The sequence below is a fragment of the Apodemus sylvaticus genome, chromosome 15 (genome assembly GCF_947179515.1).
Source record: "Apodemus sylvaticus chromosome 15, mApoSyl1.1, whole genome shotgun sequence".
Classification (NCBI taxonomy): domain Eukaryota; kingdom Metazoa; phylum Chordata; class Mammalia; order Rodentia; family Muridae; genus Apodemus; species Apodemus sylvaticus.
In genome coordinates, this window is record NC_067486.1 from 86,856,526 (window position 1) to 86,928,614 (window position 72,089).

The window sequence follows — 72,089 nt, forward strand, 5'->3', positions numbered from 1 at the left end:
GAGAGAGAGAGAGAGAGAGAGAGAGAGAGAGAGAGAGAGAGAGAGAGAGAGACTTGATCTCTCATTTGCAGAACTTGGACAATAATACCTGTATATATGTGAACATATGTACATGTTAGTACAATTAACATGTAGACAGAGAACAAGAAAGTCTAAACTTTAGATCACAAGGAAGATCTTATCAAAGGTTATAGACATGAGTTATGAAAGAACATATAAACCTTACTTATTTTTCTAGGTATAACTCAGTCACAGTGTTTTTACTTACGGTGTCTCATATGTGAGGGAAATATATTCAAAAGTGAAAGTGTATGATCCCCTTCCAGAATAGACCAGAGCCCTGAGCATGGGCATTGAATTCCAAAGTCAGTCCCACAACACACAGAGGAAGCTCCACTCCCAGGGGCACTAACAAGACCAGGCTTATAGAATCAGAAGTGGGGAGGATACAACATCTGCCCCAACACTATAAGTACCTGGGACAAGTGGGACCCATGCACCCAGGAACTCCTCCTGACCAGTGGCACAGGTTCCTTCAGGTCTGGGCCAGTGCTCTGAGGAGACCTTGACCATAAACATGGCAGACAGTATCACACCACACAGAGGAACCTCCACTCCCAGGTGCTCTAACATACCCAGGATTGTAGGATCACAGGATCAGAGAATCACAGAATCCCAGGAGCTTGGTCAGACCAGCATATCTTAGTCCCAAAGACAGTTTCCAGGTACTATGACATACTCAGGATCTCAGGATCACAGAGACATCTGAACTCTGAGGAATTCTGACAAAGCCAGGATCACAGCAAGGACAGGATCCAGTCAGACAAAGTATCAGCAAGTAGCACTAGAGATAGTCAGGTGGCCAGGGACAAGCATAAGAACATAAGCAAAAGAAACCAATGTTACTTCGCATCATCAGTACCCAATTCACCCATCATAGCAAGTCCTGGATACATCATCGCACCAAAAAAGCAAGATACAGATCTAAAATCACTTCTTATGATGACGATAGAGGACTTTGAGGAAGACATAAATAACTCCTTTAAAGAAATACAAGAGAACATAGGTAAACAGGTAGAAACCCTTTAAGAGGAAACACAAAAGTGCCTTAAATAGTGACAGGAAATGCAATCAAACAAAGAAAATGAACAAAACCATCCATGACCTTAAGATGGAAATAGAAACAATAAAGAAACCCCAAAGGGAGACAACCCTGGAGTTAGAACACTTAGAAAATAGATCGGGAGTCAAAGATGCCAGCATCACCAACAGACGAAACGGGATAGAAGAGAGAATCTCAGATGCAGAAGATACCATAGAAAACATTGAAACAACAATAAAAAATGCAAAATGTAAAAATCTCATAACCCAGAACCTCTAGGAAATACAGGACACAATGAGAAAATCAAAACTAAGGATAATAGGTATAGAAGAGAGAGATCCCCAAACATACAGATCTAGTAAATATCTTCAACAAAATTATAGAAAAAAACTTCCCTAACCTAAAGAAAGAAATGCCCATGAACATAAACGAACCCTACAGAACTCCAAATAGACAGGATAAGAAAAGGAATTCCTCCCATCACATAATAATCAAAGCGCCAAATGCTGTAAACTAAGAAAGAATATTAAAAGCAGTAGAGAAAAAATTCAAGTAACATATAAAGGCAGACCTATCAGAATTATGACAGATTTCTCAGCAGAGACCTTGAAAGCTAAAAAATCCTGGGCAGATCTCATACAGGCCCTAAGAGAACACAAATATCAGCCCGGAATACTATACCCAACAAATATGTCAATCAGGGAAGTGGGAAGGGGTGGATGGAAGAATAGGGGGACGGAAGAGAGCTTATGGGACTTGCAGGGAGTGGGGACCCAGAAAGGGGGAAATCGTTTGCAATGTAAATAAAAAAATAATAAAATAAAAAAAGAAAAAGTGAAATTTGCACAATATCTTTCTAAATGCAGACCTACAAAGGATAATAGATTAAAAACACAAAACACAAGGATAGAAACTACACCTTTAAAAAAGTAAGAAAGTAATCTTCTTTCAATAAACCCAAAAGATCACCACAGAAACATAAAAACAGAAATTTCAAAGTCATCAGATGCTACTATAATAGCTTATACCCAACAGAATTGGAAAATCTGGAAGAAATGGATAATTTTCTAGACACACACCTGGTGCCAAAGTTCAAAGAGGATCAGATAAACCATCTAACCTGTCCTACACCTCCTAGGGAAATAGAAGCAGTCATTTATAGTCTACCAACCAAAAAAAGGCCCGGACCAAATAGGTTTAGTGGAGAATTTTATCAGACTTTCAAAGAAGACCTAATACCAATACTCTCCAAACTATTGCACAACATAGAAGGGATAGTTTGGAACACTAGCCAATTTGTTCTGTGAAGCTACACTAATGCTTGTACCTAAACCACACAAAGACCAAACAAAGAAAGACTACTTCAGACCCATTTCCCTTACGATCATTGGTGCAAAAATATTCAATAAAATTCTTGCCAACCAAATCCAAGAACATATTATCATGATCATTTACCATGATCAAGTAGGCTTCATCCCACAGATACAGGTATGGATCAATATATGAAAATCCACCAACATAATCTACTACATAAAAAAATTCAAAGAAATAAAACCACATAAACATTTCATTTGTTTTTGTTTGTTTGTTTGTTTTTGAGACAGGGTTTCCTCTGTGTATCCGTGGCTGTCCTGGTCTCACTCTGTAGACCAGGCTGGCCTTAAACTCAGAAATCTGCCTGCCTCTGCCTCTCAAGTGCTGGAATTAAAGGTGTGCACCACCACAGCCCAGCTTAAACATTTCATTAGATGATGAAAAAGCTAGAAATATCACCTAAATTTATTGATTGGCAGGATTAATATAGTAAAAAGTGCCATCTTTCAGAAAGCATGTAAACATTCAATGCAATCCCCTTCAAAATTCCAACTCAGTTCTTCATAGAACTAGAAAGAACAATTTGCAAATTCATCAGGAATTAAAAAAAATCTCAGGGTAGCAAAATTTTCTCAACAATAAAAGAACTTCAGGCAGAATCACCATCCCTGACCTCAACCTGTACTACAGAGCAGTAGTAATAAAAACTGCATTGAATTGGTACAGGGACAGGCAGGTAAGTCAATGGAATTGAACTGAAAGTCCAGAAACAAATCAAAACTACTATGGCCACTTGATCTTTGATAATGGAGCTAAAACCATCCAGTGGAGAAAAGACAGAATATTTTCAAAACGTGCTGGTTCAACTGGCGGTTGGCATGTAGAAGAATGCAATTTGATCGATTCTTATCCCCTGTACAAAGCTCAAGTCCAAGTGCATCAGGGACCTCCACATGAAACCAGATACAGTGAAAGTAATAAAAAAGAAAGTGGGGAAGAGCCTCAAGCATTTGGGCACAGGGGAAATTTTCCTGAACAAAATACCAATAGCTGATGCTGTAAGATCGAGAATTGACAAATAGGACCTCATAAAATTGTCAACCTTCCAGAAGGCAAAGAAAAATGTCAATACGACAAAAAGGCGACTGAAAGATTGGAAAAAGATCTTTACCAATCCTACATCTGAAAAAGGACTAATATACAATATATATAAGAAACTCAATAAGTTCTACTCTAGCGAAACAAATAAGCTTATTAAAAATAGAGTACAGAGCTAAACAAAAAAATTGTCAACTGCGAAATACTGAGTGGATGAGAAGCACCTAAAGAAATGTTAAACATTCAGGAGTAAAATGCAAATCAAAAAAAAAAAACAAAACAAAAAACAAAACCCTGGAGATTCCACCTCATACCAGTCAGTGTGTTTATCTTCATAACCATCTGAAAATAATTTCCATGTTTCATAGTAAACATTCAATGTTTACAGAAAGATGTGTATATAAAACAAGTAATATGTGTTTCTAATGTTCTCATAAATTGAACAAATATAAGTTAAAGTTCAAGAACCTAATTAAAATCAACATGACAAGTCAAATAGTCTATTTTTTTTTCTATCGTGGAAAACATGGATCTGATGAGTTTATATGTAAGTAGGAAAATTTATGCTAAAATGTGAAACAGCATATTGCTTAAGCTATGGTATGCTATGGAGACAATAGTATGCTATATAAAACTTAATCAAATACATTTCACTCATTTACTTTAATTGGCTTATTTTCAAAGACAGAAGGTTTTCTGCCAACTTGCTAGACACTCTTATCAAACCTAAAATTAGTTGTTTTTACCCTATTTTTTCTTTTATACCTAGGAATATAAAAAAGCAATGAGAGTGGTAAACCTGGCTGGTGTCTGAAAGAATAAAACCTCCAGCAGAAAGACAGGGTCACAGAGAGGAGCCTGTAGTAGGTACAACTTTGCAGTATCACAACTATTGAAATTGAAATCTTTTCTTTGTTTTTGTCTGAGAAGCAAGAAAGTTTCACATGATTAAAAGAAAAAGTTACATTACCCATAATCTTTTAAATAAGACAAAGCCTGTTATATAAAACAAAAGTAGTTAACATTTACATTTTTATTACTAAAATTACTGAAAGGATAAACAAAGTGAAAAAAATCAAATGAAGAACTTCTCAAGCAATAAGGAACACTGGGATCACCACCATGACATGGGGAGTTGGGGAGGGCCTTGAAGGGAGCAGCCAATCCCATGGCTCTGGAGCTCAGGTGTCCTTTTCAGATAGGAACTGTTTTCCACTTTGGTTTTTCATTAGACAAATGTTGGGACCTCTTTCAGAAATATGGCTGATAAATCTAGAAACACTTCAGTCATTTGGAAACAATGCTAGTTAGAGAAAGTTCTGTGATGAGCAACCAAACATTTCAGGGCCTTTTGTTACCTGGAGAAATGCCAGGACATGGAACATCCCTCTACATGTGACAATGACAAAAACATTAAATTAGATGTCATTACAGCTTACACAGTCGTAGATGCTAACTTAAGGCAGGTAGACAGGCTCAGGGTGCTGAGACACACATGAGCTATAGATACAGTTAGTTCTCCTGCACTCCACTATGTTGAAAGACAATACCAACACTGCCTGGAGAGCTGTCTGGACAGTTCCTAAACTCATGTACATACAGAACTCATCTACCAAAGACAGAGGCACCTTACAGGGATCAAGTAGCATACAATGTATGACCATGTAATGGTTATATAAGACTCAAAGATCTGAACACAAAAACCTTATTTTATCTAATTGTTTAATATTTCAACCTTGCCATCATTTAGTAAACACCAATGATTAATAGGCAAACACAAAACCTAATTCATACCTCACAAAACTATTCTCAGGCTGCCAAAACAGTGCCATATGCCTGTTCTCACTCTTGCTGTATTTCCTGGGCTTCTAAAATTTTAACTAAAAGCACGTTTTTGTCTGATCACCTGGATACAGGACACATGCTCCTAGGCATAAAAGCAGTGCCTAAGATCTGTTTTCAGGCAAGCTACAAAATAGTCTTTCCACATTTTCCTGTTTGAACAAAATAATTTCCTTCACACACAATGACTGGAAAAGCAGTTGGGTGACAGTCACTGCCATTTAGTGACACATTTCTCAGTATTTTGTCCATGAGAAATCCATCTGAACTGCAGAGCCAACTCTGCACAAAGGCCTTGCTTTGTGGAAGGTGCACTCTAGTGGAAAGTTTAAACAACCAATAAAACATTTCTTTTTCTCTGTGTGTTCATCAATCCAGCATGCAGTGTAAAACCACAACAAAAGCCAAAGTACAATCTAAAACTTTCTGTGTCTGCATTCATGGTTTCATTGCTTAAGTACAGACAGGACATGGGATCATTTGCTCTGGGCTGCCATTCCGCATTTGGCCCTGCTAAACTGCCAACAAGCAGCCCAGGCAGACCTGGGCACACCCTCCATGGATGGTCAGACTCACATGTTTAGTTCTACCCAACCACAATTATAGTTCTCTGGGAAACAAGGTTGATTGCTAGAATTCCCCCCTGAAACTAACCATAAGGTTTTATTTTTCCATTTTAAGGTGAGTTCTTTTTTTTTTTTTTTTTGGTTTTTGGGTTTTGGTTTTGTCAAGACAGGGTTTCTCTGTATATCCCAGGCTGGCTTTGAACTCAGAAATCTGCCTGCCTCTGCCTCCCAGAGTACTGGGACTTTTTAAGGCTTCTTTATTCAACCAGTTCTGATCTAAAACAATCACAATACAAGGCTGGTATCATACTTGTTATTTTGTTTCTTTCTGACTAACTACCAACAGTTGAGTTTAATCTCAAACTGACTAATTAAAAAACTTTGTTACAAAGCATGGCAAAGAAGGCTGTGAAATTGTCTATCCACAAATGCGTAATTTGAGTACAATATAAATATTTTTATAAAACTATAAATATAAGTATACTGTCACATTTCTACAAAACATGAACAGAAAGGTACAAAAATTCCAGATTTTGTAAATTTTATTGCAGAAATATTTGTTTGAATGCTGAGCTTTTAGAGCAAATTTTCTTCCATTTCCTTACAAGAGTGAGAGACATAGAGTGATAGACAGAGCAGAGATACACATATAGAGAGACAGAGACAAAGTTCTAAAAGTAGAAAAGATACCGAACAGAGTTCCCATCAGAAAGGTAAAATTAATATACTTCCATCAGAAACAATCCCCCAAATTAAAAAACCCAGAGACCGTGTTTATTTGTGGAGAGGAACATAGATTCCATTCCTGAAGAGGCTTTCGAAGAACATGAAGGTGATGGATGCCACAGGGTGCCTCAGCGAAAGACCGGCAAGGGTTTGAGAATGCTCCCGGACCTCTCTGCCAAGGGGATTCTGTTCAGCTTGCCCACCTCTGCTTGCCAGCCTGGGATTTTCTTGGTTGTCATGTGTGGATGAGCATGCTTTGTCAGGTGGTCACACTGCATGGAGTGCCAATCACACACAGGACACACCAGCTTCTTCCTTCCAACGTGAGTTCTGTGGTGGCAAGACAGCTCATCTGACCTTGCAAACTTGTTGTCCCAGCCATCACATCACAGATGGAGGTAAAAGGTAAGTGTGTGTGCAAAGATCATCTTAAAGGTGGGAAATTTTGAAGTAGATCTTCTGTCGTGCTGTACAGCAGTGGTGATGTAACCAGAATCAGAGACAGGTGTGACGGGTCTCAATTTTCACTTTTTGAACTCATAATTTCTATTCGTGTCTTGGGGTAATATGAAAGAATAATATTTGTTGAACAATGCTTTACAATTCTTTATTTTGGTATTATAGAGTACGGAAGGAGTCTGTATTATTGTAGAATCCACTAAGCTATGACATTCCCTCTCCTGGATGTCACCCTCACTGAATACCTTCTAAGAAGAAAATAATGGACTTACTGTAACAGAAAATATTTTCCGTCATCTCACTACCAAAGCCTAGTAGCCTTTTTGTCCTTCTGTCAGACACATGGAACTTGAGAAGGAACTACTGGTTTGATGTCTAAGCTTACAAACTTTGAGTAATAAACAGACCTATAAATTAGATACCTACACTGCTGTATTCTTTTCACTGGGGGGGAAATCATTAAACTTAGGATTTTATATAAGAAGCAAACATTTATACAGTTTTCTTATATATAAAACATGTTTCAACCAGTTTTATTTAATAATGCTTTTGTTCTTTTTTAATATTTTCTATATTTACATTTCTAATGTTTCCCCTTTCCATGTATCCTCTTCATAAAATCCCTGTCCTATCCTCCTGTCCCTGCCTCTATGATGGTGCTCCCCCATCACCTACTATCAATAGGACAAAATGGCAACCAACAGATTAGGCAAATCTTTACCAGTCCTATACCTGATACAGAGCTAATATCCAATATATACAAAGAATTTAAGAACTTAGAATCCAGTGAACAAAATAACCCTATTAAAAAATGAGGCACAGTGCTAAACAAAGACTTCTTGACTGAGGAATACTGAATGGCTAAAAAGCACCTAAAGAAATGTTCAAAATACTTAATAATGAGGGAAATGCAAATCAAAACATCCCTGAGATTCCCGCAAAATCTGTAAGAATGGCTAAGAGCAAAACTCAGGTGAGAGCAGATGCTGGCAAGGATATGGAGAAAGAGGAACACTCCTCCTCTGCTGCTGGGGTTGCAAGCCAGAACAATCACTCTGGAAATCAGTTTGGAGGCTCGTTTAAAATATTGGACAAAGTACTACCAGAGTACCTAGCAATACTACTCCTAGGCATATACCAAGAAGATGCTCCAACTTGTAATAAGGACACATGCTCCACTAATTTTATAACAGCCTTATTTATGAGAGCCAGAAGCTGGAAAGAATCCAATTGTCCTTCCGAAGAGGAATGGATGCCGAAAATGTGGTCCATTTACACAATGGAGCACTAGTCAGCTATTAAAAACAGTGAATTCATGAAAGCCTTAAGCAAAAGGCTAGAACTAGCCAATTTCATCCTGAGTGAGATAACACAATCAAAAAGAATACACATTGTATGTACTCCATGATAAGTGGGTATTAGCCCAGAATCTCAGAATACCCAACATAAAATTCACAGACCACATGAAGCTCAAGAAGAAGAGAGACCGAAGTGTGTATACTTGAGTCTTTCTTAGAAGGGATATCAAAATACCCAAGCGAGGAGAAACAGAGACAAAACACAGGGCAGGGATTTGAAGGAAAGGCCATTAGTATAGAATGGCAATCTATAAGGTAGTTATTAAAGAAACTAGCAATAAAAATGAAATGTGGTCTAGGTATACAACTTCTCCATCTCTAGTGGAAGGACTTTAAGTCAGCTTTGCACATACATAATTTCACATACATATTTATTGTTGCCATGTTTAAAAGAGTCAGGAAAAGAATGAGCATAGTTTACCATCCTATGAAGAATGTTGAAATAAAATGTGCACTTGTACTTAAAAGAATCTCATTAAAACATCTCAGTGTTAACTTTGAGGATATCTTGTCCCCATCTGAGAAAAGTATAGCAGCTATGGATCACTAAGATGAAAATTGTCTTTAGGCATGTCTATGAGGGGTTGTTAATTGATGAAGGAGCACCCATGCAACTGTGGAATTGTCCACCATTCCTTGGAAGGAGGTCCGAGGCAACTAAGCATGAGCTTGGGAGTCAGCCAGCAAAAACAGTGCTCATTGCTGCTGAAGATTCTGTTCATCAAGGCTGGGAGTAGAGTATGCTGGAGCACAGCATTTTAGTCTTGCAGAAAGGGAACAAAGAAAAAGGAATGCACTCCTCTGGTGGCCATCTCCTTTACTACTGTTTATTCAACCTCAGCTTCCAGGTCAAGGAACACACTCTTCCCGCATTCAGACTGCAACACTTGGATCTTTTAATTCCATCTAGAAAACCTCTAACACATAAACCAGAAGCATGTGTCTCTGAATTCATAGATGATTCCGGTCAACTTGACACTGTATATAAATCATGAAACCATAGTTCTCAATCCCTATATATTGATTACTGTATACCTTTCTTCATCTTTGCTTTGAAAAGCAAGTGCTTCAAGATTTTAATAGTCCTAAGGAGACATTCTCAGTAGCTGCAATTCCTAACGAAAAGGCAAGAAAACTCTTGTCAAAAAAATTCCACACAAATACTTGCACATGCATGATTATGGCTGCATTGTTTCAAAGAGCCAGGAAATAGAATGGGTCAAGCAGCCAATCATCCAAAGAACATTAAAATAGCATGTGCCAATATACATAACAGAATTGTATTAAAAGGTCTCAGTTATCTTTGAATAATTGCTGGATACACCCTAAAGCATCAAAGACACAAAATTAGAATTTCTGATACTCATATTTCAATACTCAATATTCAGGCTTCTTTCCGTTATATTTTTTATTTACATTTCAAATGATTTCCCCTTTTCTGGATCACCACGCCCTGAAAGTCCCGTGAGCCCTCTTCCCTCCCCCTATTCACCCATCCAGCCCTTCCCACTTCCCTGTTCTGGTATTGCCCTATATTGCTACACTGAGTCTTTCCATAACAAGGGGACACTCCTCCATTCTTCTCGGACATCATTTGTGTGTGGATTATAGTTTGGGTATTCCAATTTTCTAGGCTAATATCCACTTATTTGTGAATGCATACTGTGATTGATCTTTTGAGACTGGGTTACCTCACTTAGTATGCTGTTATCCACCTCCATCCATTTGTGTAAGAATTTCATGAATTCATTGTTTCTAATGGCTGAATAGTACTCTATTGTGTAGATATACCACATTTTTTTTATCCATTCCTCCGTTGAGGGGTACCTGGGTTCTTTCCAGCTTCTGGATATTATAAATAGGGCTGCTATGAATATAGTGGAACATGTGTCCTTATTACATGGTGGGGAATCCTCTGGGTATGTGCCCAGGAGTGGTATAGCAGGGTCCTCAGCAGGTGACATGCCCAGTTCTCTGAGGAACTGCCAGACTGATTTCCAGAAGTTTGTACCAATTTGCAACCCCACCAGCAGTGGAGGAGAGTTTCTCTTTCTCCACATTCTTGCCAACACGTGCTGTCTCCTGAGTTTTGAATCTTAGCCATTCTGACTGGTGTGAGGTGAAATCTCAGGGTTGTTTTGATTTGCATTTTTCTAATGACTAATGATGTTGAGCATTTTTCAAGATGCTTCTCAGCTATCCGAAGTTCTTTGGGTGAAAATTCTTTGTTTAGCTCTGTAGCCCATTTTTAATAAGATTATTTGGTTTTATGGGGTCTACCTTCTTGATTTCTTTGTATATATTGGATATTAGCCCTCTGTCAGATGTAGGGTTGGTGAAGATCTTTTCCCAATTGGTTGGTTGCTGATTTGTCCTTTTGATGGTGTCCTTTGCCTTACAGAAACTTTGTAATTTTATGAGGTCCCATTTGTCAATTTTTGATCTTAGAGCATAACTATTGGTGTTCTGTTCAGGGACTTTCCCCCTGTACTGATGTCCTCAAGGGTCTTCTCTAGTTTCTTTTCTATTAGCTTCAGAGTGTCTGGCTTTATGTGTAGGTCCTTGATCCATTTGAAGTTGAGCTTACTACAAGGAGGTAAGGATGGATCAATTCACATTCTTCTGCATGCTGACCACCAGTTGAACCAGCACCATTTGTTGAAAAGGCTATCTTTTTTCCATTGGATGTTTTCAGCCCCTTTGTTGATAATCAAGTGGCCATAGGTGTGTGGGTTCATTTCTAGATCTTTAATCCTATTCCATTGATCCGCCTGATATTCAGGCTTTTTTAAGAAAATGCTTTCAGTGAATTTTACCAATTCTAAACATCACTGAGATATTATATCTTGTGTAAATAAATAATCTACATTATGGAAACTTGAAATCAGCATCAGTAATAAATCCATTGTTTCAAGCATTTTCATTGGTTTCTGTTAAAACACTTTAATCTTCTAATTATTTTCAAATAAACATATGAGTCATTATTAACTATACAGTTAATTCACAGTTCAGTACAAGTTAGAATATCTATTTTCTAATTAATACATCATATGACAGATAATATTGATTTTTGACATTATTAATTCTAAACACATTCAGGAAATATGGCACTCATGCACTGCCAATGAGTCCCAGCTGCATCTGCCTTCCAACTCAAGGACTGAAGACCAGGGGATACCTATGATTCCTCCAGGCCTTGGGAGGCAGATGAGGACTGCTCCAAAAGATGCAGAAAAATTGCATCTGATATTGAAAATTGGAACTAGGATGCAAGTGGCTATTGGAACTAAATTTGACATTGTATTGCTTACCCTTTAAAAATGGAATTATAAGCCAAATCTAGAATTAGTTGGAGGAATGCACAGAAAGACCCTATGATCTGATAAGCACGACTTAATGGGTAATCTAGTGAGATCTCAGAAACCAATGGCAACAACTGTGTAGACAGTGAAGGCTGGAGAATTTGACAGCAATCAAGTTGAAGGCCTTTTACATCTCATCCTGCAAAGGAATATTTTTCTGCATTTATCTATGCCTGGATGTTTCAAATTACTTTGAGATAAAAATGACTGAATGACTTCCACCTGCCTCATCCACATACTGCCTGTGACATGTGTCTGCCGTGTTCATAGGCACCTCAGCCTAAACTTATGATGTGCAAGGAACATAATACAGAATCTAGGCTCAAACATTTTCCCAATTACATTGTAATAAACATCTGAGAAAAGGGGTCAGGAGTGTGTACCTTTCTGAGGTAAAGAATTAAGTTGAATCCTTTTCCAAAATAAATGACCAAGGTAGAGGATTCTGTATTATCATATGTCACAATTATCAAAAACTATGAAACTGTTATTAAATTGATGCACCTTGTTATCATATTTAATATTACTTGCTAAAAGTATACTAAAAAACTTGTTTGAGTTATATTTTATTACTTTGTATTTGTGGGTATGTATATGAACAGGCACCACAGCATGCATATAGAGGTAAAAAGATCAGTCCTTTCTCTGCACCATGTGAGTCCTGGAGTAACTCACATTATCAGCCTGGGAAGCAACTCATACCAATTCCTCCTGTTCATATTGAATCTTAGAATTACCAAACCCCTTAGAGTGTGGTAGCAGTCAGAAGGAAGTAGCCTCCATTACCTTCCTCTTCTATGATCTACAGTATAAAACTCACTCAGGGTTTAGAAAATAGGAATTATATCTTGTCTGCCCAGGTGCTACACAATGCGTACTGTGATTGTTGTTTCTAAGGCCGGAAAATAGGTGTTCTAACACTGAGCCACACACTGGCAATAACTCAAGAACATGTGGATTCCTCTATTTCAAGATGCAGCTATACTACCCAAAAGATACTTCTTCCTATCCCAGATACACTTATTCAAACCTGTTCAGTGCTACAGCATTCACAGTAACCAGAAGTTTGGAACAACCTATATGGTGCTCAACTGAAAAGCAGGTAAGTAAAATGTGGTACATTTACACGATAGAGCAATACATAGACATTTACATGAATAAATTATGAAATTCAAAGCTAAATGGAACTAGAAAAAGGCCCAGTGCTTTCTGCTTCTCTATTCCATTTCCATTTTCCATTTTGCTCAGATGAATTGGAGGGCTCTGTTCTTCTTTTCTTGCATTCTGTCTGCTTTGACATCATTTTGCCCTCCCACTCTGCACAGTTCCCTGATATATGAATGGATCTGGATAGGAGGATTTATGGAGACACATCACATAGGGCTGTGTGTTTCATAATCTGTCTCTGTCTGTCTGCCTTCTGGTAACCACCTCTGGATCAAGAGCAGTCCGTCTGTCTCTGTTAAGTCTTTCTCTGTCTCTATCTCCTCACTTTGCCTGTCTCTGTCTCTCTGTATCTCATTCTGTCCTGTTTCTGTCTCCCATTCTCTCTGTCTGTCTCGGTCTGTGTCTCTATCTCTCTGTCTATCACTCTCAGTCTGTCTGTCTCTCTGTCTCTGTCTCGCTCGGTGTGTCTCTGTGTCCCTCTATCTGTCTCTATGTCTGTCTGTCTGTCTGTCTCTGTCTCTGTCTTTGCATCTGTCTCTCTGTATCCTTTTGTTTATTATGAAAAACTCTGATATGACATCAGCGATTCTATCTGCTGCAGGAGGAAGACGTTCTTATAATGGCTGAATAGGGAACTGATCAGTGGGATTAGAAGAATTGGACTGCTAGATTGTTTCTTTTATTTAATTGTTTAGACCAGTAGGATTTGATTTTAAACTAGGTCTCTGGCCATCTAGACTCTGTTTTTGTCACCTAAGCAGTGTCTTGTATGGATTCTATCTAATTAATTGGGCCTTAAGTCAAATCAGACATTTCTATATTATTCCTAGATGTTCTCTGACACCACTGCCCTAGCATATTTGGCAAGTAGAACTGCCCAATGAGACTGAATGACAGACTTTCAACAGAAAATATTGTAGGTCACTGGTTTTGTGGCTGAATTGGTATTTGTTTCTCTTTTGGTGGCCAACAGAGAACTCTCGTACAACAAAGAAACTAGAACATAAGGGTAAAGGTTTGAAGCATGCATCCGCTCAACTTAAATTTCAATGTGCTGAGTAGGTGTTGGCCTAAGCAATTGAACTCTACTCTCAGTTAGCAAAGAGTAAACAGTTGTTTTAGCAACACCCTGGGTTGTTTGTATATTTCCATGGGATGACCTTGCAGTACAACTCAAATGAATGCAATGCAGTCACTTTTCATGGAAGCCTTATTGGTGGCAAAAAGTGGCCAGTAGAGATTTTGTATCCCCATCAGTAGAAATCACTAAGATTGCCTTCCTATAATTTAGGATTTCCAGTATACTAGGTTTCCATGTTATGCCTCAAATGCCACTGCAACTGAACCTATATCTCCCAGGATTCTCTTCCTTTCCCTTAGCTCCCTTCCTATTCCTCAGGGACTGTGTCCATTGTCTTTTACATAGGTCACCTGTAAAATCTAATCAATCTCTCACTTCCATGGAGATGCATGTATCCATCCTAGTTCATTTCTTCATACCCTATCTCTGGATGTATGGATTAAAGGTTGGTTAGTATCTTTCGTGACTACTATCCAGATGTAAGTGAATACATATAATATGTATGTTTCTGGATCTTGCTTATGTCACCCTGGAGTTTTTTTTTTCCAAACTTTTGTCTGCAAATGCCATGATGTCATTATTTTTTAAAATATCTAATCTGCCACTATATCACATTTTCCCTAAAAGGATCTTTTCAATCTAGGACCATGCTTTGGTTCTTGGAAATTGCCCAGTGAGATTGAATGACAAATTTTCAGCAGTAATATCTTTGTTCAGCCTAGAGGCCTCTCTCCTTCTTCTTCCATTTCCTGATGATTTGAATGAGAACAGCCCCACAGACTTATATATTTGCATCATTAGTCTCCTGTAATGAACTGTATGGAAGGTCAGAAGGTATGGCCCTGTTGAAATTATGGTGTCTATTGGAAGAAGAATGAAACTTGGGGGACTGTAGGATGGGATGTGTCAATGGGAGTCTGGAAGTATATATTAGAGGAGGTAGGTCACTAGGGGAGACTCTTGGAGGAAGTGTTTCACTGGGGGTAGGTTTTGAGATTTAAAATACCAGTAACAGGACCCGAATGTAATTCTGTTTCTCCTTATGTCTGTCTCTGTCTCCATCTCTCTCTGTCAGTCTCTGTCTCTCTGTATCTCATTCTATCCTGTTTCTGTCTCCCTTTCTCTCTGTCTGTCTCTGTCTCTATCTCTCTGTCTATCTCTCACAGTCTGTCCATCTCTCTGTCTCTGTGTCTCTGTGTCCCTCTGTCTCTCTGCCTGTCTGTCTGCCTCTCTCTCTCTCTCTCTCTCTCTCTCTCTCTCTCTCTCTCTCTTTCTCTCTCTCTGCATCCTTTGGTTTATTATGGAAAAACTCTGATATGACATCAGTGATTCTATCTGTAAAACTATAAGGAAGCCCCAATTAAATACTTGCTGTTCAAAGAATTCCCCAGTCATGGTGGTTATTCACAGCAATTAAAGTGCAAATAAACACCCACTGAGGACATATCTGTGACTATAACATATACTAATATTATCTGTTAGGATGTATAATCACATTTCAATGATAAGTGTTTTATTAACACTTGCAAGAAATGTGTGACACTCTTTCTTATCTAAGAGCCCAGGAAATAGGAACTACCATCTTTGGGTTTTGTGCTTATAGCTGCCATCATTTCAGCCATGTCGGGCTGCCCTCGGCTTGCTTTCTAGCATGGTGTCAAGTCTGTCCCTTTTAAAACATGGCTTCTGAGATTACTGTTTCATCTGCCTTCTGACATCAGATTCCTTCTCAGCCAATCAGCACTTAATAGAATCTTGAGGTTACCATGGAGCTGAGTAAACAAGTCTGGCTCAGTGTTCAGTTGAACTGCTTCAACGTGTACATGTGACTTGTGCTTTTGAATCCCTATGACCCGTTTACCTTGTGAATACCAATAACCCGTTTACCATCCCTTTATCCAAATCATATACCTCTACTTGTCTTCCTGCCTCCACAATGTCAGGTAGGAAAGAAACTAACATGTTTATTTAATTGAAAGTCCCTCAAATAGGGAATCATCAAAATAAGATGGGATTGGGAAGAAAGTATTAAAGGACAAGACTGTTCCCTAACTAAGGTCTTGGCTCTGACATTGCCTAGAGTTGTAACTTTGTCCTGAACCTTTACTTATCTACTTGCTGGCAGATTCTAGGGCTCTCTAGGGAATTGAGTCTTTAGGAGGAGGGGATAGAGAAGGAATCCAGAAAGTTCTTGGGGCTGTTTCAACTGAAGCAGAGAGAGAATTGTGTATAGACACAGGAGAACTGGGGCCCAAGATGCTTTTCTTTTGATGACAGTCTACAGAGTTTTACACAATAGTACTTCAAAGATTAGCTGATGAACAGTAATGTTGAGATAAGGAGATTGAATAAAACATCTTCCACTGTTCAATTAGCAACTTAGATTTACTAGTTTTTGCGAACTGGGTAGATGTACTCTTCTCCTCCATGGTTGCACATTTGTTTTCTCTCATGCTGTCATGTGGAAAAAAGTATTTCTCTAACAAAAAAAATAGTTTGTTATTATGGGGTACAGAGTTAAACAAAGAATTCTCACCTGAAGAACTTCGGATGGCAGAGAAGCATCTTAAAAAATGCCCAACTTCATTAGTCATTAGGGAAATGCAAATCAAAACAACCCTGAGATTTCATCTTACACCAGTCAGAATGTCTAAGAATAAAAATTCAGGAGACAGCAGGTGTTGGAGAGGGTGTGGAGAAAGAGGAACACTCCTCCACTGCTGGTGGGGTTGCAAATTGGTACAACCACTCTGGAAATCAGATGGTTCCTCGAGAAATAAAATGAAATGTATTTTAAAAATTAGCATTCCCAGTATTAGGAATCTTATGTCTGAAGACCCACTAAGAAAGAAGGGTGGATCACAGGGCAGTAAGCAACCTGATACTCTTGAGAAGTCAAGGTAGGGACCATTTATAAAAAGATCACACCACCTTTACCTCGAGACTGTGAAGAAAATGAAAAAAATGGGGCAAGATTGGAAGAGAGGAGAATATGAAAGAATAGATGAAAGGAGAAGACAGAACATAGAGGTGTTAACCACGTAACACAGGAAGCTCACCACTGAATGCTCAAGGCAGCCAAATAATAGTAATAAATACATTTAAAAGGGAACACTGGCTTAAAATTATTGAGTACATGGCAAACATTGAAGGATTTAATGAACATATAGGTCAAGAGATCAGGAAGGATCCTAAGCCTGGGACAGGATGTGACTAGGAGGACCAGCTTAACTGGAAAAACCCCTTTCATGTTTAGTTATTGTCTTCTCAGTCCCTATACACTGATGATGCTTTACATTTAGGAAATGAGCTTTCTATGCATATATTGTAGAAGCAATTCTTAGTACAATGTCTGGGCTCAAGAGTAAATTTCTACACCTAGGTGGCATAGGCAGAGGGATTGATGCTAGTTTTTTCCCATTCTAGAAAGAATGATGAATTATAGGCAAACTCTGGCCATGAAGTGAAATTATTACTAAAAAGAAATAGAATTCTTTCTGCGCACTTGTTGTTGACAGGTGTGAAATGGGTGAGACTGTGCTGGGAATTTTGTTTTACTCTGAACTTGAGCACACACAGGAACTCGAGAAATCATGGTGATCCAGATTCTCTTTAGTATGATCCAGATTCTCTTTAGTATTAGGGATCATGCTAAAACAAATATCACAGCTTTATAATCATTTACCTCACTAGACACAGTATAATCTTTGTAACCACAAGGAATTATAAAACTACAAAGATAAGAATGGAATCCATAAAGACCCAGCTGTATACCACTAATAAGTCTATGTCTCCCCAACCATGAATTCTCAGGATAGAGCTACCAGTACAGTTTCATGATACTATTTCACCTACTAGCCAATCAAAACCTGAATCATCTTGAGGTCCTTAGCATAAGGACAAACCAGTTTTACCCAATCATGTTCACATTAAAAACCTTACAATGTCTGGTATGGAAAGAAATGGGAACATTTCTTTAGCTGATATCCCCATATTTTGAGAAGTCCAGACAGTATGGAAGCATAGGGAATGTACTGAACTAGAATCTGGTGCTCTAGTGTAAGTTTTGGCCCTGAATATCTGAGATTATGATTTTGGACAGAGCATTCCCTCTTACACTATGAGAATCTTCACATTTCATGGTAGCAAAACAGCCTGACCTGTGAGCACAAATAGATATAGAGTGGTTAAGAGAGCACAGTATAGAGAAAGCACCCAGGTAGTTCATGTGAGGTTTTACAAAGAAGCAGGAAATGGTGGCACACACTTTTTTTCTTTTCTTTTTTTCTTAATTTGATATATTCTTTATTTACATTTCAATTGATTTTCCCTTTCCTGGATCCCCCCTCCCCAAAAGCCTCATAAGCCTTCTTCTCTCCCTGTTCCCCAATCCATAACTTCTCACTTGACTGTCCTGGTATTCCCAGGCACTGCTGCACTGAGCTTTTACAGGACCGAAGGCAACTCCTTCCTTCTTCTCGGACATCATTTGATATGTGCATTGTGTCTTGGGTACTCCAAGCTTCTAGGTTAATATCCATTTAACAGTAAGTGCATACCATGAGTGTTCTTTTGAGATTGTAATACCTCACTTCAGATGATGTTCTCCACTTCCATCCATTTGTGTAAGAGTTTCATGAGTTCATTGTTTCTAATGGCTGAATAGTACTCCATTGTGTATAGATACCACATTTTCTGTATCCATTCCTCTGTTGAGGGACTTCTGGCTTCTTTCCAGCTTCTGGCTATTATAAATTGGGCTGCTATGAACATAGTGGAGCATGTATCCTTATTACATGCTTTGGAATCCTCCGGGTATATGCCCAGGAGCGGTATAGTTGGCCTTCTGGAAGTATCATTCCCAGTTTTCTTAGGAACTGCCAGACTGATTTCCAGAGCAGTAGTACCAGCTTACAACCCCACCAGCTGTGGAGGAGTGTTCCTCTTTCTCAAAATCCTTGCCAGCACCTGTTTTCTCTTAACTTTTTCATCTTAGCCATTCTGACTTGTGTGAGGTGAAATCTCAGGGTTGTTTTGATGTGCATTTCCCTCATGACTAAGGATGTTGAACATTTCTTTAGGTGCTTCTCAGCCATTCAATATTCCTCTGGTGAAAACTCTTTGGTTAGCTCTGTACCCCATTTTTAAGAGGGATCTTTGGCTCTCTGGAGTCTAATTTCTTGAGTTCTTTGTATATCTTGGATAGAAGCCCTCTGTCAGATGCAGTGTTGGTAAAGATCTTTTCTCAATTTATTGGTTGATGTTTTGTCCTTTTGACAATGTCCTTTGCCTTACAGAAACTTCGTAGTTTTAAGAGGTCCCATTTGTCAATTCTAGATCTTAGAGCATAAGCTATTGGTGTTCTGTTGAGGAAATTTTCCCTTGTGCCCATGTCCTCAAGGGTCTTCCCCAGTTTCATTTCTATTAGTTTCAGTGTGTCTGGTCTTATGTGGAGGTTCTTGATCCACTTGGAATTGAGCTTAGTACAAGGTGATTAGAATGGATAAATTTGCATTTGTTTGCATGCTGACCTCCAATTGAATCAGCACCATTTGTTGAAGAGGCTATCTTTTTTCCACTGGATATTTTCTGCTCCTTCATCAAAGATCAAGTGAACATAATTCTGTGTGTCCATTTCCGGATCTTCAGTTCTATTCCATTGATCTACTTGCCTGTCACTGTACCAATACCATGCAGTTTTTAACACAATTGCTCTGTATTCCTGCTTGAGGTTGGGGATACTGATTCCCCCAGAACGTCTTTTACTAGTGAGAATAGTTTTAGCTATCCTGGGTTTTTTGCTATTCCAGATGAATTTGAGAATTGCTCTTTTTAAGTCTATGAAGAATTGAGTTGGGATTTTGATTGGGATTGCATTGAATCTGTAGATTGCTTTTGGCAAGATGGCCATTTTTACTATATTAATCCTGCCAATTCAAGAGCAGGGAAGATTTTTCCATCTTTTGAGGTCTTCTTCAATTTCTTTCTTCAAAGACTTGAAGTTCCTGTCATATAGATCTTTCAATTGTTGGGTTAGAGTCACACCAAGATACTTTATATTGTTTGTGGCTAGTGTGAAGGGTGTCATTTCTCTAATTTCTGAGATTACTGTTGGCTTTCATCTGCCTAGTCACATCAGATTCCCTCTCATCCAATCAGCTCCTAATAGAATCTTGAGGTTACCATGGAGCTGAGTAAACAAGTCTGGCTCAGTATTTAGTTGAACTGCTTCAACAGGCACATGTGAATTTTGCTTGTGAAACCCAATAACCTGTTTATCATCCCTTTATCCAAATCCTATACCTCTACTCATCTTCATGCTTCCACAATGTCATGGTGGAAAGGAAACTAACATGTTTATTTGACAGTCCCTCAAATAAGGAACCATTAAAATAAGGTAGAATTGTTCAGAAAGTATTGAAGGACAAGACTCTGCCCTAACTAAGGTCTTGGCTCTGACATTTCCTAGGGTTGTAATTTTGTAACTGAACCTTTACTTATCTACTTGCTGACAGATTCTAGGACTCTCTAGAGAACTGAGTCTTTAGGAGGAGGGGATATAGAAGGAATCCAGATAGTTCTTGGGCTGTTTCAACTGAAGCAGAGAGAGAACTGTGTATAGACACAGGAGAACTGAAGCCCAAGATGCTTCTCTTTTGTTGACAGACTACATAGTTTTCCACAATAGTACTGCAAAGATGGCTTCTTTAAGAGTAATGTTGAGATGAGGAGATTCAATAAGACATCTTCCACTGTTCAATTAGCAACTTAGATTGACTAATTTTTGCCAACTGGGTAGATGTACTCTTCTCCTCCATGGTTGCACATTTGTTTTCTCTCATGCTGTCATGTGGAAAAAGTATTTCTCTGACAAAAGAATCGTTTGTTACATTCCAGGGCACAGGAACAGCTGTGTTCTCCCTGGTTCTGCACACTGGGTTAATAAAGGGTACCTTACTGATGGAGTAGGTTGCCACTAAATTTTGGAAATGGTTTAAGACAATTACATATCCATGATTGTTAGCACAAACAAACTCCTAATGTGAATAGCTAGAGTAGTCTCCCATAGTCTTAATATCAGTCCTTGGGAACCAGAGGCATGAGGACCAAGGAGAACATGAGAGTGTCTATTGGACAGTAATTTCAAAAGAACCAGTCTGGGGCTATAAGACAGTTACTCCAGAAATAAAATGAAATACATTTTAAAAATTAGCATTCTCAGTATTTGGAATTTTATGTCTGAAAACAACTGAGACCGAAGGGTTGATCACAGGCCAGTAAGGATACTCTTGAGAAGGCAAACTAGGGACCATTTATATAAAGATCACACCGCCTACATAGAGATGGTGAAGAAAATAAAAAAAAGGGCCAAAACTGGAGGAGAAGAGAATATGAAAGAATAGATGAAAGGAGAGGACAGAATATAGAGGTGTTAACCATGTAACACAGGAAGCTCAGCACTGAATACTCAAGGCAGCCAAAGGATATTAATAATACATTTTAAAAGGAACAGTGGGTACAAATCGCTGAGTACATGGCAAACATTGAAGGATTTAATGAACATATAGGTCAAGATATCAGGAAGAAACCTGAGGCTGGGGCAGGGTTTGACTAGGAGGATCAGCTTATCAGGAAAAACATTTTAATGTTTAGTTTTTGTCTTCCTAGACCCTAATCACTGATGATGCATTACAATTAAGAAAATGAGAATTCTATGTATATGTTGTAGAACCAATTCTTAGTGCAATGTCTGGACTCAAGTGTAAAGTTCTAGTACCCAGGTGGCATAGGCAGAGAGACTGATGTTAGTTTATGTCCATTCTAGAAAGAATGATGAAATATAAGCAAACTCTAGCCATGAAGTCAAATCATTAATAAAAAGAAATAGAATTCGTTCTGAGCACTTGTTGTTCACAGGTGACAAATGGGTCAGACTGTGTGTGCAAGAGACTTTCTTTTACTCTGACCTGGAGCATACACAGGAACTGGAGAAATCATCTTGATCTGGATTCTCTTCAGTATTAGGCATCATGCTAAAGGCAATTTCCCAGCTTTATAATCATTTACCTCACTAGACACAATATAATCTGTGTAACCACAAGGAATTATAAAGCTACAAATATGAGACAGGAATCCCTAAATAGTCTGTTTTACATCACTGATATGTCTGTGTCACCCGAACCTGGAATTTTTTGGCTAAAACTACCAGTAAAATTTCATGATACTATTATACATACTAGCCAATCAAAACCTGAATCACCTTGGGGTATTTATGGTAAGGACAAACCTATTTTCCCAAACTGTGTTCATATTACAAACCTGAAAATATCTGGTAAGTAAAGAAATTTAACATTTCTTTAGCTGATATCCCCATATATTTTGAGAAGTCCAGACAGTGTGGAAGCATAGGGAATGTACTGAACTAAAACCTGGTGCCCTAGTGTCAGTTTTGGCCCTGATTTATCTGAGCTCATGATTTTGGACAGAGCATTCCTTCTTTCATTATAAGGATCTTCACATTCCATAGTAGCAAAGTAACAGGCTCTGGGCACACCTAGAGGTAGAGTGCTTAGGAGAGCACAATGTAGAGAAAGCACCCAGGTAGTTCATGAGAGGTTTTCCAGAGAAGCAGAAAGCTGGGGTGTACACAGAAACACTCAAAGCCAAGATGTCTCATTGTGGTAGCCATCCTGCACTCAGTTCCCACATTAACCTTTGAACTGCAGTGCTCTTCAGTAGCAGTGTTGTGATGGGAGGGAAACTGGCTGCCACATCTGCCAACCCTCTATGGACAGGGTTGTCCTGGCTGACCTGCCAGGATTTGCAGCTGTGTCCTATTGGGGACTCAGAGCACAACTCTCATGGACTAGATCTTTATGGTTTGAATGGAAACTTCATGACAGAAAAATGTGACTGTGTGTCATGTTTAGGACACAGAGAAAATATATTACCTGCTGTGGTCCTCCAGGCAAAATCTTTAAAAGAAGTGCCAGTGCCAGCACAACTTGTGAAGATATGCCACCTGAGCACTAGGGGGCCATGGAGACATAGATTTTTTTTCTTTTTTCTTTTTTTATTCGATATATTTTTTATTTACATTTCAAATGATCTCCCCTTTTCTAGCCCCCCCCCACTCCCAGAAAGTCCCGTAAGCCCCCTTCTCTCCCTCTGTCCTCCCACCTACCCCTTCCCACTTCCCCGTTCTGGTTTTGCTGAATACTGCTTCACTGAGTCTTTCCAGAACAAGAGGCCACTCTTCCTTTCTTCTTGTACCTCATTTGATGTGTAGATTATGTTTTGGGTATTCCAGATTTCTAGGTACCCAGACTCAAAAGGTGAATCATGGTATGCACTCACTAATAAGTGGAGATATCGATTTTTAATTCTACAATTAAGTGACTGAAGCAGGATGGTAGACACAACCCATACTGCAGAGTAATAAACTTACAATTTTAATTGAAATATGGACTTAAGTCAACACTTATCATCTAGAGGAATTTTCTCCTTTTTATTTTCTATATTCTTTGTTTATATTATATATGATTTTCCCTTTCCCAGTTTGGCCCTCAGCATAAGTCCCATAAGCCCTCTTCCCTTTGCCTGTTCCCCAATCAACCCCTCCCACTTCTCTGTCCTGGAACATATCAAATCATTCCCAAAAAGAAACTAGGAGAGGAAGGAGAGAGCCCTGGTCCTGGAAAGGCTTTTTGCAGCATTGTAGGGGATTACCAGGAATTTTCAATGGAGATTGATTTACTATGGCACAGTGGATTATTTAGCAATGCATATACTAATATAACATTAATTCACAGAGAAGCAAAGTATCTCCTTTCCTAACTTATTGTTCATCTTGTAACAGGTGGGAACCTCCTGATCCCTAGGCACTCAGACCAACAGAGTCTAGGCAATGACAAATCTTTGTGTACAGTAACAACAGGTGTGGTCTCAACATAGTTACAAATAAAGGTAAAGCGTGGAATTCTTTCTGGCAAATTTAAAACCTCAATGTCTTTTTCTGTGTTTAGACTAGTGATCCTCAAATGTTTTCACCCAACTGGTAGTATATCATTATTTCCTTATATTTCCACTGGGATCAGAGAAAACAGGTCAATGCTCTGTCCCGTTAGTCTATATTGAACTATATTGAACACTGCCCTCAAACACTCTAACCCAAGACAGCCTTGTACAATGCTGTGGTCCAAGGGGCTCAGAGTTCTCAAAGCCTGTATGGCCTACTCAAGATCCTCAGCCTTAGTTTCTCAACTTCTTAAACATCAGGATCTTAGTTTTCATTCCTCATGATCATGCAAATGCATAACCCTCCTATGTGTACACAAGCACTCACAGCTATGTGAAGTCTTCTGGTCTGATTTCAATAAATAGCCTATTTGTAACCCAACAACTTAAGTTGAACATTCCCTCAGAGCTCTTTTGCATTATGTTTATAATCAGAAGAGACATTCCTAATCCCAAATCTATTGCTTTACTAGCATAATAAGACATACCAAAGTATGATTATTCACTAAATTTATGAAGTTGAATTGACACTTGGGGTGTTCTATTCACTCTAATTTCTTTAGGGAGAGAGGTTTGTGAATCTGACACAGATATACAAACATAAATGTGTGGGGGGAGCATTATTGTGCTAGAAAGCTGGAATGGCAGAATGCCAGGCAAAGTGTTTTGATGTTTCCTGTCTTCTCTTTTCTGTCTTAGAACATCGCCAGGCATTATAATGCCACTCTTCTTCCCCAAGAGCGGTTCCAACTGCTAAGTGATCTTGGGCAGAACATCGAAATAAATAAGAATTTTTCAATGGCATTTTACATGAGCCTGAGCAAACACTTCTCCAAAATGGCAGCTGACCTTGATCACTGTGGACAAAAGGAAGCAGCCTTTGTGCTCTACCACAAATTCCTCACGTGAGAACCTGCAGTTTATACTCCTTTTCTGGATCTCATTTTTTGCTCAGTCTGCTGTTCTATTCAGGGTTTTCTTCTTTGTTGACAGCTATAGAACTTGAGGATGTTATTATTTCAGATTTCTGGCACTGCCCACACAGACTTTTTCTTGTGATTCAAAGATATGAGGACCAAAATGGTGGTATTATAAATAAGGAATTTTAATGGTCCACAAAGTCCAGTTCATAGTGGAAGAAAAGAGGGCTGAAAATCAGTGTGGATCTGAATTGATAGCTATTTTGATTTTCAAATCTCCCCTGAAAGAAACAGTCACAGGTTTGTCTCTGATGGGTGGCCACACTTATTGAGTTCTATGGGAGAGAGGTAGGCATTCCTGTAGCTTCACAGTCACCAGGGGATTGTTGACTACCTGGCTTCAGTGTGGTTAACCATCTTTAGGGATTTCTCCAAATTGTTCATTGTATTGCATGGGAAGAGTGAAAAATAGATTGTAAAGCTGTCACCATGAAATAGTTCTTAGAGCCTCAGTGACAAAGGTGCTTTGACTTTAGTAAGGGGAAGATCAAAAAGTCTCACCAATCCTGATTGGCCTTAAAATTAATGAAACAGAATATAAGGAGATATACAGGAGCTCAGCTACTAGGGAGTGGTTTTCTGGACATGATTTCATTGATCTTCAGAAGACTGAATGTTTAGTAGGTACATCAATTGCTGTTCCACAACTACAAAGCTTAGATTTATAGATGAGTTGAGGCATCACAGTTTGCATTCCCTTTGTTGTACACATACTACAGCAGGGGTTCTCTTGGATTTCCACTGGTGGTTTCCAGTAAAATGAAGGCATCCTCTTGAGATCATAATAAATCTCTCATTTCTTCCCTTTTCAAAAAACAAGTCTCTCTTACCAAAAAGTCACAAGTTCTCCCATACATCAGCTTCCCAGATTGCATTTCTGGTCATATCCTCTTCTCAAGCATAGTTTCTGACAAGGCAGCGAATCTTGAATCTTGGACAGACATGAGGGTTGAAGCAGTTTACTAGCATCTTTCAGTGCATCATGAGACTAGGTGCCCAGGGCACATCAGCACCAAGAACTGAGCACACTCAGTAGTATCTCCTCTCATTGCTGATTGATGTCTGAGGTGAGGTGGTACACTCCCAGTAAGCAATACACAAAAGTGCTATGTGAGCAAAGATTAATATTGGGAATGAAAGACTGAGACCACTGCATTTTTTTTCTAGTTTGAAGTCCAGGAGTCCATCCTGTTTCCTCAAGGATCTGTGGGTCTATCTGGTGCCTCCTGGGTGTTGAAATGACCAACTGGCACTGTGTCACATTAACTATTCTTGTTGGCTGCTAATGTTTGCTGAATGTGCCAGTTTCATGGAAGAATTTTGATATTCTTTCTCCAGTCTCAGTAATGGAAATGGGTGTGGGATCTCATGGTGTGCCTTATTAAACACCAGTGTCTTCTAAAGCAGTGACTACAGAGTCCAAATTTCCTTAGGGATTCATTTAGACATTTTAATTTCTCTGCACAGCTTAGTCTCTCTGCTCTATTCCTTTAGACTCTATGTGGAAAAACTCCCTGTGCATAAAAACTACAAAGAGGTTGTAGAGATTTATAAAAAATCAAATATTCTCAAGGTAGGTTTTCATTCTCAATGTGGCTCACCAAAAACTCCAGAGCAGAACACAGCTGCTCACAGAAAAGCCACAGATGATGGCACTAGAAGGAATGGGGGGCAATGCTGCTTCAGGAATTCTGTACAGAGGGGATGGCTGGGAATGGGGTCCAAGTCATGCACGAGATACTGCTGCCCCTGCCAACTTTTTTTCTTTCTCTCTTTTCTGACATTAGCACTGTTCTAATTATCCATTTTGGTTTTGTATTGCAGACAACAAAACAGATTTTTATGAGGGCTGAGAAGCTGAAGAGAGACCTGATAAATCCATACTCTGAAGAACATCTTGTTTACTCGACAGAAAAGGTCAGTGTGAGGAGAAGCATGGATATAGGAGGACTGTGTGACATCTACTCACTCTGTGCCCAGCACTGTCTTGTTCAGTGTCTTTGAAGTATGTGAGTCAATGAAAGGGCTCTACATGCCCTCTGTAATCCAATCAACACACATGAACATGCGCGTGCACGCGCGCGCGCGCGCGCGCACACACACACACACACACACACACACAATGTCATGGCATACTAAGAAGACTGAGACCTAACTTTACTAAAAACAGGAAAAAAGTAAGGTAGAAGAATGGATTTTCCAATACACTAGGGATACAGGCCCTAGGCTGAAATGTCAGACTTTAATGGAACTACACTTTGTTCATATCTGGGCTGAAAAGACGTTTCTTCCAAAATTTGAAGTAGCGGCCTAAATTCCTTTCCTTTTCCTGCACAAGAAAGGAGAAGAACTGTCCAAGAAGGCATCATTCTTGGAGGAAAAACAAAAGATCAGAACACGACTTTCAAAATGGGCTTCCTTTCCTTTTCAAAAACAGTATGGTTCTCAAGAAAAATAAACAAGGTGAGGAGGAGGGCCCTGGAGCACCAATTTCATCAAAGGAAGTTCAGCCTTATTCAGTAACAACTGGAACCTTCAGTCCAACAGTGGTGCCTTCAGGAAAGAAAGCCTGCAATGAAGCAGCTCCAACAACATCACCAGCTGCCAAGGAGGCTGCACAACTTGGCACCTTGAACAGGCCAGGTGAGTTACCACGAACAGGCCAGGTGAGTCACCACAGGTTTCTCACTAGGACAAGCCTCATGTAGAAGTGGTTCCAATTGCATCTGGTGCAGGAAAACAGGATTGAGACTGAAGCTCACCACTAATTTAAGGCAGAGGTGCTGGACAGGTCAAGTCAGGAACACTGGACCCCACAGAGAATCCTGAATCTCGTGCCATGTGATCAGTCTTCTGCTTGTGATTTAATGAACATATAGGTCAAGAGAACCTGAAGGATCCCTAGGCTGGCACAAGATGTTACTAGGAGGGCCAGCTTATCAGGAAAAACACCTTTCATGTTTATCATCTTCTGAGTCCCTAAACACCAATGATGCTTTACAATTAGGAAATGAGCTTTCTATGCATATATTGTAGAACCAATTCTTAGTGCAATGTCTGAGTTCAAGAGTAAAATTCTAGCACACAGGTGACATAGGCAGAGGGATTGATGCTAGTTTATACCCATTCTAGAAAGAATGATGAATTATAGGCAATCTCTGGCTATAAAGTCAAATTATTATTACAATGAAATAGAAATTTTTCTGAGCACTTGTGGTTGACATGTGCCAAATGGGTGGGACTGTGCTAGGGATTTTGTTTTACTCTGACTTTCAGCTGGAGTCATCGTGGTAATCTAGATTCTGTTTAGTATTAGGGATCAAGCTAAATCAAATTTCCGAGCTTTATACTCATCTACCTTACTAGACACAGTATAATCTTTGTAACCACAAGGAATTATAAAGCTACAAAATAAGACAGGAATCAATAAAGACTTGGTTGTATATCACAATAAGACTGTGTCTCCCCAACCAGGAATTCTTGGACCAGAGCTACCAGTACAGTTTCATGATACTATTCCACCTACTAGCCAATCAAAATAAGAACCATGTTGAGGTCCTTATGATAAGGACAAACCTGTTTCCCCAAACTGTGTTCACATTACAAACCTTACAATGTCTTGTATGGAAAGAAATGGGAACATTTCTTTAGCTGATATGCCCATATTTTGAGAAGTCCAAACAGTGTAGAAGCGTAGGGAATGTATTGAACTAGAATCTGATGACCTAGTGTCAGTTTTGGCTCTGATATATCTGAGATTATGATTTTGGACAGAGCATTTCCTCTTCCACTATAAGGATCTTCACATTCTATAGCAGCAAAACTAACAGGCTGACCTGTGAGCACAAGTAGATGTAGAGTGCTTAAGAGAGCACAGTATAGAGAAAGCACCCAGGTAGCTCTTGGGAGGTTTTGCAGAGAAGCAGGCAGTGGTGGCACACACTTTTAATCCCAATACTTGGGAGGCAAATACAAGTAGATTTCCCAGTTGGAGGCCAGCCTGGTCTACAGAGTGAGTTCTATGGCAGCCTGGGATATACAGAGAAACACTATCTAGAAAAAAAAGAAAAAAGGAAGCTACATATTTTTGCAGATGTCCTGCAAAGGATCTGTGTAGGCTCAGTGCTTTCTGCTTCTCCAAGTTCATGCTAGCTCTGCTCAGGTCAATTGGAGGGCTCTGTTCTTCTTTTCTTTCATTCTGTCTGTGTTGACATTATTTTGCCCTCCTATTCTGCACAGTTCCCTGATATATGAATGGGACTGGTAAGGGGGATTGATGGAGACACATCACATAGGTCTGTGTCTTTCATTCCCTGTCTCTGCCTGAGTGTTTCTCTCTGTTTCTGTTGCTCTGTCTCTGTCTCTCTCTGTCACTGTCTGTGTCTGTCTGCCTGCCCCCCTCTCTTTACCTCTCTCTCTCTCTCTTTCTCCATAATATCTTGGTATTGGACACTATGTTCACACTTGCTGCAGGAGGAATCCATTCTCATAATGGCTGAATAGGGCATTGATCAGTAGAATTAGAAGAATTAGCCGGCTAGATTGTTTCTTTTATTTAATTTTTTAGAGCAGTAGTATTTGATTTTAAACTAGGTCTCTGGCCATCTAGACTGTATGTTTTTGTCACATAAGCAGTGTCTTGTATAGATTCTGTCTCATTAATTGGGCCTTAAGTCAAATCAGACATTTTTATATTATTCCTAGAGGTTCTCTGACACTACTGCCCTAGTATATCTGGCAGGTATAACTGGCCAATGAGACTGAATAACAGACTTTCAACAGAAAATATTGTAGGTCAAGGGGTTTGTGGCTGAGTTGGTATTTGTTTCTGTTTCAGTAGCCAATAGAGTATGTTCCTATAACAAAGAAACAAGGACATAAGGATAAAGGTTTCAAGCATGCATCAGCTCAAATTCAATTTCTTTTTTTAAATTGAGTATCTTCTTCATTTACATTGCAGATGATAAAACCTTTCCCAATTTCTACCCTCCCAAAAGCTCCCTCCCCAAAGATTCCCAACCCCTCCTCCCACCCTCTGCATTCATGTATATGCCCCTATACCCGACACACTCCCACCCCCCCCCCACCCCTGTCGGTTTCCCTTTTTGGGGGCCTCTATTGAGCCTTTACCTGACCAAAGACCTCTTCTGCTACTGATGCCCAACAACACATTCCTATGCCACGTTTTTGGCTGGAACCATATGTACCCCTTGGTTGATGGTTCAGTCCCTGGGAGTCTTGGGGTGTCTGGGTGGCTGAAGTCATTGTTCTTCCCCTGGGGTGTAAACCCCTTCAGCTCCTCCAGACCACCCTCCAGATCCTCCATTGGAGACCCTACGCCCAGTCCAATAGTCAGTTGCTAGTTTCTGCCTTTGTATTAGTAGGGCTCTGGCAGGGCCCCTCTGGAGACAGCCATGGCATGCTCCTTTGGTACATACTTCTTGTCATAGTGACGGGGTTTGGTGACTGTTTACAGGATGAATGCCCAGGTAGGGCAGTCTCTGGGTGGCCTTTACTTCAGTCTCTGCTCTACACATTGTCTCCCTTATTGCTCCTGTGAGTATTATGTTCCCTTTCTCAGAGGAACCGTAGCACCCTCAGTTAAGCCCCCCTACTTCTTGAGCTTCCTGTGCTAGGTGAATTGTAAATTGTTTCTTTTGAGCTTTGGACTATCAACCGCTTATTAGTGAGTGCATACCATGTGTGTTCTTTTGTGACTGGGTTACCTCACTCAGAATGGCACGTTCTAGTTCCATCCATTTGCCTAAGAATTTCATGAATTCATTGTTTCTAATGGCTAAATAGTACTCCATTGTATATATATACCACATTTTCTGTATCCATTCCTCTGTTGAGGGACATCAGTGTTCTATCTAGCTTCTGGCTATTATAAATAAAACTGCTATGAACATAGTGGAGCATGTGTCCTTATTACATGTAGGAGCATCTTCTGGGTACATGACCAAGAGTGGTATAGCTGGGTACTCAGATAGTAGTATGTTTAATTTTCTGAGGAATCGCCAAACTAATTTCAAGAGTGGTTTTAACAGCTTGCAATCCCACCAACAATGGAGAAGTGTTCCTCTTTCTCCACATCCTGTCAAGCATCTGCTGTCCCCTGAGTTTTTCATCTTAGCCATTCTGACTGGTGTAAGGTGGAATCCCAGGGTTGTTTTGATTTGCATTTCCCTAATAACTAAGGATGCTGAACATTTCTTTAGGTGCTTTAGAGTCATTTGAGTTTCCTCAGTTGAGAATTCACTGTTTAGCTCTGTACCCAATTTTTTAATAGGGTCATTTGATTCTCTGGAGACTAAAGTCTTCAATTCTTTGTATATGTTGGATATTAGCCCTCTATCGATGCAGGGTTAGTAAAGATCTTTTCCCAATTTTTTTGTTGCCGTTTTGTCCTATTGACTGTGTCCTTTGCCTTACAGACGCTTTGCGGTTTTATGAGGTCCCATTTGTTGATTCTTGTTCTTAGAGCATAAGCCATTGGTGTTCTGCTCAGAAACTTTACCCCTGTGACCATGTTTTCAAGGTTTGTCCCCACTTCTTCTCTATAAGCTTCAGTGGTTCTGATTTTATCTGTAGATCCTTGGATTTATCTGTAGATCCACTTGGATTTGAGCTTTGGACAAGGAGATAAGAATGGGTCCATTTGCATTTTTCTGCATGCAGACCTCCAGTTGATCCAGCACCATTTTTTTTTAAATGCTCTCCTTTTGCCACTGGATGTTTTTTAGCTCCTTTGTCAAATATCAAGTGACCATAGGTGTGTGGATTCTTTTCTGGGTCTTCAATTCTATTCCACTGATCTTCCTGCCTGTCTGCATACCAATACCAAACAGTTTTTATCACCATTGCTCTGTAGTAGAGCTTGAGGTCAGGGTTGGTGATTTCCCCAGAATATCTTTTTTTGTGAAGAATAATTTTTGCTATCCTGGGTTTTTTGTTATTCCAGATGAATTTGTGAATTGCTCTTTCTAGATCTATGAAAAATTGATTTGGAATTTTGATGAGGATTGCATTGAATCTGTGGACTGCTTTCAGCAAGATGGCCATTTTTACTATATTGATCCTGCCAATCCATGAACATGGGAGATCTTTCCATCTTCTGAGACTTTCTTCGATTTCTTTCTTCAGAGGCTTAAAGTTCTTCTCATATAAACACTTCACTTGCTTCGTCAGGTTCACACCTAGGTGTGAAATATTATTTGGGACTATTGTGAAGGGTGTCATTTCCCAAATTTCTGTCTCATCTTGTTTATCCTTTGAGTAGAGGAAGGCTACTGATTTGTTTGAGTTAATTTTATATCCAGCCACTTTGCTGAAGTTGTTTATCAGCTTTAGGAGTTCTCTGGTGGAAGTCTTGGAGTTGCTTAAGTATACTATCATATCATCAGCAAATAGTGATAGTTTGACTTCTTCCTTTCCAATTTGTATCCCTTTGACCTCTTTTTGCTGCCTGATTGCTCTGGCTAGGACTTCAAGTACTATGTTGAATAGATAGGGAATGAGTGGGCAGCCTTGTCTGGTCCCCAATTTTAGTCTGGTTGCTTTAAGTTTCTCTCCATTTAGTTTGATGTTGATTAGTTAGAATGGGTCAATTTGCATTTTTCTGCATGCAGACCTCTAGTTGATCCAGCACCATTTTTTTTTTAAAATGCTGTCTATTTTCCACTGGATGTTTTTAGCTCCTTTGTCAAATATCAAGTGACTACAGGTGTGTGGATTCTTTTCTGGGTCTTCAATTCTTCAGTTTGCAGTATATTGCTTTCACTATGTTTAGGTATGGGCTTTGGATTCCCATTCTCTCCAAGTCTTTTATCATGAAGGGATGATGAATTTTGTCAAAAGCCTTTTCAGCATCTAATGAAATAATCATTGTTTTTTTTCCCTTTAGTTTGTTAATGTAGTAAATTAGATTGACAGATTTCTGTATGTTGAACCATCCCTGCCTCACTGGGATGAAGCCTACCTGATCATGGTGAATTATATAGTTCTGATACATTCTTGGATTCAGTTGTTCAGGGTGTTGTTTAGTATTTTTGGTTTGGTTTAGGTACAAGCGTGATTGTGGCTTCATAGAATGAGTTCGGTAGTGTTCCTTGAGTTTCTATTTCATGGAAAAGTTTGAAGAGTATCGGAATTAACTTTTCTTTGAAGATCTGATAGAATTCCCCACTAAACCCATCTGGTCCTGGGCCTTTTTTTGAAGGGAAACTATTCATGACTGCTTGTATTTCTTCAGGGCTTATGGGAATATTTATATGGTTTATCTGATCCTGTTTTGACATTGGCACCTGGTATGTATCTTGAAAGCTATCCATTTCCTCCAGGTTTTCAAACTTTGTTGAATATAAACTCTTGTACTAGGATCTGATGATTTTTTGAATTTCCACAGCTCCTGTTGTTATGTCTCCCTTTTCATTTCTGATTTTATTAATTTGGATACTGTCTCCATGCCCCCTGGTTAGTCTGGCTAAGGGTTTATCTATCTTGATTTTCTCAAAGAACCAGCTCTTTGTTTTGTTGATTCTTTGTATAGCTCTTTTTACTTCTGCTTGGTTGATTTTGGATCTAAGTTGTATTATTTCCTGCAGTCTACTCCTCTTGGGGGTATTTGCTTCCTTTTGTTCTAGAGCCTTCAAGTGCGCTGTCAAGCTGTTAATGTAAGCTCTCTCCATTCCCTTTTTGGAGGCACTTAGAGCTATGAGTTTTCCTCTTAGCACTGCTTTCATTGTGTCTCATAAATTTTGGTATGATGTGTCTTCATTTTCATTGAATTCTAAAAAGTCTTTAATTTCTTTATTTCTTCCTTGACCAAGCTATCATTGAGAAGAACATTGTTCAAAGTCCATGTATATGTGTGTTTTCCATGGCTGTTGTTTGAGCTTAAGACCAGCCTTAGGCCATGGTGATCTGATAAGATACATGAAATAATTTCAATATTTCTATATCTGTTGAGACCTGCTTTGTAACCAATTATATGGTCAATTTTGGATAAGGTACATTTGCTTTATGGTGGAATGTTCTATAAATATCTGTTAGATCCAGTTGGTCTATAACTTCAGTTAGTTTCACAGTATCTCTGATTAGTTTCTGATTCCATGATTTGATCATTTTTGGCAGTGGGGTGCTGAAATGTCCCACTATTATCGTGTGGGGTGCAATGTGTGCCTTGAGCTTTATTAAAGTTTCTTTTATGAATGTGGGTGCCCTTATGTTCAGAGCATATATGTTTAGAATTGAGAGTTCATCTTGGAAGACTTTTCCTTTAGCAGTATGAAGGGTCCCTCCTTATATTTTTGGACAGTACTAACAGTTTCATGATACTATTCTACCTACTAGCCAATCAACACCTTAATCATTTGGGGTCCTTACGATAAGGACAAACCTATTTTCCCAAACTTTGCTCATATTACAAACCTTAAAATTTCTGGAAAGGAAAGAAATCTACACATTTCTTTAGCTGATATCCCCATATATTTTGAGAAGTCCAGAAAGTGTGGAAGCATAGGGAATGTACTGAACTAGAATCTGGTGCCCTAGTGTTAGTTTTGGCTCTGATATATCTGAGCTCATGATTTTGGACAGAGCATTCCGTCTGCCACTATAAGTATTTTCACATTCCATACTAGCAAAACTAACAGGCTGGGCTCTGAGCACACCTAGAGGAAGAATGCTTAGGAGAGAACAGTGTAGAGAATGCACCCAGGTAGTTTATGAGAGATCTTCCAGAGAAGCAGCCAGAGAGCTGGGGTGTATACAGGAACACTCAAAGCCAAGATATCTCATTGTGGTAGCCATCCTGCACTCAGTTTCCACATTAACCTTTGAACTGGAGTGCTCTTCAGTAGCAGTGTTGTGATGGGAGGGAAACTGGCTGCCACATCTGCCAACCCTCTATGGAAAGGGTTGTCCTGGCTGGCCTGCCAGGATTGGCAGCTCTGTCCTACTGGGGACTCAGAGTATAACCCTCATGGACCAGATCTTTATGGTTTGAATGGAAATTTCAGGACAGAAAATATGACTGTTGTGTCATGTCTAGGACACAAAGAAACTATATTACCTGCTGTAATTTCTCCAGGCAAAATCTTTAACAGAATTGCCAGTGCCAGCACAACTGTGAAGATATGCCACCTGAGCACTTGGAAGCCGTGTGGATTCAAGCTTTTAATCCTACAATTAAGTGACTGAAGCAGGATGGTAGACACAAAACATATTTCAGAATAATACACTTACAATTTTAATTGAAATATGGACTTAAGTCAACACTTATCATCTATAAGAATTTTCTCCTTTTTATTTTCTATATTCTTTGTTTATATTATATATTATTTTCCCTTTCCCAGTTTGGCCCTCAGCATAAGTCCCATAAGCCCTCTTCCATTTGACTGTTCCCCAATCAACCCCCTCCCACTTCTCTGTCCTGTCAGATATCAAATCAATCCCAAGAAGAAACTAGGAGAGGAAGGAGAGGGCTCTGGTCCTGGAAAGGCTTTATGCAGCATTGTAGAGGATTTCCAGGAATTTTCAATGGAGATTGACTTACTATGGCACAGTGGTTTATTTAGCAATGCATATATTAATGTAATATAACATTAATTCACAGAGAATCATTTCCTTTCCTAACTTATTGTTCATCTTGTGACAGATGGGAACCTCATGAACCCTAGGCACTCAGACCAACAGAGTCTAGGCAATGACGAATCTTTGTGTACAGGAACAACAAGGGTGGTCTCAACACAGTTACAAATAAAGGTAATTTGCATGGAATTCTTTGAGGCAAATTTAAAATCTCAATGTCTTTTTCTGTGTTTAGACTAGTAATCCTCAAATGTTTTCACCCAACTCCTCATATATCAATTTTTCTTTAGATTTCCACTGGAATCGGAGTAAACAGGTCAATGCTCTGTCCAGTTAGTCATTCCACTATATTGAATACTTCTCTCAAACACTCTAACCCAAGACAGCCTTGTAAAATGCTATGGTCCAAGGTGCTCAGAGTTCTCAAAGCCTGTATGGCCTACAGAAGATTCTCAGCCTTAATTTCTGAACCTCTTAAACATCAGGAGCTGAGTTTTCATTCCTCATGATCATGCAAATGCATAACCCTCCTATGTGTACACAAGCACTCACAGCTATGTGAAGTCTTCTGGTCCTGATTTCAATAAATAGCCTATTTGTAAGCCAGCTGCTTAAGTTGAACATTCCCTCAGAGCTCCTTTGCATTATGTTTTTCAATGGGAACAGGCATCCCTAATCCCAAATCTACCACTTTACTAGCATAATAGGAAATCCCAAGGTGGGATTATTCACTAAATGAATTCACCGAATTGACACAAGGGGTGTTCTATTCACTCTAATTTCTTTAGGGAGAGAGGTTTGTGAATCTGACACAGATATACATACACAATTGTGTGTGTGTGTGTGTGTTTGTGTGTGTGTGTGTGTGTGCAAAGGCATGAATGTGCTAGAGAGCTGAAATGCCAGCATGCCAGACAAAGTGTTTTGATGTTTCCTGTCTTCTCTTTTCTGCCTTAGAACATTCCCAGGCATGATAATGCCACTCTTCTTCCCCAAGAGTGGTTTCAACTGTTAAGTGCTCTTGGACAGAACATCGAAATCAACAAGAATTTTTCATTGGCATTTTACATGAGCCTGAGCAAAAACTTCTATAAAATGGCAGCTGACCTTGATCAATGTGGACAAAAGGAAGCAGCCTTTGTGCTCTACCACAAATTCCTCACATGAGAACATGCAGTTTCTACTCCTTTTCTGGAACTCTTTTTTTGCTCAGTCTGCTGTTCTATTCAGGGTTTTCTTCTTTGTTGACAGCTATAGAACTTGAGGATGTTATCTTTTCATCAGATTTCTGGCACTGTCCACATAGACTTTTTCTTGTGATTTAAAGATATGAGGACCAAAAGGTGGTGGTGTTATACATAAGGAACTATAATGGCACACAAGGTCCAGCTCATAGTGGAAGAAAAGAGAGCTGAAAATCAGTGTGTATCTGAACTGATAGCTATTTTGATTTTCAAATCTCCCCTGATGTAAACAGTCACAGGCTTGTCTCTGATGGGTGGCCACGCTTATTGAGTTCTATGGGAGAGAGGTAGGCATTCCTGTAGCTCCACAGTCACCAGAGGATTGTTGACTACCTGACTTCAGTGTGGTTAACCATCCTTAGGGATTTCTCCAAACTGTTCATTGTATTGCATCGGAAGAGTGAAAAATAGATTATAAAGCTGTCACCATGAAATAGTTCTTAGAGCCTCAGTGACAAGGGTGTTTTGACTTTAGTAAGGGGAAGATGGAAAAGTCTCACCAATCCTAGTTGGTCTTGAATTTTGTGAAACAGATTATAAGGAGATATAGTATATATATATATATATATATATATATATATATATATATATATGTGGGGGGGTTTCTGGACATGATTTCATTGATCTTCAGAAGACTGAATGTTTAGTAGGTACATCAACTAGAGAGCTTAGATTTACAGATGAGTTGAGGTACCACAGTTTGCATTCCCTTTGTTGTACAAATACTACAACAGGGATTCTCTTGGATTTCCACGGGTGGTTTCCAGTAAAATGAAGGCCTTCTCTTGAGATCATAATAAATCTACTCTCATTTCTTCCCTTTTCCAATAATAAATCTCTCTTACCAAAAAGTCACAAGTTCTCCCATACATCAGCTTCCCAGACTGAGTTTCTGGTCATATCCTCTTCTCAAGAAGAGTTTTTGACAAGGCAGTGAATCTTGAATCTTGGACAGACATGAGGGTTGGAGCAGTTTACTAGCATCTTTCAGTACATCATGAGACTAGGTGCCCAGGGAACATCACCTCCTAGAACTGAGCACCCTCAGTATCTCCTGTTATTACCTAGTGATGTCTGAGTTGACGTGGTACACTCCCATTAAGCAATAAACAAAAGTGCTATGTGAGCAAAGATTAATATTGGGAATGAAAGACTCAGACCACTGGGTTTATTTCCTAGTATGAAGTCTAGGAGTACAACCAGTTTCCTCAAGGATCTGTGGGTCTATCTGGTGCCTCCTGGGTGTTGAAATGACCAACTGGTACTGTATCACTTTAACTATGCTTATTGATGACTAATGTTTGCTGAATGTGCCAGTATCATGGAAGAATTTTGATATTTTTTCTCCAGTCTAAGTAATAGAAATTGTGGTGGGATCTCATGGTGTGCCTTATTAAACACCAATAACTTCTGAAGCAGTGACCACAGAATCCAAATTTCCTTACGGACTCATTTTGACAGTTTAATTTCTCTGCACAGCTTAGTCTCTCTGCTCTATTCCTTTAGACTCTATGTGGAAAAGCTCCCTGTGCATAAAAACTACAAAGAGGTTGTGGAGATTTATAAAAAAATCAAATATCCTCAATGTAGGTTTTCATTCTCACTGTGGCTGACCAAAAATCTCCAAAGCAGAACACAGCTGGTCACTGAAAAGATGCAGATGATGACACTAGAAGGAAGGGGGTCAATGCTGTTTCAGGAATTCAGTACAGACTGGATGGCTGGGAATTGCATTCAAGTCATGCACGAGATACTGCTGCCCCTGCCATCTTCTTTTCTTTCTCACTTTTCTAACATTAGCATTGTTCTAATTATCCATTTTGGTTTTGTATTGCAGACAACAAAACAGATTGTTGTGAGGGCTGAGGAGCTGAAGAGAGACCTGATAAATCAATACTCTGAAGAACATCACATTTACTTGACAGAAAATGTCAGTGTGAGGAGAAGCATGGATATACGAGAACTGTGTGACAACTACACAGTCTATTCCCAGGACTGTCTTGTGCAGTGTCTTTGAAGTGTGAGTCAATGAAAGGGCTCCACATGCCCTCTGTAATCCAATCAAAACACATGAACATGCACACACACACACACACACAATGTCGTGGCATACTAAGAAGACTGAGACCTAACTTTATTAAAAACAGGAAAAGAGTAAGGTAGAAGAATGGATTTTCTAAACCACCAGGGATACAGGCCCTAGGCTGAAATGTTAGACTTTAACGGAACTACACTTTGTTCATATCTGGGCTGAAAAGACGTTTCTTCCAAAATTTGAAGGAGTGGCCTAAATTCTTTTCCTTTCCTACAGAAGAAGAAGGAAGAAGAAGAACTGTCCAAGAAGGCATCATTCTGGAAAGAAAAAAGGAAGCCCAGTACACGACTTTCAAAATGGGCTTCCTTTCCTTTTCTAAAACGGTATTGTTCTCAAGAAAAATAAACAAGGTGGGGAGGTGGGTGCTGGAGCACCAATTTCATCAAAGGAAGCTCAGCCTTATCCAGTAACAACTGGAACCTTCAGCCCAACAGTGGTGCCTTCAGGAAAGAAAGCCTGTGATGAAGCAGCTTCAACAACATCACCAGCTGCCAAGGAGGCTGCAGAAACTGGCACCTTAGAATGGCCAGGTGAGTCATCATCAGTTTCTCACTTGGACAAGCCTTGTGTAGAAGTTGTTCAAATTGCATCTGGTTCAGGAAAACAGGAGTGAGACTGAAGCTCACCAGTAAGGTAAGGCAGAGGTGCTGGACAGGTCCTCAAGTGTGGAACACTGGGCCCCACACGGAATCCTGAATCTCCTGCCATGTGCTCAGTTCTGCTTCCATGGATCTACTGACTATGCTGTGGTAACAGAACCTCATGAGATGAGTGCTGCTTTTATCTGTCTTGACAACCTGACTGTCTTGTCAGCATGTAGAGACAGAGCAGTATTTCTGTATGTATCTGTCAGATGTTGGTAAAAAAAAAAATTCTGAGTTTTCCCTGCAGTTCAGAGACCACATGGGTCTTCCTCATCCTTACAACATTGCAAGATTGTGCACAGATTGTGGTAGTCTGACCCTGAGATAAGAAACTGTGTATGTATTTGTGCTCTCTGCATCTTCATATTACCCGAAGGACTTATTCACAACCTCACAGCTCTAGCATAAATGCTCCATGATTGAGCATAACCACAGTTGGCTTCTTCAAGGTGGATTCTATGGAATACGTGTAGTTTGACTCAATGCATGCCAGGATGTCACAGATTGTAAGTCATTTGTATGAGTCAAGGTCTAAGGCAACTCTGGATGGACACAGGAAAATACAAGTCCAGATTTCAGAGGCTAAATGCCAAAAAATCTGGAACTATGAATGAAGAACCAAGGAGTCCTGTCTCTGCCAGGGTAAACCACAGCAGAAGTTTTGCTTTTCTCTGACAGTATAGCTCCCTGAATGCTTATGGTGTTCTACTCAGTTAGGAGACGACTTTGTCCAATGAGGCCCTTCACAGACAGAGAAATTTTATATAAGCTCAGAGTCACATCCAAAATTATTGCTCCATCCACTTAAGCAGACAGTAAAGTCCAAGGCCTCTTCCCCAGACACCAGTAACCAGAGCTTGGACTAAAACTCCCTGCCCATCATCAGGAGGGGGGTGAAGAAAAGAATTTACTTTCTTTACTTTCCTAGGCTGATAGGCTTGAGTTCTCCTCAGGGATACCAGGCTCTGTCTCCTCACACTTTTCTCTCTTTTCCATTACAGTTGAGAATGGCAGAGGCCTGTGCCAGGTGGTCCTCCCTCATGATTTGTGCGATAAATTCCTCACTGCAGCAAGGATGAACACCAAGAAAAAATTAGAGACATGTGGTGTTCTATGTGGAGCCCTGGTAAAGATATAAGCACTTCTTATGATTTGAGGCTGTTGCTTTCCCCTTGACTTTACATGACTCTCAGGGAACATATCTAGGGTCTATATCCATACATATCACCTTCCAGAAGGAACTATGGGTGACAAGGCTGGCCATCTTGTATTGGATGACTTTGTATTTGGTTGCTTTACAGAGTCCTTTGAAATGAACAATGTGGTTCAATGCTATAGATAGAAATTTTCATTCTAGTTGGGGGCTAGTGCCAGAAATTCCAGGCACTGGCAATCTGAGGCTGGAGTCTTCTTACAAGTTCAAATGAGCCTGAGTCATAATTCTATATTATCTAAAGGTAAAAGAATGCAGAAAGAAAGCAGAAATGCAGGTAGCTAGGCATAAGTCAGGGAAACAGACAAGTTGCCTCGTTGTAACCAGAAAATCAATGGCTTTTGGTCCTGGTCTGAGTACCTACTCTGGTAAGCTTTTGAACATTAGTTTCCTAGGCATCTCTGGACTCCTGAGCAATCCTACTGGCTGCTACTGGAAAGACCCTAAGCCCAACAGGTGTCAAGCTGGACATCTACATTTCTACTTAACATCTGTTCCTTTTTACCTGTATCTCAGCAAAGCACAAGAGAAGCCAGGGATTTGAAACCACAAAGGGAGAAAGAAAAATGAGATTCATACACTGGTGTGATCTGAGGCCTACTGTATGTGTAAGAGAATGGGTCTATGACCTCTAAGAGTTGTGACAAGTTGTTTTCTTCTGGCAGGTTGGAGAGGAGTATCACATCAGCCATATCCTCATTCCTGTTCAGGAAGGAGGCCGAGATTATTGCTGTGCAAAGCATGAGGAGGAGCTCTTCTTTATTCAAGAAGGACTGGGACTTCTTACATTAGGATGGATACATGTAAGCAAAAGACCTCTGGGAATGAGGGTTCCTTTTCTGTTTCTTCGAAACAGCCTACCTAAAACTTTCTGTGCAGAGTCAATTCATTCTAGATCATCAGCTCTGAGAATATATAATCAATAGTGTGCAGGTCAAATCAAATGAGCATTTCCTGGCACCTTTACAGCTCTTTGTATTTTATGTCTTACTAGGAAGCCCCAAGAAGGAGGATTACTTGTGTTTTTTGTGAGATTAACTGTTCAAACTTTCAACTTCATGTGAATCTGCATGGAGAATGGTAGCTTGCCAGGATATATGAGAAAATTTATATAGACCATATACCTAAAAGGTGTAGAAATGAAACTTATGTCAGTCAAGAGAGTCTGTTCTAATGATTTTTTTATTTGTGAAGAAGTACTTCCTTTGTGTACACTGAAATGATCTTACATGCAAGATTTTGAAGTATTTGAACATGTATAGCATACATCTTTTGACTTTCAAAACCCATTTACTTGCCTAGAGAGTCCCTTGGATGATTCTGTCATTTTTAAAGACTGAAGTTTACAAAACTATTGAATTTATTCTAACAACGAATGTAAGCCCCAAGAAGGAGGATTACTTGTGTTTTTTGTGAGATTAAAAACTTCTAGTCAGACCATAGGAACTGCTGATGCTCTTCATTCCAATTGTATAGATTCTTCCTGCTGTGCCTAATTCAATAATATATTATGCTCAACTGATATTGGCCTTTTGTGGCTTGGGATGCAAAAGGGAAATCACACATAAAATGAGCACCAAGTCACAAGAGGCAAAGTGAACAATATACTTCAGGGGAGAAATATAGGACAGTGAGGGTTACAGAGGAAGAGCTGTCACATGTAAAGTGACATGATGACTTGGGAAAAGGAGCCCAAAAAGTTTATGGGAGAGGGGATAGCATTGGAGGTAGAGAAACACTGAGATCCTATATCAGTGAGCATTTCTGTTGGCTGGGATTTGTGGTTTGTATTGGAAACAAATGCCTGATCTGCACTGATATCACCAACGGGAACCATGGCATACCTTGTCTAAGATGGAATGTGAAAATAGAGAGTGATTTTGAGTAGAGAGAAAACTCTGGACTATTCTGAGCAAAAGAATGATGTAACCAATGCCATACTCCTGAAGTTAAAATAAAGGAGTTGAAGGGCTCCTTGGGAATGGAATGTCAGGTGCGGTTTGAGAGCTTATACCATGGAATGAGGATGAGAAGGTGATAGTCTTGTTTGTGTGTGTAGGAGGGATCAGGGTAATTCAGATACCCAGGCAATGGAGATAGAGGCTGTGGAGTCAGACTGAGCAGGATTTCAATTGGGCTCATGGAGTTAGAAGTGCTCCTCTCATAAACATGAATAGGGTTGTAGAAGAGGACAGATCTTGACAGCAGGATTCAGTTATACTGTTTGGAATTGAAGGCACATGTTAGATATTCCAACTGCATCAACATTGGGAGGATGTTGTGAGAAGCCTAGAGAGGGACCTGAGCCACGTGCAGGTGGGTCATGATCCTGGTAAATAGGGAGAACTGGCTGCAAGAGAAACAATTCCCTGGCAGATTAGATGAATGTCTAATGAGGAAAGCAGGATATATAGGGATGAAGAAGAAACAAGGGAGAAGGAAAACTGAATATGATGTTCTCAGAAGCTGCATAACAGGGATGCAGGAAGAAGGAATTCAGGATTTGACCTGCTGGAGTTCTGAGGATATTGACTTAATGCCTTTTAAGCCATGGTGGGCAGAGATTGCAGTGTTAAATAATGTCATAAAATCTGGGTGTACTGTCACACTCCTGGACACCCAGCATTCAGGACGATAAGACTTGTAGGTAGTGAATTTGGTGCCGAGTTGAGTAAACAGTAATACTGTGCCTCTAAACAAGAAGTCACTTGATGAGGAATTGGTCAATGTGGAGTCTGTCATAATGGTCATACTGAAGCTGGCATCTAGGACCTAGAATCTAGGGGAATTTGAAGTGAGGAGGGTGCTCTTAGGGAATGGGTTAGCAGATTACTGACATGTAGGACCTGTGAGATGGTTTGTACATGGTAACTTCTTGTTTGTTGTTTTCTTCAATTTTTCTTTGATTTCACTTTAGTTGTCAAAGGCTTGATGTTTTAAATTATGGCATAGTTGTGAGTGTACATACATAAATAGAGTTGTTAAATGGCTCAAGGTGGAGGCATCTATATGCATACACAACTTAGAGATAGAAATGAGAATCTGTTAAAACCCTACTCCAAATTTCTCCCTTCCGTCCTCTGACATTGAAACCTCTCTTGATCTCACCATGTCTTCCTCCATTTTATATATGTACCTCCTTAATTCTAGCAGTACTTCACGTTCATTGGGCAGAAATGTAACTTTTTTAACTGGGTTGCAGCAGTTACTCTCTGTGAGATTACTATCTGTAAGTGGGGACTCATGCATGTATTTGCCTGATGGGTAGTTATATCTGGTGACCCAGTGAGAATAGGAGGGAAGGAAAGGAAAGAGACATAGTATGATTGTGTGAGTAGTACAGTACCACATCAGAAGGACTGTAGTAGCTCCTCTTCACATAGGGAGAAATCCCATGGGTCTCAGAGGAAGGATTCAATGTCAACAGCTGCATTCCCAGAGAGATTGTTGAAGTAGTCAGCAGAAAAAAAATGATGAATTAATCAGTGTGCTGTTGGCAGGAAGGAAGCAGAGATGGGTTAGAAATGAAGGACAAAACTTGAAATAGTTACTGTCTAGACATCAGGTTTAAGTAGGCATGGATGATCAAAAGGAAGTGACACTATTAGAGGGTATGGCCTTGTTGGAGTAGGAGTCTCATGCTTGGAGGAAGTGTGTGACTTTGGGCATGAACTCTGAAACCCTTCTTCCTTCCTGTGATATTTTATGTTCCTATTTGCTTTTCAAACATGATGTAGAACTCTCTGCTCATCTGGCACCATGTTTGCCAGGATGATTCCATGCTATCTGCTATGATGATAATGGAATGAAATTCTGGACCTGTAAGGGAGCCCTGATTAAATAGTGTTCTATATAAATCTTGCATTGGTCATGGTGCCCATTCACAAAATTGAAAACAAAGAGACAGTAAATGAGGAAAACTTTTTTTTTGATCCATGTTTTATTATGCATGTTAAGCAGGCACTAGGCCATGCCCATAGTGCCGTTACTGTATTTTTCATTAGATATATTACTTATTTACATTTCAAATGATGTTCCTCAGTTTATTTTGAATTTTATGATTTAGCAGGACAAGGCAGATGGTTCAATTTTCCTTTTCCACATGACAGATGTGGGTCTGCATAGAGAGATTTTGGAAATCACAGGAGAGAACAGATTGTTAAAGATCCATGGCCTCCCTTCCTTGGTGGTTCAAGCATAGTTGACTGGGCTAACTTAAAATTTTTCAATTCTTTTGTCTTCTCAGACCCATCCAACCCAAACAGCCTTTTGACAAGTGTAGATCTACACACACATTTTGCATACCAAACGATGCTCCCTGAATCCATAGCTGTGGTCTGTGCTCCCAAGTATAAACAGTAAGTGTGTGAGATTCAAGTCTGGAATTTAGAATTACAAAATTGTCAATGGCTCAAAACTATTTAAAAATTGTCTATGTACAGAATGTCTTAACTGATTGCTATGAAAGCCTTCCTTTAAGGTGCACATTCTAATGATCACCAACCACTCTTAAAAGATAAGATGACACCACTGCTGGTTTTCTAAGACAACTGCTCAAGAAATTTACTCAAGAGGCAGAGACTGAAGAAATTCCACAGAAACACTGTCTAAGAGTTTCATGTCTTTTATTTCCCAATGCTGTATTATTCTGAATTATTCAGGAGAGGTAGTATTGGGCAAGCAATGAATCATCCTTTCTTTTATAATATTTTTTGTACACGTGATGTGCTACAGGAACAAGATGACTCTGGTTTTATAATTTTGTCCCTTCTCCCTCACATTTATTGATTTAAACAGACCTAATTCATTGCTATATTGTTCTTCCTACATATTTCTTTTTTAATTTGATATATATTTTATTTACATTTCACATGATTTCCCCTTTTCTGGCCCCCTACTCCAGAAAGTTCCATAAGCCCCCTTTACTCCCCCTGTTCTCCAACCCACCCCTTCCCACTTCCCTGTTCTGGTTTTGCCCTATACTGCTACACTGAGTCTTTCCAGAACAAGGGGCCACTCCTCCATTCTTCTTGTACCTCATTTGATGTGTGAATTATGTTTTGGGTATTCCAGTTTTCTAGGTTAATATCCACTTATTAGTGAGTGTATACCATGATTGATCTTTTGAGACAGGGTTACCTCACTTAGTATGATGTTCTCCAGCTCCATCCATTTGCCTAAGAACTTCATGAATTAATTGTTTCTAATGGCTGAATAGGACATATTTCTACATATTTCTACTGTTGACTTCCTCTGCCCACTTAGATTATCATACAAGAAAGGGATCCAGAGACAGAGGGATAGAGATGATTATATAGATAAAAATGCAAGAGGAGGTGGGCACAGATAGAGGAAAAGACTCAGAGATGAGAGAGGAGAAGAAAGAGGGGTATGACAAAAGGAAGGAAAATGAATGGATGAATGAATAAATGAATGAATAAATAAATAAATAAAAGAAAGTATAGATGGAAGATTGGGGGAAAGACATCAAAGAAAAAAAGAAAAAAGAAAAACTAAGAAACTAGTGGATAATTAAAACTAGGACATGGATGTCAAGGTCTAGGAGGAGGACAGCATGGACCATGATCAATTACGATAGGCAGACATAGTCCACAGTTACTAAAACAGAAGGGAAACATTGTGCAGAGAATATGAGAAGAGAGATAGGAAGTTTTGAGAGAGATGAGATGGTAAAAGAGAAAGAGGATGAGACATCTAAGAAAAAAGAGACATCTAAAAAAAAGGAAGAGGAATGAGTAAAAGAAAACAGAAACAAAAGAAAAAGGTAGAGAGAAAGGTGGAAAAGAGAGACAGAGGAAGCTAGGACTTGGAGGCAAATGTGTGCAACTGTGTCTGCCTTTTCTCATTTCAGAATTGGAATTTTCACACTGACACCTACTGGAATACAAGAAATATCCAATTGTCCACAGAGAGGGTTCCATGCCCACAGACAGGACACAGCTCTCTTCTGTGTATGTATCTTTGTACAAGTAATCAAGGCCGTGTTTTCAGGCAGAACACAGTGCTGATTGGGTTCATCATTTTTTCCTTACACTCCTGGCAGTTCATCTTCACCACCCTCTTCTTAACAATTCACAATAACCAAATATCTAGGATGCAGGTATCAGTGGATATACGTTTTCTCATATTTGAAATCTAGTCATTGACTGTCTCTGAGATGCTAGTCCTTTCTGTCCCTCAAACCTTATATCTGGGGTTACTAATAACATCAGGATAAGATTAAGGAAGTAAAACTTGAATGTACTTCAGGGTCAGAGTGTGAGAGCAGCATGCTTGAGGCTCTGAATTCCATCCGCAGTAACATGAGGAAAAGAACAAAGTATGAAATCCATTAGCTTATTTAATGCTTTATCAATGTCATTACCTAACTAACTCTCACTCAGTGATCTGAATGCAAATGAAAAATATGCAAGATAGGTTAATTATGCAAATTTTGACCAGGAATTTTGTCTGGAAGAGTATGGTTCTAACTCTCTAGGGAGGTAGTTTCTTCTCCCATATTATTTTCTCTGGTCACACACTTAGTATGATCAGATCTTTGTGTGTCAGATCAGCCCCAGATAGCAAGATTCTTTCACTTTATTGCATATCAGCCAGGGCTCTTCCACTGAGTTTAGATTCAAAGGAAATGTAGCAACATAGTGAAAGGACCAGAACCTGTCCCATAAAATATATAAGAACCAGAAATTCAGTCACAGAGATCCAAAGTAATCTTAGATCCTATATCAGACTGCTAATTCCAAGAGTCAGTCAGTCAGTTTGTCTCTCTGTCTCTGTCTCTCTGTGTATGTGTGCTTTATATGTACCATAATACATGTGTGTGTGTATATATATATATATATATATATATATATATATATATATATATATATATATATATAGCATTATACTCTTGATGATAACAAAATTTAAGACCTAATAAAATTTAAGATTTTTTTGTAAAACATGTATATTTCTATGTTTCTTTCTGTACCATCATTGTGTAGACTTGTGAAAGCAGATACCATTTTCAGTTTAAGCCTGTTATCTGTGGGTTCAGCACCTGTAGTGCTGAGAAGAGTTTGTCAGATGCCCTAGATCTGGAGTCAGGTGATTGTGCAGTGCCTGCTTCCATATAAGATCAGTGGATTCTGTTACACATTTTATCATCTCCCTTCTTCCCAGTTGAGTACTCTCATGGATCAAAAGCAGAGAAGGCTTTTCAGTTAGATGGGAGGAAGAAGATCCGAACAGATGTATTCTAAACTACATAGCTCTGTCTTGTAATATAACAATGTTAAGTATTGGAAAGTTGTAAGAGACTGCAAGATTATTAAAAAAAAATGCCTAGAAATCTACTCCCAAGGTTCCAAGTTGTAATGATCCTTTCTATTTCTGGACAATGTAAAGCATACCTACAAAGCCAGCAGCAGGACAGCTATAGCAGGTGAATCATGAGTTTAAAACTCTCTGACACTATTTAGCCAAACTGAGTCAGACTGAGTACTCCTCATGTTTTTGTATGCTATATTTAAGCATTCTCAAAGACTATTAGATAAATTTTATCATCTCATTTATACAATGATTCCAATACTGCACTGGACGTACTGATCCTTTTAATAAGGCAATATTTTGCAAGTGACTCTGGAAAATATATGTGCCAAGTATACGGTGACACACTGACTCTGATCATGAGGAGAACTAGGGAGGAGTACTGGGTCCCAGCCCCTTTCCCATAGCTGCCACCAACAATATAATCTCACCTCTAAGATGAGAATTATTGCTCTACAGTGAGCTTTTTACATTAGAGGATTGGGACAGGGCTATGCAGTGAGATTGCTTGTCTTTTAAACTTTAGGCCCTCTATTCAGTTCCCAGCATTTCCACTTCTGGAATCTGCCAAAGTGCTGATTTCCTATAATACAGCACTGGAGAGCAGGTGTCAGGAGTTTAACACCAAGATTCTTCTGTGCTCTCTAGAATATATGGTGTAGACTAGATCACATGAGACTTTCCTTTGCTATAATATAAAAAGTATAAGTTTTTTCAAAATTGGAGCTTACCATGACTTATCCACATTTCCTTTTCTCCAATTACAGGACTGCAGTCATGTCACCACCCGGAACATCATGGTGACTGTCACAGATTTGAGATGAGTCAAATCCCAAACACCTTCAGTTGTGAGTATGTGTGTGTGTGTGTGTGTGTGTGTGTACTTGTGCACATGCATCTCTCTCTCTCTCTCTCTCTCTCTCTCTCTCTCTCTCTCTCTCAGTGTTTCGTATATATGAATGTGTTATATGGACATATCTGTTATGTTCAATGTGTTATACATGTTGCTTCTATCTCTTGAATGTTTAATCTGCATCATGTATGTGTACCAGTCTGGATGTTTATACTTGGTGGCCAAAAGAGAACCTATATTTTCTATATGAGATTTATTTAAAGATAGGATAGTGTATTAGGAGTTCATAACAATTAGAAATTGATTTTGTTATAAAACATACATATTAAGAGGTTAAGACAATATTTTTGGCCATGAACCATGAACATACATTGTATATAAGGATTCATTACACCCAAAACTGGTCTGCATCATCTGTCACAGGGTGGATGTGGGAGAGATTGTAATTCCGACACTCACTAACCAACTGCAGAAGGGAATCACCTCAAAGACATCAGCCTACATTTTTCACCTACTCAGAGTGTTGCTCTGAGAGAAATGGATTAATGAAGACTAAAGAGAATTTTCTGACTAAATAGAAACTTCATTGCTTTTGGATTGACTTTAATCTGACATGAGTCGACCACCAGTATTCAGTTTCTAGTACAAAGGCATGATATGATGTCTCCCTACATGAGATTATTATACTGCAACATCATGAAAAACAAAAAAAAATGTATTTTCCAGAAAATATCCTAGGGATGTGTGTTTCTGCTAGGCTCCCAGAAGAACCATTGAGGATGCGGTTTCAGGCTTATACCATTAAAGTGCTGACTTTTGTACTTTGATGTTCACTGCATATTGAATCTTCAGTTCATCACAGATGTGAAAAGAACTTTGGTAACAAAGTGACCACCTCTCAAACCCTGGAAGACAAGAAGAGATGACTACAGCCCTGTGGAATTTGTCACATTTATAGAACATAAATAAGATGAGGAAGACTTTCTCCACTCCTCATACACCATGTCACCTGCTCCAGTTTGTCCAGTCCTACAACCAAGTTGTCCTGATGGATATACTACTGACTGAAAAATCTTGCCACAAAACACAAGACAATACACCAGGGAGATCTGTCTGGCCTACACAGAGTAATGTGCTCGCCTGAACATGGTTCCTACAGCATGTGATTTCCCTGAATTCTTAATGACCTAATCAATGAGACTAGTACTTGCATCCACCTCACACAAAGATACTGTCCTCAACAAGGGATGTCAGGACAAACTCACTACTGGTGGCATACTGGCAGAAAGAAGCTCACTATGACCTGTGGGTGGTCAACTATTCTATTCAATGCTTCTGACTTTGGCCCTGTTCAGAAGTTAAGCTAATCACAACACATTGATGTTTCCCTCAAACTGCACAGAATCTAATTTAAAAGAAAAATCTCTTCAACTATCATGTCTCCTTTAAATGTACATTTATTTTCTCTCTGTCTCTCTCTATCTCTCTCTGTCTATGTCTCTCTCTCTGTCTCTCTCTCTCTGTCTCTGTCTCTCTCTCTCTCTCTCTCTCTCTCTCTCTCTCTCTCTCTCTCTCTGTGTGTGTGTGTGTTTATATATATGTGTTTATTGTTTTGCTTTTAGAGGACATATGCTAGAGGTTCTCTCGAGTTCAGGAGCATCAGGTATTTTCTACTACTATGTTAGATTCCATGATCAAATTCTACTTGTCAGGCATGGTACTAAGGTCCTTGTCCCTGGAAGCCAAGGGACATGTAACATTTAAAAACAAAACCAAAAAACATAAAACCTGCTGTGTTCAATCAGGTGTGTTGCATGTCTTCCCTGTGGTGTCCCATGGATGCTGGACAAATTCTTTTCTCTGTACCCCTAAAGAAAAATGACTCATTATACCCAAAACACTTGATATTATTAGCTGTTCTTATAAAGCTGGACTAGGAGCTTCTTTAATATGTATGACAGAATGCTGTAAGGGCTTCACTTTTTAAAGGTATAGTGCAAGTAAACACAGTTGCTGGATTTTTATGAGTGCAATGGCTTATCCTGTCCAGAACAGACTTTTTCAAAGCGCTCCTCCTCATCTTCCACCTTTTATACTGTTTCTAGGTCATGTTATACCATAGCCTCTGAGTAGTTAGGTCTGGTGTGTATTTGTGTGATTCAAATGTCTCATTTGGGGTCAAAAACTTAACATTTGCTCTCAGCAACTCGAGGTAATTAAGGAAATAGGTATACATATAAATGATAATAATAGTGGTAATAATAATAATAATGATAGTAATGATAAGGATAATAAGAGTAGTACAAATACAAATAATAATAATAAAAAGCTAATGAGAGTAAATGAGTCTATACATTGACAGATCCCCCTGCAAAAGTTGTTTCTCTGACCTTTGGGAAAAGTAGCACTAATCTATGAACATGAACACATTCAGGAAGCAGATTGAAAGTATGTCCAAAAATACATACTGCTGTCATTTTCTGGTACATACATGATCTGTTATGTACCAGAGTGTGGGTTTAGGACCAGATTAAAGATCTAGGTATGGATTCCATCTTGTCTAATAGCCAAAATTTTAACCAGACCGTTTTGGTTACTGTTATATGTTATAGCAAGACTGTCATGATTGTATCTGTAGACATATCCTACTAAGCACGTTAGAATAACAGCAGATAAAATCCAATAGCAGTCAGAACATGACTTTTCTCCCATGTATAGCACAACACTTCACAAAGAATGTAAGGCAGCAGTCAGACGTCTGCCAGACTCAGTTCATTTCTCTATGTACCAAGACTGAACTGTGGTTTCTTCAACAGTAGGTTCTTACCATCTACTTCTGGTATGTAACCAAGAGAAGTAGTACTAGCTTATACTGTTTATGTAGCTTCAGGCTTCACTGAATAAAAGTACAAGGTGGGTTTCTCACTCCTGGGACTTAATTTTTTTTTATCACAATCATCAGTTGCTAAAACAAGCTGCAAGTGTTTACTGCAGAGGGTCCTCCCTTTAACTTAAGATTCATGGTCTCCAGCTTGGATATTGAAGCCTGTGGACAGGGTGATTCCTATTGGATCCTCAAGAGCAGCCAGGGTCTCACTAACCATTGCTATCTGAGAATAATGAGCTCTGAATTATTACCACAAGTCCACACTCATCAAATGCTTCATATATGGATGCCACACTGATAACTGTTCCGTCACTACCGCATGAGGTTTTCTTACCACTGGCTCCTTTGCATGTCTGTGCCTAGATGAGTACAGAAAGTGAATCTCTAAGTCTCCTTTTTGCAATGCTTACATTCCATTCCACATCTGTCCCAGACACATACTTTTTCTTCACTTCTCCTATTAGATCCTTCCCTATTATTCTCACCTCTCCTTGCTTGTTGGTCTAAGTGAAGACACAGATTAGGTCTTTTCATATCACAGCTGGCCCTGTACACTTAGACACAACCCAATCCCCAGACTGACTTGCAGAGTTGTAAGTGAGGTGGTACTCTAAGTACAGGACTAGGCTGAGGGGCCAGGTCATCACTTGTAAATGTTCCTAGATCAAAACATGAGGAGGACACAAAGCATTTGATCTCCAATGCTCTGCAGAGTACAAATTAATTTATGGACAGTGCATGAGGCTCCAGACATGGCTCATTCCAAAAAAAATTCTCATTCAATATGGATCCTATTTGATCTCATCTCCCATATGTTTGTTCATAAGTTCTCTACTCAAGTCCTAATTTTCTTGGGTAACCTTGGCTCTAGTAATGAATTCATATACCTACATATAGACCAAAAATTCACATGCGCAAAGTCTTCTGAGAAACAAAATAAATAGAAATCCTTACATGTAGAATTCTATAAGCATTTACCTGCTCAAGAGCCTGCCTGGATTTCCTCAGTCTTGATGCATGTACCTGGATGTCGGGTGGGGGATCAGTCAGAGAACCCATGGGGAAGTAGAGAGTGTGGAGTTCTAGGGGAAGCTTAAAGTCCCTGAAAAACCCAAGACAGCAAGAGAAGGAGAACATGGAGCATTTTAACCAGTTGGGTAAGGACTTCCTACTCAGCCATTAGCTCTCCTTAATTTGAACCAGAGAAAGAATAATAGTATTTATGTTGTAGACTCTGAATGTGTTTTCTGGGGAGACCTTGTGGCTACAAGTTGAAGACCTGTTGGAGATATTGGAAGATAGGAAACCTTGCCAATTTTCCTATTGTTTAATCAGGTAAGTCACCCAGAAGACATCTCAAGTCCTGCTTCTTGGGATAGAGACATAAATATACCAAGACATCTAGGTAGTTTGGTTTACATAGTTAGACCTGATCAAAAGTAAAGCCAATTCTAGAGAAGAGAGGAGGAATGTGGTGATATTTTGGTGATTCTCCATCAACAAGCAAAGAACCTCTCAGGTGATTTCATTAACATACTTAAAGAGCAGTTTATCCTCCTTGCTGTTGACATTTTCCTGTTAGCATAGTAAAAGGCACTATGCATCTACCTCCATCTGTGACACTGCTTTCTTGATAGATGTACAAGGCTGAAAAACTGGTCAACACACTGGTCCTGCAGTTTGCATTCCAAGACCCTCAGCAATTTTATCCAGAGATATCTGAAAGAGAACATGATTGGACAGTGGTTGATGGAAGTCCAGGAAAAGGAGGAAGCAGTGGATGCCACAGTTATGAACTAACATACAAGTCCCGTTTCTTGGCGGCTCAGGGCAGTTTCTCAAGTGTACAGTAGATAGCTATACAATTGTAAACAACCCTTTTGCAGTATGTGTATCTACATGTGCCCCTCTGTCATGGGAGGTTTCTCCAATTGTGTGTGATACATGAGTATGTACACAGATGAGGGTCTCCATGAGTGAGAGATTATGCTTGTAGATGTGAGCATTCATACATGTGTACTTAGTTCTGTGTGGGCCTTCTCTGCCTCTATGCATACAGCACAAGCAATAAACCAAAGACTTTGTTCTCAGGGGCTCTATTGCTGCCCTGAGAGCCTGTTACCAAGGTTCAAAGGGTATGTGAGCAAGAGAGAAATGTGAGAAGGCTAGGCTACACTTGTTAGGCAGGAAGGTCAATTGTGTTTGGAAGAGGGATGGAAACTTCTCTGGATTCCTCTATGTAGGAAACCATGAAATTGTCTATCAGTTTAATCATCCATACACCCAAGAAGCTGCATCACATACTGTTTTGCAGGTGTGTATTGATGTGAGCATAGGTGAAAACAGGGCTTTTCACAGAGCAGCTTACAGCATAAATAAAACATAGATTTCTGTATAGGTCAAAGCTGTAGGCAGTTTCATAGGATAGCTCATATCAACACTTCAAGTTGTACAACAATCTACCTACCCATTTGGTTCTCACTGTTTACAGCTCTGTTCCCTATCTTCTGATTCCATCAGTATCTTTTCATACTCCTGTATCTGCTTTTGTCTACTCTGTCTGTCTCCTGCCCGGTTCAATCCCTGTAGTTTTGACCTTTCTATTGGCTGTCAGATATTTATAATTAGCAATTAGCAGTAAGACAGTGCCAGAATATCTCTTGGATTGCCATCAGGCAATGACATTCATGTTTTGAGCAAAGTCAGCAAAATTTAAATCAGCAAAATGTAAAATCTAAAACACAGTGATGGTTCAGAAATGACAGTATCAAACTCCTGCCATCACTTAGGTCTTTATCAGTACAGATTTAACAATTGAAAATACAAAGATGCACTTTCATATACAGTAAGGAATGTCACCTGAACAATGGGTGGATATGTGCACACAGCATGCAAATGTGGAGGTCACAAGACAATTTCAGATATTGCTTTATGTTACCTTCCACTTTCATGGTTGTGAGCCAGCTTATGAAGTAGTAAAAACTACAGTCAGGGCTTCTGCAAGAGCAGTGTATGCTCTTAATCACTAAAGCATCTATCTAACCCTCACCTAAGATACTTCACATTTGTTTGTTTGTGTGTTCGATATTGATCATAAAGGGATAAATGGTTGGAGGTCAGCAGATAATTTCAGGAAGGTGGTTTCTTTTAGATCTGTATATTGAATTTAAGAATGAAACTTAGGTTACCACACAGAAAAGCTCAACAAAGTAAGATTTGGCAAACCAACAGAAGAAAAGAGCTCAAGAGAAGACACAAGAAACTGAGACATATTTTTACACATTCAGGAGTCCTATAAAATACTAAACTGAAAGATAGGTTTTGGGAAGACTTTGCACACACTAATACACCCAATGTTTGCTGCCTCACTGTCTGTGTGTACAAATAAGTTTTGATCAGTTGACTTAAAAGCCTTTGTTCTCCTTGTGTCTAGTCTATCCTATGGTAAGTATATTATTTATTCTTATTTTTCTACTTCAGGATTCCTTGAGCTCTGAGGAGAGGTATTTAATGGAGAAATCTCATATGGAGTTGGGTGCTGCTCTTTCTCTCTTTCTGTCTCTCTGTCTCTGACTCTTTCTGTCTCTGTCTCTCTCTCTGCCTCTATCTCTTTTCTCTGTGTGTGTCTGTCTGTTGGACATTCTGTATGTATCTCAGTCTCTCTGCATGCATAATGTCTGATTGTCTTTCTTTGCATTTTTTCCCATCAGATGCATGAGAAACCAGGGAAGATCCTTGAGGACATGGGCACAGGGGGAAAGTTCCTGAACATAATGTATATTCAATTAATGACTTCACTGTACCTTTTAAAATGGTAAAAATGTAAAATGTAAAAATACAAATAATGATGCATTTGACGTTTCTAATATGTATATATTCACTTTCTTTAAAGAATTGGACACTGAAGGCCTCCGTTCACTCATTCAGCTTGGGAAAGAAATGCCAATGCTGCCATTACCCTTAGCAAGGCTGGATTTTTATAGACAGATTGATTTTTAGAGCGGCTGTTCAGAACAGACTGCTTCTGGAACGCATGTAGTTGCAGGCTGATTTTGAGTGCAAGGGTAATACTATAAGTACTGACAAACACTTCAGATCCCAGAAATGTCAACAGGCAATGAAAACTTCATACTTGTCTGATTAGAAATGCAGTTGGCCCACACTACTGTCTAATATTTTGTGAATGGATATTGAGAATGGTATTTCATATTGGGGTCACAGATAACTTCTGGTTCAAAGTTCAAAGTACTATAATGGTGGGAGAACAGGAGCCTTTTCAAGACTCCTTGTTAGAACATAGGGTAACAAATGGATAAAGACAGCGAATCTAAAATAAGAAGTGTGGGAGAGTCACAGGACATAAGATGAGTAGAGCATCTGGGAAAGGATCCTTCCACTCACCATCTGCACCCTGGAGCTGGGTGGTTTCATTGCCCTCTGAGCACAGCCTGCCAGGAGAGAGCTTGGATCCCAGCAGTGATGTCACTTCTGGGTCACTTTCCCTCCAATAACAGTCCAGAGAGGGACAAGGAGCTCGTTTCATGGTTGTAGAAAGACAGCAAGAAGCTGCCATGCATAAGTGAGATCGTGAACTCAACACTTCCAGTGACTCCATCATGGAACTGTAAACCTTCAAAATGTAAGAAAAGCATGTATGCTACAAACCCTATTTAAGTAATGACAAATTATTATATTAATGACATCCACTTTGTCTGAAACCGATGTAGCTGCCCTAGTTCATTTTTGTGTCTTTCACTGTCAACTTGGCACATCCTTCCAGACGCCTTTAGCCTATGTTTCTTATAGACAATGTATTATGAGAACTTTCTTTTTCATAGATCAGGAAAGCTTTATGTTTGTAAAGAATAATGTGACCACATTTAATATTCCTTGTAATGTAGTTTTAATAAGGACCATTATTTTTATTTCTTACAAGTTTACCTTGTTCTGTTTTGCATTTGTTTACATTATATTTTGTTTTACTTTTCTTGTTTGTGGTGTTAATAGACCAAATTTTATGTAATTTAATCATGTATCCTCAATTAAAATATTAAGTATATTCTAAAAAACAATAAATACAGACCTATCAGAATTACACCAGACTTCTTACCAGACACAATGAAAGCTAGAAGGTCCAGGACAGATCTCATTCAGACCCTAAGAGAACACAAATAAAGCCTAGACTACTATATCCAGGAAAATTCTCAATTACCGTAGATGAAGAAATCAAGATATTCCATGACAAAACCAAATTTATACAATATTGTTCCACAAATCCAGCCCTTCAAAGGATAATACATAGAAAACTCCAACAGAATGATGGAAACTACAGTAGAAAAAGCAATAATGTAAACTTCCATTAACAGACCAATAAGATGGTAGCCACATAAACATAACTCCACTTTTAACAACAACAATACCAGGAAGCAACACTCAAACACTAGAAACAAAGTGTCGAGCAGAGAGGGAAGGAATGACCTTACAGAGACTGCCCCCAAATAGGAATCCATCCCATATGCAGTTACCAAACACAGACACTATTGTGCATGACAACAGTGCTAGCTGACAGGAGCCTGATATATAAGTCTCGTGAGAGGCCTTGCCAGCACCTTACAAATACAGTGGGGGATTCTTTCAACCAACCATTGAACTGAGCAAAGGGTGCCCAATGGAGGAGCTAGAGAAAGGTCCCAAGGAGCTGTAGGGGTTTGCATCCCCATAGGAGGAACAATGATATTAACTGACAAGTACCCTCAGAGCTTTCAGCTATTTAACCAGCAACCAAAGAGTACACAAGGAGAGGAGTCTGGTTGGATATCAATGAGAGGAGAGGCCCTTGGACCTGCAATGGATCATTGCCCCAGTGTAGGTGATGTAGTAAGAGTAATGTGAGTGGGTGGGTTAGTGAGCAGGGTGAGGGGGTATAGAATAGGGCGTTTTGGGAGGTGAAATGTGGAAAGGAGATAGCATTTGAAATGTAAATAAAGAAAACACCTAATTAAAAAGGAAATGTGAGAGAGAAACAACCAGTTATGATTGTATATGCATTTAAAATGAAGATGCAACAATGGTTGAAGTTGAGGAAAGGGAGTGTGTGCTGACTGGTAGCTTATGGGAAAGGCGTTAAGGATCATATTGTTTTCGCTTCCATAATTTCATGGTGTCTATCTGCAATGGAATGGCCATCCTCTAAGACTTTAAGATCTTTCTATGGACATGGAGCTTCAATATGCAATCATTTTTTAACCACTTTCCTTGGAATTTATATCATTAGCTTTGCAACATGGTCTCACTATTGTGTCAAGACAGTCTCAGACCTGGGTTGATCTCCCTGTTCCTGCCTTACAAGAGGCAGAGCTAAAATCATCTTCTGGCATACAGGATTTCTTTTCATTATCTTCTTTTTCATATTTGATTATGAATTTTTATTTCTAACAAACTTCAAAGTTTTATAAAATGAAAATTATTTTTATTTAAGTAGCTCAAATTTATATGGATAAGAGTAATGCCTTCTCAAAAATAGCAAACATTGATTATATAACTAATCAGTTAATCCAGCCTGTGTCATAATGGGAAGCACAATTATGAGATGACATCATTTTCCTATAACTTGGACAGCAAACATACTTATTAATATAGCAGGATATATGATTGCTATATACATGTAGCTTCTTTTCTTATGATACTGGAAACATCTAGAGTAGACTTCTATACAGGTATGCCTAAGGCCTTAGTAATAAGATGTAAGGGTGGAATTTCAGCCTCTTCAAAGTAGTTAATTGTAGCTAAATATAATTTCAGAATTGTCACAGACTAGTAACTATTCGATATCTTCTACAATGGTAAATATCAACTATCAACTTGAGTGGATTTAAAATTACCATGGAAGCATATCTTTAGATATATCTTTCAGTATGTTTTCAGGAAAGCTTGTCTGGGGAGAGAAAACACACCCTGAATGTGGGTCCATGCTCTCAAGGGCTGTGATCCTTGACAATTAAAAAGGAAAAAATAAGCTGAGCACTGCCCTTCATCCCTCTCTGATTCATGAGTAGATGTAACTTGGCTAGCTGACCCATACCTCCTAAACCAAGATGGGCTGTGTCAGTTCAAACTCTAAGCAAAATGAATCTCTCCTTCTGTGCTCTAAGCCACAGTTGGTGACAGACTCCTAGGCACTGGCACAGTATGGTAAGTGATATGGATTCTTGTCATAATGGACCAGACTGTACAGTGTGGAAGCAGATGACAGAATGTTGGAGTACTGATTATGTAGTCCCTTCCAGCACTGTACTGCAGCCTTGTGTATCTGACAGCATATGGCAAAAGTGATGATTTTAGGTTATGAAAGACACTGTACCTCAGTTTACCCTCATGGTAGGAAAGAAAACATGTAGTTGAAAAGAATATGGGAATATGTCTGCATGGCAAGGTAGGGAAGAACTCTGCTGCAAGCCTCTAAGAATCAAGGCCTCCCAAGAAGCCCTGTAGTGAGCTTAGACTCTACAGCTACAATTAAGCCTCAATATGAAGGCAGGCATGCAAACAAACTGCCATCACTTCCATCTTCTCCTCAATATCTCTATGCCTCAGAATACCTGACCTGCTCCTGGATGTCTAAACTATGGACAAAAATCAACACTTATTGTTTAAATGTTCTAAGTGTCCCAGTAAGTTAATCCACTGCATTTTTAACAGGATCACCACATGGGCATGATAGGACATACCTTTAATTCCAACACTTAGGCAGCTATGCCAAGAAGATCTGGAATTCAAGATGACTTTGAAAATCATATCTTCAATCTCTAAGAGCAAAAAGGGAAAGATAAGTAATTTTATTTATAGGGGAACACGTATTACATTGCATAATAACCATTATATTTAAATAAACAACATGTGAAGGAAACTATTTATCTCTATAACAATCTTGACATCATTTCCATGTCAAGATCATTTCCATGTCATATAGAAAATGATCGATGTTTATAGAAAGTTGTGAATGTGATGCAAGTAATATATGTTTCTAATGTTGTCATAAATAGAACAGACATAAGTTACAGTAAAAAAAAGACAACCTGTAAGCTCATTAGTCTCATCATGCCAAATCAAATAGAATATTTTTTCTGTAGGAAAATTTATGCTAAAATATGAGACAGAATATTGCTTATACAATGGTATGCTATAGAGAAAATAGTATGCAATATAAATCTTAAACAAATACATTTCACTAATTTACTTTAATTGAATTATTTTCAAAGAGAATACTCGAAGAATCCGAGGAAAAGATATGTGGATCTAAGAAAAAAACTTACAAGCACATATGAGAAGAAATAGCTGAATACATTATTTGTGTCTATTGTTTTCCTTTTAGGACTTTGTAATCTCGAGATTCAATACAGAACTTTAAGAAAATGACTGAATTCAAAATAATGAATATTGTTCCTGAATATTATTGTAAAACATACCAAGTACATATTGATGGGAATCACTACTACAAAACTGTGTGGAGACGAATGTGAAGGGTGCACTGTGATGGAAAGTGACTAAGAACACAGCATAATTACTCTTTCTTGTAAATAATGTACTGCAGATGAACAGAGTTTTAGGCATATAAGCTGGCCTGTAATTCTCTCTCAGAGGCACAGACAGAAACTTAGGAACAAGCAGCTAGCTGATCTGGACAATGCAGCAAGCTTAATTTATAAGACAGAGAGTGGTGAAGGAAAAGAGTCTTGTCAACCTCAGCTTCCCTACACATCAGCAAGTGTAAACATGTGTAGTGTGTGCCAACACATGTGCAGTGCATATGAGCATCCACACTATTACACTCATGTATATTCAAAACTTGTTAACTCAAGTAATGCTAAGTAAACATAACATCAGAAATCAGATTACCTCACTACTATAACAGGCTCTTTAATAACAAAGAAAGAATTATGGACAACTTTGTGTTACTGCTTTTCATTACCATATATGCAGAGTTACTGTGGTAGTTTACAATTCTGTTTTCTGTATGGTTTCACAAATCCAATGCCTATTACATTCTACCTGAACAAAACATTGTATTTGTGGTATACAGGGGCAGGTTTTCTGGGCTACAAATTCACAGACATTCAACCTTCCTTGCACACAACCTTACTGATTACCTTAGAATCTGCCCTGTCACAGGTGTAGTTCCTCTTTGCTACAGGGCAAAGCTTCCTGGATCAGTGCCTCAGCCTCTGGCCTTTTTACATTTTACAGAGCTCTGGAAAATAGCTCAAAGAAAGAACAGAAGGCTCAGGTCAGTGTAGGGTTGTTCAATATGAATCTCAAAGGCTTCTTACTAATACATTTATTTTCATTGTTAAAGAATCTTATTCTTTTCATTTGTGAGGCCCTATTACAGTATCTGTTCTCACAAATCCCCAGCATGAAGCAATCATTATAAAGCTCTAAGCACAATTTCTCACCTCAGCCTTGAGACTGGATATTATTGTCCCTGAAATTTTAGGAACTGCAAGTGTAAAGAACATGTGTTTGGGAATCATGATTTCATTATCCGAGATGTACATATATATATATATATGTAATGTCACTCTTTTTGACTCTGTTAGATAAAATATCAACCAGCATAATCCCAGACCCAATTCATGTGCAGATTATTTTAATTTCTGAGATAAAATTCTACTCACTCTATCACTCTTGGTGTCTTCATCTCTCTTCTCTCTCTTTTCTTAGTTTTGAACACAGGCCTGAACTAGAAGAGTCAACACAACTTTGCATCTATGGTGTTCTAATTTTTTTCAGTTCTGCTGTGACACACATTTTTAAATAATGAGAAGCATTTTGCTCTGATTAAATGAAATACACAGAATTGGTAGTACAACTCAGTTGGTAAATTACTGGGTTAACAGACACAACGTTTTGATATCTGTCCTCAGCACTGCATATAACATGCTTGGTGCTCAATCTTTGCAATCTCAGTATCCAGATCCAGTGAAAAGTAGAGCAGAAATCCTGTATCATCTTAAATAACTTATGTCACCCTGTGCTACAGGGGTTCCTGCCCAAAGAAGCAAATGAACATATGGCAAGTCAAATATTAATGTTTATAAACAAATTATCCTGCCCATGCAGGCAAGTGAATTTGCCTCTTTTGAAGGATAAAAACCTCCATGACAGTTGTCTAGACATATAAACTGCAGTAATAGGAGAGGAAATAAAATGAGCACCTGCTGAAACTCTGCCATTTTGTTCTTTTTTTCTTTTTTTTGGAACTATCTTTTATGGGGGGGAGGGGCAGGATTCATCAATCTTCCTTGGCCACTGCCTTCCTCATGGCTCCCAGGACATTGCCAGCTTCTGCCGCTTTCTCGCGGCCCGGATGTGCGTGCCCACCCTCTTCTTGATGAACTAGAGTGCTGTGGACACTGAGCGACTCCATGGCGCGCTGCTCTTGGGGAGCGAAGCCCTGCACCTCCCGGATCGCATCCCTTGCGAACTTGGTGCCCTTGGTGAGGCGCCCGCAGTCGGCTGTGTCTTGGTTCCCTGATGTTCTTCTTCACCTTGTGGCCTTGCTGAGGCCAAGGCCAAGGGGTAGCGCAGGGCCACAGCTGCTGCTCTCCTACTGTGGCCGGGACAGGAAGCCCAGTTTGTTATTTCAAGCCTATTCCCTAACCTACTTTCCTGGAAGTTGCTAGTTCCTTCTACTCGATTATCCAGGCTCCATCCGTTTACCTGTATCATATATTGTGCACTTCATTGCTTGTGAAGGACTAGGTTTATTTCATTATTTTCTATAAATAATATAGCATAGACAACAATAGAAAAAATAAACAGGCTTTCTGCTTCTTAGTCTAATGCAAATAGACATTATATGTCTTTGTCTCTAATCTTGATACACCCTTTTATCATGTGTGTTTAATCCAGAGAGCATGTTCATGAAGTGCCACAACATATTGCCTAAATAGCCTAATTGCTGAAACAAAGTCACAGTGACTGGTGGTCACCACATCACTTCTAAATCAATTTTGTTTCTAGGGCAATGAAGAGAAAACAATATTAAATTGTATTTCATTTAGGTTCATCTTAAACTTTGCACTAGATAAATGTGACTGTTATTTAATTGGTTATACTTTACACTAATTTATAATTGTGGACATTATAGTTTGTAATCAATATTATGAAACTGAAAACATAAACTTTTTTGCTTTTGTCTGCGAACCAATAAAGTTTCATATGATTCAAAGGAAAAAAGTTACATTATACGCGTTCATTTAAATAAGTCTGTTATATAAAACAAAAGTAGTGAACATTTACATTTTTATTACTAAAACTACTGAAAAACTCAACAAACATTTAAAAAATATTTGTTCATTTGTATTTGTGCTGAACTAAAATAATTTTTTCTACAATTATTTCCCCTCTTTGACTTAACTATCTTTAATAAAATTAGTTGAAATCAGTAATATCATTTTTCCAATTTTTGCTTTTTGAATTCATAATTTCTAATAGTGTCTTAGGGGTAGTTTAAGAGAATCATATTAATTGGAAAGTGTTTAACAATTCTTTACTTTGGTAGAGCAGAGCAAGGAAGGAGTCTGTGTTATTGTAGAAGCCACTAAGCTAAGACATTCACTCTCCTGGATGTCATCCTCACTATATACCTTCTATGAAAAAAATTATGGACTTACAGTGAAAGAAAATATTTTGTCATCTCAGTACCACAACCTTGTAAATCTTGGTCTACATCGATGAGACACTTAGAACTTGTAAAGGAACTATGGAATTGATTTATAAGCTTATAAATATTGAGGAATAAATGGACCTATAAACTAGATTTCAAACCTGCTGTATTCTGTTTTGGCGGGACATCAATAAACTTAACATTTTATATAAAAAGCAAACATACAGTTTTATTATATGCAGGACATGTTTCACCAGGCTTGATTCAATAATAGTTTGTTCCTCTTTTTTGGATATTTTCTTTATTTACATTTCTAGTTTTTTCCACTTTCCATGTCTCCTCTATAAAAATGGGGTACAGAGCTAAACAAAATATTCTCAACTGAAGAATAGTGAATTGCAGAGAAGCACCTAAAGAGATGTTCAACATACTTAATCATCAGGGAAATGAAAATCTAAACAACCCTGGGATTCAACCTCACACCAGTCTGAATGGTTAAGATTGAAAACTCAGGTGACAGCAGACTCTGGTGAGGATGTAGAGAAAGAGGAACACTCCTCCACTGTTGGTGGGACTGCAAGCTGGTAAAATTACTCTAGAATTCAGTTTGGCAGTTCCTCAGAAAATTGGACATAGTACTACTACCTGAGTACCCAGATATACCACTTCTGGGCATATTCCTAGAAGACGCTCCAACATGTACTAAGGACACATTTTCCACTATGTTCATAGCAGCCGTATACATAATAGCCAGAAGCTAGAAAGAACCTGGATGTCCCTCAACAGAGGAATGGAAACAGAAAACAGTGCACAATTACACAATGAAGTACTACTCAGCTATTAAAAGCAATGAATTCATGAAATTGTTAGCAAATGGATGGAACTAGAAAATGTCTTCCTGAGAGAGGTAACACAATCACAAGAGAACACACATGGTATGCACTCCCTGATCAGTGGATATTAGCCCAGAATCTTGGAATACCTAAGATACAATGCACAGTGTGAAGCTCAAGAGGAAGGAACACCAAAGTGTGGATACTTTGATCCTCTTAGAAGGAGGATCAAAATGCCCATGGGAGGAGACTCAGAGACAAATTGTGGAGCAGAGATAAAGGAAAAGGCCATTCAGAGACTGCCACACCTGGAGCCCATCCCATATACAGTTACTAAACCCAGACACTATTGTGGATGCCAACAAACACTTGCTGACAGGAGCCTGATACAGCTGTCTCTTGAGAGGCTCTGCTAGTGCCTGACAAATACAGAAGTGGATGCTCACAGCCAACCAATGGACTGAGCACATGGACCCCAATGGAAGGTCTAGGGAAAGGACCCAAGGAGCTGTAGGTGTTTGCAGCCTCAGAGGAGGAATAATATGAACCAACCAGTAATGCCAGAACTTCCAGTGACCAAACCTCCATCAATCAAATACACATGGCAGGACCCATGCTCCATATGTAGCAGACGATGGCCTTGTTGCACATCAGTGAAATGAGAGGCTCTTGGTCCTGTGAAGTCTGGATGCTCCATTGTAGGGGAATGCCAGGACAGGGAAGCAGGTGCTGATGGGTTGGGGAGCAGGAGGAGGGAAGATGGGATAGTGAGTTTTGGAGGGCAAACTAGGAAAAGAGGATAACAATTGTAATGTAAATGAAATAACTAAAAACAATTAAGGAAAAAAGGTAAAAAAAATCAATTGTATGAAAGAGAAAAGAAGAGTTGTTAATACATGAATTAAACAATTCAGGAGGCTGTGTAAAAGAGAACTATGTAGAAAGTGAACCCAGAAGACTCAGTTACACACTCCCTCCCCGTGGGAAATCCAGCAGAAAGCAGGGGACAAGGATCTGTGATCATTGAATAGGTATATAATCATGGGTGTATAGGAGAAATCATGTCATTTGCCATGAAGTAAATGGAAAATATAACTCAATGTGATTTTGTGCAGTTTCTGAGACTCATATAAAAATAAAAGGAGAACTTTCTGAGTGTGCAGTTTGTCTGAACTAGAGATTGTAAAAGAGTCTGAGACTCCACTAGCTTCATAATTCTTCCCTTTTATTTTTCAGTGCTGCACATTTCTAGTTACTATGTTTCTGTAGGTCATCAGGTGTTATTTATTTTTGTCCGGAATTGTTTTAACTTTCAGGGTATTTTGAACTTCAGTAGGAATTTTACATTTTTACCCTACATCTGTGAAAAAATATCAGTAGACTACTGATGGATCAGTGGAGATATAGACCGGAGACGCATATGGTGGTTATTGAAGAAACTAGCAATAAAGATGAAATCTGTTCCAGGTATATAACTTCTCTATCTATACTGAAAGGACTTTAAGTCAGCAATACACAAATATACTTACACATGTGTGTTTATTGATGCCATGTTTCAAGGAGTCAGGTAAAAGTTTGAGCATAGCTGACCATCATATGAAGAAAATTGAAATAAAATATGGACATGTTCTTAAATAATCTTATTAAAATATCTCAGTTAACCTTGAGTGATATCTTGGCCTCACCTGAGAAGAGTGTAGCAACTACGGATCACCAAGATGAAAATGGTCTTTAGGAATGTCTGTGAGGGGTTTTTAATTGATGAAGGAGGACCCATGCAACTGTGGACATTGCCCACAAATCCTTGGGAAGGTGGCCCTGGGGCTCCTTAGTTAAGCATGAGCTTGGGAATCAGCAAGCAAAAACAGTGCTCATGATGCAGAAGATTCTGTTCATCATGGCTGGGAGTAGAGTATGCTGGAGTACAGCATTTTAGCCTTGCAGAAAGGCAACAAAGAAGAAGGGATGCACTCCTCTGGTGGCCATCTCCTTTGCTACTGTTTATTCAACCTCAGCTTCCAGGTCAAGGGATACACACTTCCCACACTCAGAGTGGAACACCTGCATCTGTTAATCCCACCTGGAAAATCTCTAACACATACAACCTGAAATATGCTTCTATGATTTCCTAGATGATTCCAGTCAACTTGAAAGTGTATAAATCATCAAAACATATTTAACAGTCCCTATTTATTATTATATACCTTTCTTAAACTTTGTTTGAAAAGACAGTACTCAGGGCATTTAATCATCCCAGGAAGAAATTGCCATTAGCTGCAATTCCTGGCCAAAAGGCAAGAGAACTGCTGTCAAAGTAATTCCACACTAATACTTGAACATATATGTTTATTGCTGCAATGTTTCAACGAGACAAGAAATACAATGGGTCTACCTGACAATTATCTGAAGAACACTGAAATGTTCCAATATACATATAATAAAACGTGCCAATATACATAATAGAATTTACTTAAAATATCGCAGTTATCACTGAATGATTGCTTGATGCACCTTATAGTATCAAAAGTTCAAAATTAGAATTTCTGGTACTCAGACTTCAATATTCATTTTTTAAAAAATATTTTAAATGAAAATTATCAATTATAAACATTAGTGAGATACAATATCATGAATAAATAAATTTACAAATTGTGGAAACTTGAAATCAGCCTAATTAGCAAATCAGTTACTTGAACCATTTGTCAATAATTTGTGTTAAGGCACTTAAAAGTTCTTCTAAGTATTTAAAATAAATGAGACATTTTTAACTACAGTTATTCCACAGTACAATATAAGCCAGAATATCTATTTTCTCAGTAATACATCATATCTTATGACAGATTATTTTGGGCACTGAATTATAAGCCAAACTTAGAACTCTTTGGAGGGATGCACTGAAAGAGCCTATGATCCTACAAGCACAACTAAATGTGTGATCTAGTGAGATCTCAGAGACCGATGGCAACAGCAGTGCTGACAGTGGAGGCTTGAGACTGTCTCAGCAATCAGGTTGAAGTCCTTTTACATCCAATCCTGAACAGGGATTTATCTGAGATAAAAATGACTGAAAGATTAATCTTGATCTTCCCTTCACCTGTCTCATCCACATCCTCCCTGGGAAGTGTGTCCACAGTGTTCACAGGCACTTCTGCCTAAATCATATGATATGCAAGGAACATAATATAGGGCGAAGACTCAGACATTTTCCTGAATGACATTGTAATAAACAACTGAGAAAAGGGGTCAGGAGTGTGAATCTTTTTGAAATAAAGAAGTAAGCTGACTCCTTTTCAAAATAACTGACAAAGGTGATGGACTCTGAGTCATCATATATTACAATTATCAAAATGTGTGAAACTCTTAGTAAATTAATATATCTTGGGTATTTTTGCTTTTATTGTTTTTGTTTTTGTTTTTTTCAAGACAGGGTTTCTCTGTGTAGCTCAGGCTGTACTGGAACTCACTCTGTAGACCAGGCTGGCCTCAAACTCAGAAATCTGCCTGCCTCTGCCTCCCAAGTGCTGGGATTAAAGGCGTGCGCCATCACTGCCCAGCCAGTATCACCTCTTATGTTTAAGTATTTAATCAATTTCTCCTTGCTTTTGGTGTCTCAAATAAGAAGCTTAATTTATTCTTCTGCATGTGGGTAGCCAGTTTTCAAACCCTCTTCATTGAAAATACTGTTTTTGTTACATGTTGTATTCTTGGCACCTTAGTAAAAAAACAGTTGTCTGTGAAGGGGTAAATTTATTCCCGGGTTTTTTTTTTTCTTTGTTGACTCCTGTGTGTGGGTTTTTGGTTGCCAGTGCCATATTGTTTTGATTATAGCTTTATTTGTAGTATATTTTCAACTTGCTTAATATGCTATCTTCTTCATCTTTGCTCTTTCTTTCACTGGCTCTTTAGGTTTTAAAAATTACATATAATTTTATGATTATTGTTATTTTTTCAGTCAATCATTATACATTTTAAGACTTATTTTTATCTTATATATATATTGGTGTTTTTGTCTGCATAATGTCTGTGCACCTATGGAGGCCAGAAGGTGTCAGCTTGCTGAGATTGGAGTTACAGATAGTTGTGAACTGGCCCTGGATGTTATGAATCAAACTCGTGTTGTCTGAACTAGCAATCAGTGCTTTTAACTGTTGGACCATCTCTCTAGTACCATAGAAAAAAACACTAAAATTTGATAGCGTTTTAGTGGATTTTACAACCTGTTTTAGGTAATATGGAAATTTTGACAATATTAATTCATCTCTGGGCAGGAGATGGCTTCCGTTTATTTGGCTTCTTCTTCACGTCATTAGTTTTTATAGTTTTCAACTCTAGAACTTATATGACCTTGGTTATATTATTTTTATGTACTTTTAGAGGAATTATAAATAAGATTGCTTTCCATTTTCTTTTTGTCTGCTAGTTTGTTGCTTACATAGAAAATTATTGTTTATTGATTTCGTATCTGGCAATTTTAGTAAATTTGTTGATTAACTTTATGTGGAGTCCTTAGATTTTTCTATACATGTCCTCATGCCTTCGGGAAGTAGGAAACCTTTAAGTTCTTCATTCCCTTTTGGAAGCATTTTATTCTTTCTCTTGATTACAGAAATAGAGTAAGCAGCCATCTTGTCCTGATTTTACCAGAAAAATGTCCAACTCTTGGCCACGGACTTTAATGTTAGCTATGGGTTTGTCATTCACACCTGGTGCTGGAGGGAATGTCTTTTCTTCACACATTATGGATATCATGAAAGCTGTTAAATTTTGTCAAATGCCTTTTTGTGACTGTTATGGTGACCATACGGCCTTTTGATTATAGTAATCAGGTATAGGTTTGCATACTTTGAATAAACCCTGTATACTTGTAATAAATCCCATATGATCACAAATCTTTTTTTACATTTCAAATGATTTCCCCTTTCCTGCACCCTCCCTGAAAGTCCCATAAACTCTCTTCCCTCCCCCTGTTCCCCAATCAACCCATTCCTGCTTCCTGTCCTGGTATTATCCTATACTGCTACACTGAGCCTTTCCAGGACCAGGGGCCTCTCCTTCCTTCTTCTTGGGAATCATTTCATATATGAATTGTTTCTTGAATATTCTGAGCTTCTGGGCTAATATCTGCTTATCAGTGAGTCCATGCCATGTGTGTTCTTTTGTGATTGAGTCGCCTCACTCAGGATGACATTCCCCAGTTCTACTCATTTGCCTAAGAATTTCATGAATTCACTGTTTTTAATAGCTGAGTAGTATACCACATTTTCTGAATCCATTCCTCCACTGAGGGACATCTGGGTTCTTTCCAGCTTCTGGCTATTATAAATAGGGCTGCTATGAACGTAGTGGACCATGTATCCTTATTACATGCTGGGGAATCCTCTGGGTATATGCCCAGGAGTGGTATAACAGGGTCCTCCAGTAGTATCATGCCCACTTTTCTGGGGAATTGCCAGACTGATTTCCAGAATGGTTGTACCAGATTGCAACCCCACCAGTAGTGGAGGAGTGTTCCTATTTCTCCATATACTTGCCAGCACCTGTTTTCTCCTGAGTTTTGGATCTTAGCCATTCTGACTGGTGTGAGGTGAAATCTCAGGGTTGTTTTGATTTGCATTTTCCCAATGACTAAGAATGTTGAACATTTCTTTAAGTGCTTCTCAGTCATTAGATATTCCTCAGGTGAAAATTCTTTGTTTAGCTCTGTACCCCATTTTTAATAGGGTTATTTGGCTCTCTGGAGTCTATCTTCTTGAGTTCTTTGAATATCTTGGATATTAGCCCTCTATCAGATGTAAGGTTGGTAAAGATCTTTTCCCAATTTGTCATTTTGACAGTGTCCTTTTCCTTACAGAAACTTTGTAATTTTATGAGGTCCGGTTTGTCCATTCTTGATCTTAGAGCATAAGCTATTGGTATTCTTTCAGGAAATTTTCCCCTGTGCCCATGTCCTCAAGGGTCTTCCCCAGTTTTTTTTTTCTATTAGTTTCAGTATATTTGGTTTTATGTGGAACCACTTGGACTTGAGCTCAGTACAAGGAGATAAGAATGGATTGATTTGCATTCTTTTGCATGCTGACCTCCAGTTGAACCAGCACCATTTGCTGAAAAGGCTATCTTTTTTCCACTGGATGTTTTCAGCTCCTTTGTCGAAGATCAAGTGACCCATAGGTGTGTGGGTTCATTTCTGGGTCTTCAATTGTATTCCATTGACCTACCTGCCTGTCACTGTAACAATACCATGCAGTTTTTAACACTATTGCTCTGTAGTATTTCTTGAGGTCTGGGATACTGATTTCCCCCGAAGTTCTTTTACTCTTAAGGATAGTTTTAGGTATCCTGGGTTTTTTGTTATTCCAGATGAATTTGAGAATTGCTTTTTCTACCTCTGTGAAGAACTGATTTGGGATTTTGATGGGGATTGCATTGAATCTGTAGACTGCTTTTGGCAAGATGGTCATTTTTACTATATTAATCCTACCAATCCAAGAGCATGGAAGATTTTTCCATCTTCTGAGGTCTTCTTGGATTTTTTTTCAAAGACTTGAAGTTTCTGTCATACAGATCTTTCACTTGTTTGGTTAGAGTCACACCAAGATACTTTATATTGTTTGTGGCTATTGTGAAGGGTGTCATTTCCCTAATATCTTTCTCAGCCTGTTTATCCTTTAAGTATAGGAAGATTACTGATTTGTTTGAGTTAATTTTAGTTCCAGCCACTTTGCTAAAGTTGTTTATCAGCTGTAGGAATTCTCTGAAGGGGCTTTTTCGGTTGCTTAAATATACTATCATATCATCTGCAAATAGTGATAATTTGACTTCTTCTTTTCCAATTTGTAGTCCTTTGACCTCCTTATGTTGTCTAATTGCTCTAGCTAGCATTTCAGCACTATATTGAATAAATATGGAGAGAGAGGGCAGCCTTGTCTAGTCTCTGATTTTAGTGGGATTGCTTCAAGTTTCTCTCCATTTAGTTTGATGTTGGCTACTGCTTTGCTGTATATTGCTTTAACAATGTTTAGGTATGGGACTTGAATTCCCATTCTTTCCAAGACTTTTAACATGAAAGGAAGCTGTATTTTGTCAAATGCCTTTTCAGTATCTAATGAAATGACCATGTGGGTTTTTTCCTTTGAGTTTGTTTATGTAGTGGATTACATTCATGGATTTCTGTATATTGAACCATTCCTGCATCTCTGGGATGAAGTCTACTTGATCATGGTGAATGATTGTTTTGATGTGTTCTTGGATTTGATTGGCAAGAATTTTATTGAGTATTTTTGCATCGATATTCATAAGGGAAACTGGTCTAAAGTTTTCTTTCTTTGTTGAATCTTTGTGTGGTTTTGGTGTCAGTGAAATTGTGGCTTCATAGAACAAGATTGTTAGTGTTCCTTCTGTTTCTATTATGTGGAATAGTTTGAAGAGTATTGGTGTTAGGTCTTCTTTGAAGGTCCAATAGAATTCTACTGCACTAAAACCATCTGGTCCTGTGTTGGGTTTTTTGTTTTGTTTTGTTTTGTTTGTTTGTTTGTTTTTTGGTTAAGAGGCTATCGCTGAACACTACTATTACTTTAGAGTTTATGGGACCATTTAGATGATCTGTCTGATCTTGATTAAACATTGGTAGTTCGTATCTGTCTGGGAAATTGTCCATT

General features: G+C 38.9%; 1 pseudogene; it reads left to right on the forward strand.

The window, feature by feature from the left end:
* Positions 1–7,040: 7,040 nt before the first annotated feature.
* LOC127665687 (STAM-binding protein-like) lies at positions 7,041–46,827 on the forward strand (annotated as a pseudogene).
* The last annotated feature ends 25,262 nt before the right edge of the window (positions 46,828–72,089 follow it).